The following is a 60,982-nucleotide window of genomic DNA, read 5'->3' on the forward strand; positions in this document are numbered from 1 at the left end:
GATAGCCAATGATGAAACTTCTCAAACTCCTCGAGAGAGGATTTTTTCTTTGTTTCTTTTTTTTTTGGAGGTCGGTGATGCACATTTTGGGGCTCTCTATTTTGGTTCTCTCGGTCGCGAATCTTGTGACTCCGGTGACCCCGGTGATGGAAAGCAAGCAACGTGGGTGCTGATGTGAAATCTCAGATGAAGGGGCCAGCCCAGTTGGCGGTGAAGTTGTTGGGGTCGGAGATGATGGCCTGCTTCAGAGCTTGGAGGGCGACGTAGGCATCGCGGAGGGGGTTCTTGAAGGAGATGGAGGGGTCGACGGTGATGCGGTCGCCGAACTCGTCGAAAAAGTGGCAGAGTTGGCAGCGCCGGACGTGGTGGGTGTAGGCTCCACGGGCGGCAATGGAGAGGATGGTGAAGGAGGAGAAGACGATGTAAAAGGAATTTCGCAGGAGCGGTGTCGTTTTACACAATTATCTGTCCACGTGTACTGATTTTTAAAAAAATAAGATTACCACATTAAATAGAATTTTTATAATTTCTCTTACCGAAATTTCTCGTCAAAGGCATTGAAGTGATTTTTTTTCCCCGATTTGATATTTAAGTGAGTCGATGAAAACTTTTTGATATTAAAGTGATCACTTTACATAACTTTTGATATTTCTGATGTTATTTTTCCCTATGTCTAGCTAAGCTCTTCTTTTGCTTTGCTTAATTCTTGCTTCTGCCTTGGGTCAAACAATATTAGTTTATCCAAAAGGTTACTAAGGCGGTGTCAGCCTTGATTCACAAACAGTCAACATCGATCATTACACATTTTAAATTTACCTCCTCACTTCAGCTCTTTTACTGATTTTACCCCTTCATCACACTTCACCTACGGTGGCCGGAACTCTCTGCTCTCCTTTCATTGAAATCATTTCGCTTTCACCTTTTCCTCTATGAAGTCTCTAGTAAATGGATGCATCTCTTAAGCAAGGGCTTGGCTTGTTCATTCTTTTCCACCTCATGCAGATGAACCAGCCGATCCTTCAAACCTGCATCTGTCCAGAACGTTGGAGGAAGCTCCCTAAAGAGGGTGATCATCTCCAAAAGGCACTCCGAAGCACTGATATGAACCTAAATTCGAAAAAGTATCATATAGATTATTGGTCCGCAGTGCAAGATGAACATCTAAAATGCGTTTGCAGGAATGACATAATCTAAGACGATCTAGAACTCTTAAGTGTTCCACTTACCATGTCAACTAATCCATGCCAAATATTAACTCACTCTTGCTCGCACACACAAGAATTGGCCATGTTTTTTTTTTTTGGTCGAAAAAAATGGCTATGTTGACTAATATATAAAAATCCCTGGGATGCTATCGACTGATCTCTCTGATTTGGCTGATCTACTTAATAAGGAATCATCATAAAAAATGTAAACTAAGTAAAAGGCAATTGCCTCTAGTGCCTCGAGTCAGAATTGAATTGAATCCAAGAAAAACATCAGCTGAACGCAGTAGTCTGATTTATGCAGAGCCCTCACCAGAAGAACCATCGAAACTTGAAAGATTATAGAAAAAGAAAAATTCTGCTTCTTCACATTGCAAAGGCTATGTATGCTATCTAAACTCCAGAACTCTTAACGGATAACTTAATGAAACTCTTATTTACTGGAGTAATGTCACCTATATATGCATGAGACTAAATAATGCGACAATCCTACATCTAGGTGAAAGCCACACAAGATCAGATCGTTTCGAAGAAAATGAAGGCGAAGGTGATTTCCACCACAAAGGGGAAAGTGAAGACATACCTGCTCTATCTTAACTGTGGCTATGCAGTCCACCACTTTGGGTGACACCGAACAAAACAGCTTAAAATTGCAAAGGAAAAACGGATCATCAGAATCCAGATAAGCAATTTGGGAGAACAGAACGACAACTAATTCTAAAGCCAGCAAGTGCAACATGTCTGTCCGTCATAATAAAGGAAAGCTATTGTCCTTAGCCAGAGTTACGAGATATCATCCCTTGGACTCCCTGTTTCTCAGCAATATTATGAGAAAGTGGATACTAATTACCTCATGAAACAAAGATGCTGTACTTGCATGTCGAGAAGCTAGCTGAGAATCTAGCAAAGTGTCATGAATCCTTGAGCAGAGTTCCTTAATTGATAGAAAAGCCGATATTTTGACTGCATGATGAAACAGTTAATAGAAACACTTTTCATGCAGCAATCACCTAAGAAAAATTTGGTTATGAAGATACCAGTCCATGACAACTCAGGTGAGAGGGAGACAATCCAGAGGTGCTTCAAGTTATTTTTCTTTTCAAGAATATCATCAATATATGCCACATGGATACATGATGTGACACAGTCCAGTACTTTTTCTGGTGGAACAGAAGAATCTTCTTTTCCATCATAGTCTGCACATATCAACCATGCCGTGTAAAATGCACAGTTTAACAACGAGAGAAAGTTGTGATATAAAATTCAAAGGTTGCAATGCAGGACAACTGAAAATCCTGAAAGCTGGACAGTTACGAGCTAGAAATATGTATGAACCTGATTTAGCAGAATCATTTGCTGAATGTGCTTGTCCAGACTTAGCAGAAGTGGCTGAACTGCACATGTCAAGCAATTTTGGAAAAACCATGTTGAAGAATTCATGATTGCCAAATGCTTTTATAACCTGAAAAACCATGAAAAGTTCAAGATCTTCATTAGAGAGGAAGGGGGATGATCGGGGGCAGATTCTAGTTGGGAATTAAGAAAATGAAATCAACCTGAAACTGCACTTTCCATATAATGTACTGCTGGAAAGTTTCTTGATGTGAGAGCTCGTAAAAGCCCTCCATTTTTCTAAATGAAGAAAATTGCATTCGGGAATACACAATAATCTGGAATTACCTGATCAAGGCTTATAAGTGCTGCTTCCCGGTATTTCTTGACCTTTTTTGTGCTTGCAGAGGATAGCAAATCCAGAATAGCACCAGCAGCGTTGGGATCTTCCTTGGAGATGGCTTGATGGCAAGACTTTGAAAGAGCACCCAAGGCATACAAAAGAGCCTCCTTCCCCTACAATATGTAGGAAGAAATTGACGCATTAACATCTGAGAAGGCAAGGAAGTTTAACTGGTATAGTATGTGATACAATTCAGCCTCTATTCCTGCTATTCTTATATCATGCCTTTGCGTTAGTACTTTAGAAGACAAACCACACATCATCTCTCCTTTAACAAAGTCCATGACATTTCCTACCTCCCATAATTGACCTGGAAGTTCTTCCATAAGAGATATGCGCAAAACTTGATGACAAGGAGACAGGGATTCACCCAATACTTCACCAAGCTTGCAGATTGCCTGGGCAGCCTGCAAATTCATTCACAAAAACAATCGGGCATTTGGATTTCATATAAATAAGAGATGATCAACTTATGATCTTTAAGACAGACATATCTCCAAAGTATGATATTTTCGGTACTAAAGAGAGCGTCTGTAAAGATCAATATGCAATACACACATTACGAACTTGCTTGTTTTCAGTGTAAGCTTTTGGACAAAAATGGCTCATTTTTTCTATCCTGCTACCTCTGTTTAAATGCCTTGGTTCCTGCCTCCAGTTGACGTTTAGATTATGTGCTTCATTTGTAAGGATCGGCTTGCATGTGAAGCATTGTGGAATCTTTTTCTCATGGATTTTGTTGAAGAGTGCTCCAGGGCACTTGTTAAGTAACTCAATAATAAAAAAATTGCAATTTTCCCATCCTTTGTTTTTCTTATTTTATGTGTAATCAATACTTTGGAAATGAAAAATTTCCTCCTTAAGAGTGCTTAACAATGCCCCAAGACATTCATTAACAAGAGCCTTCCCTCTTTTTTTTTTTTGGGTAAAAACAAGAACTTTCCCTTATAACTTACGGTTTCGGGTAAAACACTAATTTCAAAATATAGAAAACCAAAAGCAAAAGCCTACCTTTTTCTTACTTCCCCATGATGAAGATGAAATGTTGTCACGAATAAGAGAAACTATTTCTTCCATGTACAACCGAAGGGTAATTTGTTCACCGCTTGTATTTTCTTCCCATAGTTCCTCAAATATGCCAGAAAGATTCTTGTCATCCTCAAATCTGCAGAATGATGAACATGTTCTCAAACTCTAAAAGTTGGTTGGAGGAATGGCTCATCACACGTTCACTATTGAAAGTTCTCGTTCTCTTCCAAACAAAACACAATCTTAGAACCACTAAATTCAAGGAGTTAATTGGTGTCTACTTCACAGTTTCTGCAAAATGTGCGTTTTCTCCTTTTCCTTTGTCTTTACTACAATTCATCATGCAGCTGCACTAGATGCCGGCATGTAACTTATGAGTTAATTGATGCCAGCATCTTCTAATGGTGGGTCCACATTTTCCATGGAAATTAGAAATGATATCGTATCAATAAACCAGAGAGAAGGAAAAAAACCCCAAAAACCATTTGTAATTCCGGAGAATTTGTACTCCACTTTTCTTGTAAGCAATATCTTTGTAAATTGACAGTACTTAAACTTTGGAATAAGTTCACTCGAAGTCTTAAAATTTATCACGAAAATGCAGTCCTAAAATTTTCAAAAAGTGCAACCAAATTCTAAAACTTATTACGAAAGTGCAATCGAGTCCTAAAACTTTCAAAAAGTGCTATCAATGGAAGGACTTGATTACACTTTTTGAAAGTTTTAAGACTCGATTGCACTTTTATAATAACTTTTAGGACTTCATTGCACTTTTTGAAAGTTTTAGAACTAAATTGCAATTTGTTGACAAGTTTTTAGGACTTCTAATACACTTATCTCATACTTTTTTATCTATCTCTATGTGAAATATGTCTTGAATTTTATGTATTCGGTTTGGTTCATGACCTGATTCGACATATTTTTTGTGCGACTCAAAAGTGGAGAAAAATTGAGATTTGGTTTGCTTGCTTAGGGTTGGGTCCGCCCGAGCTGGAGCAAGCGAACTAATGTGTCAGGGGGTTCGGGGGCATAGCCCCCGAGGAAATTTTTTGGAAGCACTATTTATACTGCGGCTAGGTTTTCTCATTGATGCAGAGAGAATTTTGTTTTCAGAGAGTTTTGTGAGCCGTGAGGTTTTGTCGTTGTTTCGACTTCTGAATACTGTACTCTCTTTGATTATAGTGGAATCTTGTCTTGCCTCGCCCGTGGACGTAGATCGCCCGTGGACGTAGATCACCTTGTAATCAAACCATGTAAATCCTTATATTCTGTATTTGTTTTTCCCCATCTATTTCCAGCACTCTAAATGTCAGAGATTTTCTCATCCTCAAGGGAATCTTCCAGATCTTTTAGGCCTCTAAGATACCTCGAAGATGCATGACACTTACATATCAAATAACATATCAACAATTATACATACTCATAAAAGATGAAGAGTAAAAGAACAAGAGCAAAGTACCTTGAAATAAAGATTGCAGGTAGAATTACTTTATAATATCCACTAACCACATCTGGGGCTACGGATAGAAAGCTTTTCAGCAAAATCGCACAAGAGGTTTGTGAAATTTTGTCACCGGCATGCAAAGCTGTGGAGTCTTCTATTAACTTCTGTGCCTGAGAGGCACTTGCATGCTTTAGTACTAAGGCACAGGCACCTGAAAAGGCACGTTTTACTGCAGAACGTTCCTCCATCTTCACGGCTCTAAACAGCAACTTCAATAGTGTGTTTGTAAATGGTTTAATATCTATGCCATCTTTTTGAACTAACAAGCCAATAAAGCTGGCAACACCAACCCTGCGAGTTAATCGAGAAGTCTATTCAGTACAGAAAATAGTATAGGTATGCTTGATCATTTAATATAGCAACATTCCAGCCTTCTAAAGCTGATTAAATAAATTAGAGAAAGAATAAATTTCATTCTTCAATTTTTTGAGTAAAAAATAGGCATTTTCCTGTGTGCATTTGGTGGCGCAAAAGCATAGCTTAGATTTTCAGGCCCTAAAACGTTTCTCATTACTTGAACTGCAATCTTTGTAATTTTTCCTCTCTTCCTTAATGGTTTGGTGACCATTAGATACATCATTTTTCACCCCAGTAAGTAGACAACATTTGGCTAGACTATTTAAAGGAGATATAAAGATCGTTGGTGAATTCAGAGCATGAAGGTAGAAACCAAGCTCCTGATTGCTAAGTCTCCATCGGAGCTAGACTACGAGAGAGATGAGAGCTTCACGAAGACAATAGCCAACTTCTTTTAAAGGAAAGTACGACTTGAAAAGGAAGATAGCTGTCCAACCACAGAGAAATTATACTTCATTGATCTAACCAAAAAATTTACCCACAGCGAATGAAGTATTGGAGGTGTAACAAATTAGCTAGCTGGCTTTTTTGTCCTGAGTGAATCAGAGAAAACAGAGACTTAAGAGGAACGCGTAATATCGCCAAGTATTGAATCAGAGACATCAGGGACTAGAATACAGAGATATTATATGAAAACGGATATGTTTGAGAATGTCACAGTCCATCTTGCAGCATCTGCTCACTAAGAAAAGTGCATAAGAGATCGTGCCAACAGACCTTGTGTTTAAGCCGACACTAGCTTGTACCATTTGGGCAAGCCGGGGAACCAAGCTTTCCAAGGAGACGGTATCCACGACATTTACGCACTGGTCCAGAGTTTCCCACGTAGGAGAACTTTTGGCAATTGAAATCCGTGAGTTCTCAAGTTTCTCTGTGTTCAATCCAATGCTTGTTGCATGCAACTACAAGATAAAGCATGCGAAGAGAAAAAAACTGAAGTGACGGACAAGCAAGATTCCAAATTGCTAGAGTGGCTAGCGAAATTCTTTTATACCTCGAAATAATTGAATACTTGGTCCTCAAGGCTTGACAAACTTTCAAGCATGCAGGGGACTAAGTCTGCCAAATGTGGACGAAGCGCGACCCCTGCACCCTGTGAATAAGTAAATACTTAGAGGTGATGCCTCTGATTCAAAAACTAGCCCTTTTCAAACAAAGAAGTACCTCGTTATTCTGGACACAGAAATATTTACAAAACTAGCTCCTTCTAGAAAATCCAACTACTGATACAAATCTCAAAGATATAAAAGAAATGGATCAATCATATAGCACATTATTTTCAACAAAACCACAAAAGTATGCAAAGCCAAATCTTAGTCTTTCAGCATTTCATTCACACAAATTAATACACTTGACCACCTTACTAAACCGAGTGGTTTCCGTTTGGTTTTTGGTTTATATACAATCATTAGGCAGTAAATAGATAGCCAGGCGGGCAACTCCATTTTCAAAACTATAGCTCTGCTCAACTTTTCGAATTCTTAAAAAAAAATACATTAATATTTTCGTTAATTAACTTTCTAGGAAAACTTTCTGAACATGTAAAACAGCAAGATAGAGAGTCCTCCATATAGGCCTTTCTTTTCTCAAGAAGATGACCAATATGCGATGGTAAAGGGAGGCCAAATATTCTTCTTAAGGACTAAACTTTTGTAACTAAAGTTCTCAAAAGAAGATATGCCGAACCTTCGCGAGCTTCATTACAAAGTCAATTGATGCTTTACGAATAGTATCATCCCTACTTCGAATGCCTTCTTTAAGTAGATACGGTAAAACAACATCCATAGCTTGGCGTGAATTTGATGCTTCGGTGAGGTTGACATCACAGAGGCGTTTTGTCAGTGAAGTCACTGAGCGGTATAATTTGTCACCAGAGTTCCGGACAGTATTATTAATATCACCCATGGACTCAAATGCAGCAATCCATACTTCTTTCAAATGCTTGCCAACCTACTCAACCAAACTGTAATTAGTATATTGGGAAAAATATATATTGGCATTGAGAACAATATAAACCAAACTTCTCTGGCTTTTCATTGCAAAAGTTCACTAACCAAACTCACTCTTTTTTCTTGAGTAAATTTCATTATAAGGTCACCAAAGACAGACAAATATGTTGTTGTCGATTTAAGCATGCCATTTCGGAAACTGAGAAAATGTATTGTAGTAACCAATTGTTCTTTAAGTGTTCATCTTCAATTGCTTTCAACCAATAGTTCTTAAGTGTTCGTCTTCAATTGCTCTTAACTTGGTTTCAACATAAAGGTTTTCTTCCCCATATAAGACCAATTTGCCACTACAAGAAGCTAGAAGATCTTCCAAAACTACTCCGCTCGTTAAAAGTGCAGCTCTACAAGTCCGTACAAAAAGTGATATGGCACATGCTTTAAAAGCAAAATAAAAATAAAAAATAGCAGATGAAATCTCTCTATTTTGCAATGGGAAACATGCTAAGATAATTCGGCGGTTGTCTCTTTGTCCAGTGTCCATATCCATTTGAAAGGTGCTACAGAAAATATTACTATCTTCTTAAGGGTAAATCAAACTGATCAAATTTAACAAACCAAACAAAAAGGAGCTGTAAGTACACAAAAGCAGTGGTGATCCTGTTGGATATCACCTCTGTTCTGCCATCCGTCGGTCATTTCCAGCAATACAGAGTGACTTTTCCAACTTCAATCAACCGCTCTGTAGCGTCCTACTTCCAAAAAGTTCTCTTGACATCATGACAGTGATGAAGCTTCTGGCCCAGGCTTGCCAGATGGCTAGTCCGACGGTTTAGAAGTTTACGTCCCCAATACCATGGTAGTCCAATGTCCTTTTTAAAATTTGTATTCCTTCTCTTTGCTTTCTCTTGATTTTTTATGTTCTTTCCTTTCTATCTTATACATACTTCTTTCCCTCCCCTTTGATTTTTATTTTTTATTATATATAGTTTCAGATTGTTTGGCATGCATATTTGTACCACTTCTTTGTTTGGCTAACCCACCCTAGAATGAATTGCAACCAATGAATTGTTTATTAATAGATGGTCGGAAATTCCTTTTAAGAAACATATTTTCGAGTCTACGCAGTTGAAAGAAACATACTCATGAAGAAACAGATCCACCGAGCAACTTCAGAGACAAGTCATGATAACTTGCATGATATTGAACGGGAAATAAATTAAATCATGAGATATTGACATTAATTCAAATATAAACACAACACAATTAATTCACGTCTTTCAATTTACATGATGATTTAACATATAAAAAAAAAGTACGCGTGAATGCTTGACAGACAGAAAAATGATGTCTCAACAAATTATAATTTCCACGGAAAAAAAAGAAATTAAATTGCTTGGCATGAAACCAAACAATATTTTTAGCAGTTGGTAATTCGAAAGAATAAACAAAAAGCAGGTTAGAAAAGTTATACATTTTTCCAAATATAAGCACAAAAATCACTTGAATTCTAATCACTTTTAATTTCCACGAAGCTTTAATTCTAAATTCTAATTTAAGTTTCTTGGAGGAGATTGAAAGAAACTAGGAAGTCTAAATATACAATCAATTTATCAGTCTGTTTTGCAGAAATATGATGAGCAGACACCAGTAAAATGTGAAAAGAATGGCTCAACCGCCCACTCTTCTTCTCTCTCTTTCCCTTTCCCCCATCGACTGAATCTTTTGGGGGGACACAGATTGACTCCACCTAAGTTTACTCACTTCGAGAACCAGCACTAGCACATAGTAATCTAAATTTCCACCTAAAGTAATAGTAATAGCTCGATTCTAAAGAGACAGCAATGGTGCTTTGCATACTTAGCGTCAACTATTACATATACATGCTCTTCAGTTAAGGCATAAGATCAAGGAAAGGAGAACCTAGATGAACTTCATCTTTTAGAAACGTGGACAACATAAGATTATCAATGGTTGATGTTATTACTCGGGGATTATGTGATAAATCTTAGAGACTCAAATATGCTGCATTTCCCACCCACATCCGTTACCTGATTAAATTTTCGCCCTTGGACAATATCAGCAAGAGCAAGACAGGAAGCCTCCCGTGTAGGCATGAGTGGAGAACCACATTGTGTTAACAAATCATCCATGATTAGGTCAAAATGTTCATCAATAGTTCTCTCTGGGTCCTTTACCAGGGCCAGCCAGATTTGTGCCATTGTATCCTGTATCACATTCCAAGAAGAGCATCAAGGAAAGTGGAAGAAATACCAAATGGAAAACCCATCGGGAAAAAAAAAAGAAAAAGTGGGGATCTCGTCAAGGTATGACTAGGCAATGAAGAATAAAATTGGCTTTACGGGCAAGAATTCATCAAAAAGATGTCATTTGAACAGATCTACTAAAACACAGGAATTCAGGGTCTCCACCTGAACATTTTTGTCTGGATCATGCATATATCGCACAAGTCTTGGTATTAACGCTCTTAGATGTGGCTGAAGAGCATCCTCAGCTTGCTTGGCTAATTTAGTGAAGCCAAAAGCAGCACGCCTTTTTGAATTTAGAGAAGCATGATGATTTGCAAGATCCGCAAACTTGTATATCAGACCTCGTTGTCTAATACCTTTCGCCATATTGCACAGTATTTTGTAAGTGCGAAGTTTTCCACCACTAAGACTTTTCCCAATAGCCCCCTCTTGGAAAACTTCAGAATCTTCGACAAGCTGTCCAACAAAATTTCATCCTCACATTTGTCACCAAAGGAAGGCACAGATACTTAAATAGTCAAGTCAATATTTTCAAATATTAAATGCTCCTCCATCCACCAGTTCCTCATTATTTGTATTCTGGAGTCTAGACATAATTTAGACCTTTCTGGGTTCTTAGTAGAGTCTTCCATCAAATTTCTGACTAAGATAACTCGAACTACAATACAACAAACCTTGGTGGCTGTCTTTCTCCTCCTAGATCCAGTTAGAGTTTTGACAAGTGCTTTCTCCAATTTTTTCTTCATAGATGCATGTCCAAGCTCATATACAATGCTTATGCCTTGGGAAGCAAGCTCCTGAGTAAGTTCATTTTGTTCGCAAAGTAGGTGTAAGAATGCTTCCTGCATTACAAAAAAATAAAAAAAACACTGAATTATAGCAACAAAGTAGAATGATATTCTTCTGAGCAGATAAACTGTCTCATTTCCTTTTCCAATACACCAACGTTCTTCATCTCTTTTCTCAGCTGTTTGTTGAGTCTTAATTGACCGTAAATGATTGCATAGATTCTTCTTGACATGAAAACAGTCCAGAGTCTTTTCTTCAATGAGAAAAGATCTTATCTCAGCTCATTTGCACAACTAAATAGACCTGTATCTTCTGACTACAATTAATGCAATATACAAGTAACCTGTAAATACAGCAATGTGCACCTCTTCATGTTTTTGGAAGTGAACACGATATCCTTTTCAAGAATTCTGTAGTACAAGAAAAACTCAGTGCATCTATTTGTCTAGAAAAAAGTTGGACATTCCAACTTCCCTCATAATTTAGCATGCCGATGCAATTTAACTTTAACTCAGCAAGTATGATGAGCCAGGAGCTCAAGGCCCTTGATAAGTATAAAAAACATCTGTTGTAACACCAACCACAAAGTCCATTCATCCTCTTCATATGTTAGTATATTGAATTTATTGTTGTCTGTTTAATTTTTACTTATAAACGCAAATCCTCTGCCAAAAACCAGCATCTTTCCAACACAATGATTGCAAGAGTAGAAATAAGCTAGAGTCAAAAGGGCTTAGTGCCACATGGAAAGAGTTCTTGCAGAGCCTATAAAGCTCATTGTCAACAAGCTCATAAGATAATTGGCCAATAATAATAGTAATAATAACAAGCTCAGAAGTACAAAAATTGGACTTATCGATTGACAATAAACCTGAATCTCCGGCAGCATTTGTTGGATATGTGCATGATGGCCACAATAGATGGTCAATGACAACAGCCAGATAGTTCCAGCGCAGCGTTCTTCCTTTCTATGACTGCATAAAAGATCATCAAAGAGCTTTCTAGTAATTGCATCTCTAGCACTAGCACGAGAACCTTCAGTGTCTTCAATCATTCCATTAGAGTTATATCCAGTCAAAGATGTGCTCATGTTTTCCATAAGGTAGTTTGAAGACATAGAGAGTGAAGTATAATTAAGCTCGAGAATTGTGTCGGCAGTCACAGGGACGGTTCCCCACAAGAGGGACAAAGCCTCCCCAGCAGCAAAAAGGACATCCTCAACCTGTACAGCTCAAGGATTCAGAGATAAGAAAACTTTCAGGTGCTATGCAATAATAAGACCAAACGGGCATCATATACTAAGACAACCACAAGTAGAAAGAGCAATGAGAATCAGTATGCCCACCTTCGAACGGCAAAGGCTGAAAATCAATTCAATCGCGATGTTGAGACGTGAAGATGATGTTTCTTTCATACAGACATGTCCAAGTGATACAGCAATTTTCTGAATTGCTTTAGTATCATCACCAGAAAGTAGCTTCCTTAGTTTTTCTTGTAGAACCATGAATATGCCGGCTGCAACTTGAACGGAGACTAACATGACTAATAATCTATGTAACTGATTCCAACATTTTCAGGAAGAAAAAAGTTACCTGAGGTGGAGTCATCAGCAATTGAAGGTAACGGGACACGCAGCCCAATAGGACCTAATGCTTGCATAGCAATAGATGCCAATGTTGCATTCTCAGAGTTCACAACATCAACCAGGCATTTGAGTACACTCTGGAGCAGTACTTCTGACATCTAAAAGGTGAATGCCAATTACAACACGATTTATGTGAATGCAAAAAATTTCAGCTCAACTTAACAATATCCACCACAATTATTCAGATTTAGAAAAAGGCAAACTTATACATTTATGTCATTATGTTGCAACTTGTGTCGACCTTAACAAACTTAAATGGACTTCCTACTCCTAACAAAGATATCAGAGTCCAATATTCATCAGTAATAAGAAAAAGAGCTTGCGAGCAAAGGAAGGTAGTCGTGCGTATTTTCCTCAAGCATCTTTCTTTGAAAAAATTATAAATTTATTAATCATGGATTAAAATGGAAGTTAGAATAAATAGCTCAGGATAGGAGTGATAGCTCATCTCAAATGTAGCAAAAAGGAAAAGACATAAAGACAGAGTAATCTCAATGAAGATCACATCGAAAGTATAAAGCCTGGGTAAATGACTGTGATTATGGAAGTAAAATTCTTTTTTCCCAGAGATCATGAAAGTAAGTTGAATGGATCATATAACACTTTGTATTAAATGAAGATATTTTTCAATCAGCGAACAGATCGAAAAAGCATGAAAATTCTCTTGGTTTCATCTGCTAAAGTTATCTTTTGTCACTGAGAAAAGTAATGCATAAAATCACTCACTTTTTGGTTTTATTATAATTCATTTAAGCCACGGCCAAAGAAAAGGAGGAGAAGTCATTTACCAAATCCATAATCAATTAAATTCAACCATTCAATAAATTGCTCATTATTATTGTTGACGGTTCAACATGGAATTTTCCTCTTTGGATCATAACCAACATAAGAGATTACCAACCTAGCGCCTAGGACAACTGTTACCTAGAGAGTAAAAACCATCAGAATGTTGCCACTTAGTCTGAAGTATAATGACCAGAACAAATGAGGCATGGAGCAAACGTAAAACAGAAGTTAGTCCATAAATGTATCAACACCATGCCACAGTGGAATCAGAAGGAAGCTACTGATAAGATAATTGACCATACAATATCACCAATATATTCCCGTCAAGAATCACATGCATTTATGCTTTATTTTGGAAGGAGGGGAGGGGAAGAAAAATGAGGGATGGATGTCGAAGATGGGGTAACAGTTAAAATTTTTGTGAGGAGAAAAGGAGGGGGCAAATTTTCTCCCTTTTTCCCCCCTCCATGTTCCCAAACAATGTCGCCACAGGACAACAAGAGAGAAAACAAATAGAAGTAGGGGAAAGAAAAAACTCTCTTATGAGTTGCCTGAGAAAAACACAAGAAGCTGTGACTTACAGGAGGTGTCCTACAAATACAATCTGCCGTGACATATCCTATAGCACATACCGCTCCGTAATGATGATTGAACCTGAAGAACACATTGAAATCCCCAAATCAGGAGAACTCTTGACTTTAGAGTAAAAAAACGAAGGGTCAATCTTCCAGAAAATTTGCCAAACCTTATTGTGAGTGAATCACTAATTGAAGAAACTAGCTCGCTTATCAAAGCTGAAGCAGCCGTGGTCGGAAGACCAGAGGAAGCCATTCCAAGTAAGCGCGCTGCAGTTTCACGAGTATCAATGTCCCAGTGACTCAGTAATTGCTTTAGCCATGATAGTTTGTTAGCATAATGAGGAACAATCACCTGTAAAGATCAACATTTAGTAGAAAAAGTTAATGCTAGTCCCACGGGGAAAATGAAAAAAAGAAGCAGCAAGTCCTGTGGCTTCTTTTGTCATACTTGTGGAGTATGCAATCCAATTGCCACCAGCGCCCTGGAGGCACAAGCATGCAACTCAACCGAGCCTTCAAATACCATAGTATGATCTAGCAGTAAACACATAGTTTTCACTGAAGATGGAAATTCAGAAGGTCCTCCATCAGTTTCAGAAAGCAGCTTTTCTGACTCAAAACACTTCAATAGAAACTTGATCATTGCAGCGTAAGTTTCCAAAGGAAAAAGGAGCTGTTGTTCCCCTGTTTCAATTGATTCTAACAATTCTGGTCGCTGCTTGAGGATGTAAGTTAACATGTCTCCAAGTTTTGGGTACTTCAGACTGGTATCATGATGGGTAGGTTGCCCATTATCGTTACCAGGGAACAGGCCTACCAGTGCCATTTCTCTTCAAAGAAATTTTAAAAGAAAAAAGAACAAACGATAACTTTGCATTAGTAATAGAGACAACTACCACTGTATGCATACATAATGAGGGCAAAGACCAATATACAAAGCTAGCCAGAGAGAGTCTTATCTGTCGGAAGAACTTTAGTGACATTACGAAACATATGAAGAAAACAAGCAACCAATATCATGCAGCACTGAAAGAGCATAAGCATGAAGAAACTTAAAACGTCAACACTAGATCATCAACATCCACGAATTACACTCATAATCTGACAAAGAAGTAACATGACCTACTGGCGCCTATAAAATGCATGTACTCGTTTGTAAAAACTTGCAACAAATAGAGAAATGTCTATCACTCTACAATAAGCCATAACTCCTCCCTGTTACATATGCAAATACTACCCAAGAATGCCCAGCTAATTGACTGAAAAGCATTTTAGAATCTTTTGTCATATATACACTTTTAAGAGAATATGTCATCTACCTTAACTTAGGATCTGCTGCCCCAAGCATACATAGATATCGACTCGGGCAGTGTTGCAAATCAAACAATGTAGTCGCCCAACTCACAGCACAGTGACGTACTTCACTTTGTTCCTGATTAAAAGAAGGTACTCAATTTCCATAAAAATTGTATACTCCTGCTATACATATGTACTAAACCGAACAGTACAAAACCTGATTCAAATTTTCCAACAGTAGTGTCTCCAAATCCTTTAGCACAGTAATGGATGCATCCTGACGAAAGGAGGAAAAACAGTATCAGTAATCTCTCATAAAGGGAGATGCATCAAAAGAAATGAAAGGAAATAAGGCTGTCTATTAGGACAAAAAGTTATCACAACGAGAAAGGAGGAATCTCTTCCTTCAAACACACATCTTCGAGTTCTTTTCTTTTAGAATCTGAATACCCAAGAGCACATGACAACATATTGATCCATGCCCTTAGAATCTGAATACCCAAGAGAATATGTCAACTACCACTACTATCAACAGACATTATAAGCAATTCCTCCATCGCCACCACCATTTCGGCTACTGCATTATAAGCCTTATTCCAATAAGTGGCTCGGCAGTATAAATTGTTTCATGCCACTGTTTTCAATTCTGTATCATCAGATGTAAGCTCCAAAGTGCTATATATCTCTCTTTTTCACCTCCTTCAATATTTTATTTCGCGTCACGTAAATAGACCTAAAAAAGTTGCTTCTAAAATCACAGTGAGTCTAGACTCCAGCATAAGATCTAAAGCCAGTAATTTTTATTGGGTTGCACTAAATGCCCTTTTTTTTTTTTATCATAGCACTAAATGCCCTATTGAAGAGCATAAAAGTAACACAATCTGGAGACAAGTCGATGGTCATCCCAATTTATTTTATAATACCCGCCAATTGACTTTTTAAATTTGTAACACCATGGAAACCAGGCTCTTCCCGAGGTTTGAGGTAATGATATCAGTCTTCTCATCATACATAACAAAAGCCAAACGTGAAAAGTGTCAAAATCTGTCTTCATATTCAAATAACCTTGATTATAAGTGCTTTAGCATAGGCCTATAGGTAATGAGATGTAGGACCAGCTATAATCGTTTGAGAAAATTCAATCTTGAAGCACTACCAGAAAATGATTTTATAGTTGGCGAAGAAATTTAAACTATTTGCACCTAAAGCGGACCAAATGGAGCTCACCAGTCGCCAAAATGGCTGGTTAGAACAAGCATTTGTCATGTGCTACCACAAAGGGGTCTTCATCAATTATTATTTCATGCAACAGATCGAGAATCAATATTCATATTGTCACCCATATGGAGAGAGTATAGCTACCTTGTATGCAGCAGCAAGGGAAACAGTTGCTTCTTGAATCGTAGAACGGAGAGATGGTGCTTCCAACTTCAATGCATCAAAAAGCCGAGCAGCCATATCAACTTTATCCCTAAGAGCAGGCCAAATAGGGGATAATCCAACGCACAAAAAGCCGCAAGTTCTTTTTTTTTGGAGGAGAGTGGGAGTTGGAGAGAGGTAGGGAGGGAGAATCTCGTCCGGTACCTGAAAAGCTGAGGCGTTTGCTTTGCCAGCAACCCAATAGCTTGAAATGCAAATGTTTTTGTGTCCTTGACATTAGTATCTACAAAACAAATAGGTATTCATTGACTAAATACTTGCTGGATCTTAATCTCAAAAGATGACTGAAAGAACTACAATCAAAGGACCTCTGTTGCATGCTAAACTCACCTGATTCAGAACTTGAATAACCATCAAGTGTCTTCAGAATTCTACTAAACATAAGACGGCTCATCAGATTCAACTGATCAATCTTTGCCTGAGAAAGATATAATTTAATCGGCAAAAGTCATCAGTCCACTAATAGCAAATTTTTCCAACAGTAGAATGACAAGATAAACTGGTAATATCATAGTGAAAGTTGCTAATCATTTTATTTTCAAGTTTAATTATATAATGTATTAAGTTAGTGTCTTAGACCAAAAAGAGAGTTGTCGATAGTCCAATACTCCTCAAGCAAATAATCAGCACTGAGAAAAATGGCTAAAGTGACATCACTGCATATGCCTTCAAATAATTTCATAATGAAAGGAATAGACTCTATTGACATATGCATTCAGATATTTCAGATACAATTCACAAAAAACAAGAAGGGCCCTGTAAACACATTACTGTACTTATTTGGGTTTCCACACTAAAAAGCCGGAGCAGTTAGTCTCTCCGTTAGATCGATGAATGGTGAGCAAGCACTTAAAAGATTGGAATAGAGAAATGCATGTTAAATGCACCTATAATGGTGTTCAATTATCAGAAAATGAATTTCCAAAAAATTTTGCTAGATACTTAATACCTGGATATTTAATCTTGCATTGTACCGAAGATGTCGATTCTAGAAGCTTAAACTTTTTTAACATTTCATTTGGTAGCACTATTTCCCCTTTTCTCTTTTCTTAGAGCCTTTGAGGGCGTGTTAAGTTTGGAAGAGGCCATCTTTACTCGAGGCGGAAGACCAGTTTAACTCTATAGCAGTTAAATAGAATGGTTTAGCAACCTGCAATCTACGTACTAAGTGGAGTTTACCTGAGATGTTGAGCATAACATAGGAACTATGGTGAATGGCATCACAATTAGTCAATTTTACAACGACGACCTGATATTTCTTTCGTACTTCAAAATAGGGTTAACTATAAATTGAAACCAATGTATAGCCCTTACTAGCTTGAATACCCAAACAGCGAACTCCATTCCCAACTGCTTCAATCTTGTGGTGGTACCCTCTCCTACAAAATCATGATTTCAGATGTAACAGCACGAAAAAGAAATATTACTTATACAGATAATATTATCATGAAAAAGGAAGGGCTAAATGGTACATGTACACCATATAATATAATTCTAAACATGAGCATCCATATCTATCTATGCCAAAGATCACAAATTGTTAAACAGGAAGAAAAAAAAGGTAGAATCACTCAAGAACAAGACACGGTGCATATAATGCATAGAAGAGGACAGCCTAAATCTACAGCTGTCAGGAGACTATGGTTTTACCTTAGCTACTAATTATTTTGCTGTAGGACCTGTGAAATACCGGATACAGACTTTATTCACATGAAACATCTTTTTACAGAACAAGTTGTGCTTATCAGTTAAATCACACAAAGCCACGCAGATAACTATAACCTCAGGGTATAACGGGACAGATACTTCACACCTATAACGAGGTGGCAAACTTCAACGTATAAATTCACGAATCTACAACAGCTTGTGGCTTTGAACATGGTCATGCATCAGTCAAGGCACAGAATATTCAATGAGGGCACTACCCCAGAAAACTGGCCACATGCCAACTTAGGACACACATTTTGGCACAACAGGAGACTAAAAAGAGTTTCTAAATGGACAGCCAAGACATCCCCCAACTGCATCCCACCGAAGTATTCTCATCAAACATGCATTCATTTTATGCATGTGTTGGTACTTGATCACGATGCATATCACCCCATAGACCATCATCAGCCTTATTTCTTGCCCGTATGCTGAAATGACATTTCCCAATAACACAAATGCTAGCGCACTTCTTTCCATCTTGCTCTTACATTGTGGGTAACATTTTCACACATCCTTCTGTTACATTATAAAATAGACCCAGATATACGATAAGATCAATACCAGGCACTTTCCCCTCTCCCTTCTCACCACAACCACATGTAAATCTCACTACAACTTGCACTTCATAGACACTCTCTTCTATTGCTTCAACTTACTTTTCTACTTCTCAGACAAGTAGTTAGTCTCATGAGTCTCTCCAAATATGGCTTAATCGCTATATTATCATATAGGAAAATTCTAGTCCATTTTGTAAGATAAACTGAAGGAGGAGGGTTTTGAAAAAGCCCCTGAGTACCGTATATGCACCCAAATATGCACTGCAAAGTTGATGGAAAACTGTTTGCTGCAGTAGTTGAACGACAAAAGACAGACATCAATCTTGCTTTTAAGGTTGAATTGGCAGGAGCGATTTTTGAATCTGGCGCATCACTATCAGCTCCAGTAGAACCTGCGCAACATGCGACCAATACAACATTAAGGCGATATGAGGCATAATGGAAAAACGAAAATGACTGATGTGTGCTTCTCAATAGCACCATTAAAGTTGACCCGATCTCCTTTACGAGTGTTGTAGAAATAGTGAGACCACCTCATCCTTATCTAACATTTAAATGTTCTAGAACTCCCTCTCACACGTAAATTGGGATTAGATTTGAAGGCCATAGTGCAGAGATTGATCAAGAACTCAAATGTAAATAAGGGGCCACAGAGAATTAACAGAGGACTTCTCACTCTCGTTTCTTTTAGGCATTGGGAGTATACTGCCAACTTATAAAAAACTTAAGCAATTGGATGAAAGTGCAATCGTGGTATATAAATGCTATTACAAGTGTAAATTAGGGTTAACGATTAGTGCGGATTTCTAAGAAGAAAAATGGTTTCTTCTTGTTTCTTATTTTTTAATATATTACTTAAAGAGAACATTACATATAAATAGGTCCTTGGACAGCTAGAAGAAAGCAAGAAAATAGGAGCGGAAATAGGAACAAATTTCCTACTTCCTAATTCTAGCGATCTACTTCCTAATTATGAGGATTTAGAAATGAAAGGAAATAAAATACATGAAAACAAAATAATTCCTTATGCTCTAGATTTTCTCCTAATTCTTGGACAGTTTGGGTTACCGTTCTCATAAACTTTTCTGATTATTCTTTAACAAAAGAGTGATGATAAGGGCCATGCGAATCTCTATTGAATAATGAATTGCTTACAAAATGGTTCTTGAGATCGGAATTTCAAAATACTAGCATCATTTTATCTTTAATGACTGCACAAATTCATTGGCCGCAAAAGTTTCATACCTTCCTCATGAACTTTTATAATTTTTCTTTAGAAAGAAAAAGTGCCAAAAAATAAGGATAATGTCCATTTCCCTTGAATAATAAAGTGCTCCGAAAATACTAGCATCATTTTATCTTTACCAGCATCATTTAAAGTCCATAACAGCACGATCTGATTGGCCGCATAAGTTTTATGGACTGTCTCAAATGGGTGCTTCAAATGAAAATCTTATTTTTTTTTTCCTGGTTATAGTTTCAGAAAAGTTCATATTTCTCACATAGTGTTGCTGTTACAACAGCACCATCTAAATGAATTTTTTTTCCAGAATGACAGTCTTAATTCCAGCCACATTCCAGAAAAAGAAAAGTCTCCAGAAGTTGCTGAAAGAACTATTTAGCATAATAAAAGGCTCATGTTAGTAAACTGAAGCTGATCCTCCCACTAAGAGCATGAAAACGAAAATTTGGCATGTAATACCTACTGCTTTGAAATATTAGCCACCTCTGTATAACTTTCTTTGAAGTGGCAGGCATTACATTCAGTAACTATATGATCTGGATCCTTCATAGATTGGCAAGCTTGAAAAAGAGGAATCTATCAACAACTTTGTGAGGGAAAAAGAAGAAGTATAGCCCCATGAACCTCAAAATGCTACAAGAAAAATAACTCAAATCTGGAGAAACTTTTTCCTTCAAAGAAACGATGAGGCAATCTCACTCATTGATGGAGAAACTGACTTTATAATGGAATTTTATAGACTGTTGGCCTAGCAGATATAATCTTCAATGAAAGATGGCACATACAATCGTCATTTTATTTTGCCGACATCATATCACATGCTCTATAGATGAGATGCAGCACAGAAATAAGGTAAAGCCAGCAATATCCATGAAGCCAACAAGAGATCATTATTTAGAGCGATTATTCATCCATGCAAAGCAAAAAACCTACAGGATTAATTTTCAGTAAAAGACTCATTTCCATGGCCCATACCATTGAATAGTAGAAATAGTCTCTTTATAAGCGATGGATCTTCAAAATTTGCATCAGAAGCCTTCTTCCGTAAAAGCGCATCCCCTCTCACTGCAACAGCCTCTTGACTGGTACAAATTTAACATCAAGAAGCAATGAGATTCTATACGTGCGCATCCATCTATAGGACAGGCAAGAGAGCAAATATCATACTACAATGCCAAGATACCTGTCAGCAGAAGCAGCGAGATAGAGGGGATAAACAACTTCAGGGGTGAGCTCCATAGCTTCAACTACATTCAAAATGCCCAACTGCTTCAAAAAAAAGAAGAAGATTAATATCACAAAAAATTCCAAAATAATACATCTGTGACAAATTTACCATAAACTAATTTTTTGACAACAAAAAACCCCAAAATAATTTTTTGACCATCAAAAACCCCAAACTGGTATATTTGTGACAAATTTATCCTCTGTTAGTTTTCGTTAAATTGGATTAATACCATAAAAAACCACAAACTGGTACATTTGTGACAAATGGAAGGTAAAACCCCAAATTGGTACATCCAAATTTAACGGAGGGTAAATTTATCACAGATGCACCAGTTTGGAGTTTTTTGTGCTCAAAACATTAGTTCAAAGTAAATTTGTCATAGGTGTACTAGTTTGAGGTTTTTCATGATGTTAACCCAAAAAAAAAAATGACACAGTTAGAAATGATTGAGAAATCTTAGATTTTTTTTTTGGGGTCAAAAGAAACCTTAGATATTGGAAGAATAATATTGTAGTTGGTGGTGGCATAGGCAATGTTGAAAATCCACCACACACAGATTTGCTTTATTGCTAAGATAACGTAAAAAGATTTTCAAATCGTAATGACTCCACCTTTCTCATCAAAAGTGTATCATTCGTCAATTGCTGTTCCCCAGTAATACGCTTAGCTTGAGCAATTGAAAGCCCAGGGGAGCTTCCTCCACTGTAAAGAAAAAATAACTGCTTGATAAAAAATCTGGAATAGCATCTCATACACGGTAATGTAATGCTCGGTGAGGTGATATACAAACCCTTGAGATGATGGTTGATACAAGATATTATGAAGGCAGAATTCAATGAAACCTTCCTTATCCTGAGAATTATTTACAGCTCTATACAATGCAACAACTTCTGCATTGACTCTAGTTGAGTGGCATTCACCGATCACCTGAAAGCATTCAACCATGTAGAAGTACACAATAAAAAAACTTCACTTTGACATTAAGCAGTACATTGAACGCATTATGCTGAACATAAGGAAAACAACGAAAGAAAGAGAGGATGAAAATACATCACTAGGATCAGGAAGACAGCAGGTCAGATTGAACCTAGGATTGGTTTTGAACAACCATTCACAAGGACTCTAAAAGACCCAGCCTTAAAGCTTGGAGGTAATTGCCAAACATGGAGTTGGTCCTCCCCAAATTATCATCACACGAAGTAAAAGATTTTCAATCAACGTGATATAGTACAAACACGTTATTATCATTTATATCTTTCATCCAAGAAAGTAAACAATGCATCTGGTGGTAAAGATGTCATACTATGGTTCATTCACAAAGATGTTTTCAACACGTGCTTCTCGCCAATAGACATCAAGACATAGAATGTGAAAGAAACAATAACATTAATCGATGTAAGAACACTCAAAACTAGAAGTAGCATCAAGTAATGTGCTTGAATAGTCTATAGAACTTTGCATGCTAGGGGGAATAAAGAATCTTCAAACAAACCTTTGCAGCAATTCTTAGAACCCTCTCTTGATGCTGATCAGGAAGCTTTGAAACATTGGCTGCAAGTATAGGTGCCATAATTTCTTTCTCCTGAAAAAAAAAACACTGGTATCAGGATTGACATAAAAGATTTTCTAGACAGGCAAGTTCGAGATAACAGCTTTTCGCTTCCCAAGGAGACTTCAGATACCATAGAACAATGACAAACCTTCACATCAGTGCGTTCAAAAGCCATCTCAATATACACAATGCAGAAGTTTTTGACAATTGACACAGCATTAGCTTCTGTGTATATTCTCCATAAATCTGACAAAGGCAGACCAATTCCAGGTTGATGTTTCACTCTTTTATTAACATGGCTCAGGATCTCAAGAACCTGTACCAAAAGATGAATCAATCTGGTCATCTCAAATGAAATGATTTAACAAGGACAACACTGCATAGGTATGAAGTAACGAATAACACATTCAGTTCAGCATGTGAACACTTGTGTAAATCAGAAACAGTTAAAAGACACAAGAAGAGACATGACAAATGAGGAATGAGGCCAACATGGATCCATAAGGTGACAGGAGTATCTTTCCATCAATACAATGTCGCATTTCGACAAGTAAATTTGATAAAGTACCTACCGTTCATATTGTTGGGAATTCTTCAATATGTGAACTCTAAAAAGGACCAAGAGAATAACCACCACTGTAACAGAAATCAAAGAAGGTGGTAAAAGGAAGAAAAACAAAAATTCTACAACATTATCTTTCATTGAACCTTGTACTCTATACCATGAGGAGTCTCTGAAACAGGAGGATTATAAGTCTTTCAGTCAAAGTCTGATATCACTTCAGAGTAGCATAATGTACAAGTCAATCCGGTTGCAGAAACAGAGAACTACTCAAGTCCCTAATTTCATGAATTCAGACTTGTCCTACACGGTTTCGGCAAAACACAGGTGGCAACCATTTACGAGGGATTAAGTCTAACTAGCATTGAACCCAGCAGAATTGACTTAGTAGTTTGAGTAATGAACACATTTGTGGTTTAGGTGCATGCATTCGATTCCTGACACCAATTTGCAACTAACCTCATTTATCAGCATCACCCTGGCTGCTGCTAGCGTCATATATGGTTCAGGAGGTCCGTGGAGTATTTCAGAGTACAATCACTTATCTAAGATAGATTTAATAGTATATTCATACTAAACGGTTGCTTAGCCTAAGAGAGTGACTCAAGACGAACAACATTCACAATTAAAACCCCCTCTTTCTATTCATTTATTCTTTCTTCTTGATTAGTTGGATAGGTTCTTATACATGAAGGTAACTAAAAATCTTACCACACGAAGTAGTTACAAACAGCAGAGATGCTCAGAAGATTTAAATCTATAGAACTTAATGACAGAAAAGATACCAGACAAAGCATTACACAAGAGCAACTACAGCCCACCCCTCCCACTTGAAAAGAAGAAGAAAAACACCCATATTGGTAAATTAATCCCAATGAAAGCATGGGAAGAATTGCAATGTCCACCACAATACTTTTCATATGCAATAAGCACCCCTGGCCCCCAAAAAAGGGGAAAACAAAAGCATGGTGATACTAGCAATGTCACCCATGAAGTGTCAAAATTTCACACTACCAAATTGAGATCCTTCCGGTCAACATAACTATCCAAAAAGATATATTTTCCTGTCTCCGTCAATCCTTCCTACCAGCCATATATGCAAAAGGCCTGGCGATATTGATTAGAGGAATTCTTCGCGATAACAATGGCAACAAAAAGCTAATGCGAGTACATGCACATCAACAAAGACAGTTTACGCCAAGAGTAGCCTGCTGTAGGATCCTCCAAGGTTCAAGAAATTCAGAAGTAATAATTCACAAGTAGAAACCAACATACAGGAGCCCCTTGAAAAGCTTCTGCAACACTATAACTGGCGTAGGATCAAGTTCACTAAGTTCCAAAGAAAATTGTTCATGAACAGAAAACGAGAATGGGTAACATAAAAAAAGAAATATGATGCATCAAAAAATCTAAAAGCTATTTCAACATTCTCTGTGTAGTTGGATCACAATAAAGTCGAAAGCAAAAGCTGCACTTAGAGCACTATGATGAAATCACCAAAGTTGACGAGTATTCGGAGAGTATACGGCACATTTAAGTGGGACTGCTAGTAGTCAAGTGTAAAGGTGATCAATGGGCAGGGTCAGGCTAGCCCCTTATGTCGAGCCTAATTCATTTTCGAGGCTCGGCAAAAAAAAAAATTAGTGCATAAAATTCGCACCACTCGTTCATGTGCCCAACAAGGCAGAAACGGGCTTTGTAACTGAACAGCCTTACCCACACTTGTCCAAAAATGGCCTTCAGGCCCATGTGGCCCAGGCACGGCTCATGGGCCGCCAAGCCCATGATGAGATCTAGTCAAGTGGGACGTAGAAATGGTTGAGAAGCGCATAACAGGGACTATGGAGGTGGTCGCAATGGCTTTTATGGGGGCAATGGTGGTGATGGCGGTTCAAGGGCTGTCGTGTAACAATGAAGCGACTTCAAAGAAATACTGATGATGCTAGTGGTAGTATTGGATCTGAAGCGAGAGGTCGAGGTGGCAAAATCATAAGTGCTCTAGCAGCTGGTCACGTTGGAGTTTGTGATGGGCAGGTTGCAATGGGATTGCAGCGGTGGTCAATTTGAAGTGGTCATGTTGAATTTTTAGGCCGTGGCAGCGACGAGAGGAATGGACAAACATAGGGATATAAAGACCAATTCACGAAAATGAAATATAAAATAATATGTCAAACTATAAGACGGTATTTGCACAAGTGAATTATATTCAAGCACACAAGAGAAGTCTGCCACATCACTTTTTATGACTTAATAATTTTGTAAATCGGTCTTTCTTTATTCGGAATTGTTCCTTTTAGAGTTATGTGTTAATAATAGCTACGGGATCATTCAACTAAATTTATTGCTTAAATTTGAAATCGCTATTCACATATTTCCACTATCAATCATCCCTAATCATTTTTTCTTCATATATAATAAAAAAATTTATGAAAGAGAAACGATCTACCACATCAGGTATAATATAGGATCAGATAGAACAAAAAAAACTAGGAATAAATGTATTGACAATCCTAAAGCTTTCAAAAAGTGCAATCAAGTCCTAATACTTATCACGAAAGTACAGTTGAATCCTAAAACTTTCAAAAAGTACAATCAAGTCATAAAACTTGTCAAATTGGTTAAATCAAGACGAAAATTAAGTCTTAAAACTTGTCAAATTGGTCCAATCAAGTTATTCCGTTGATTACACTCTATGAAAGTTTTATGACTCGATTGCACTTTCGTAATAAATTTTAAAACTTCCAGTGCACTTATCCCAAAAAACTACGAGGAACCTAATCCGAAGAAAGAGTAGAGCAAGAACTCCATAAGTGCTCTAACAGAGCAAATTACAGACGGAACTTGCGACTCTCCGATCCATCGAAGACCCTTTTTATTGCGAAGCGCACCACATGAGGCAAATGAGAGAAGCCTTCATCTATACGTTCAACTCTTAAATGTTTTCGGTGCTAAATCTTCCGGGCTTTCAAGCGGTGCTCCAGCCAACTGACCAAACCTAAAAGCCATAGAGCTCTTCGCAGTTGCACTACCCCATACGCACGCACGCACGCACGCACGGAGAAATTTGCAAGAACCGCGAATTGGGAATTACAGAATTCCCAGGCATCTAAGTGGAGCTAACATCAGTCAGACCGACCAAATGAAGTCCGAACGAGCGTGAAATCACGGTCGCATTGGGAATGCGTACCTTGCCTCGGACGGCGGAGGAAGGGGATGAGAGAGAGGGGATGGCGAGAGGGAGGAGGTTGGAGAGCAGGGCCTGGAGGTTGGAGTCACCGCAGAGCGCCAAGCGAGTCAGCATTCGGTCCAGCATCTCCTCCAACTCTGCATCCGACATCGCCGGTGCCGATGACGGCGATGATTCCACCATTTGCAAATTGATCGCGGCTTGTGTACGCAAAGGTGAGCTAAGGAAGGTCGAGCAGTCGGTGTGTGAGGCAGTACTTGTGAGGATAGAAAATGATCGACGTGATTCTGGTTTTGGAGACTGGCTTCAGCTTCAGCTTGGCGTGCATTTATGTAGTCCATTAGACTAACGTGGCGTGCTTTTTATTTTTGGTTTGTCGTATTCTAACTTTCAGACTTTTATCATGTATTTTTACATAGCGTGAGAATCGAACCCCACATCTGAAACTAAATATTTCCACCCCAACCCTTGAGAAGGTGGAGAATCGAATACCCCACCACTTCCCCTTCTCGTGTAGGAAGGGTGGCCGTGGTTGGACGCGAAGCGTACGCAACAAAACTTTTTTAATTAAATAAAAACCTGCACATAGCTTTTTAGGGAAAAATTCAAAAGCCTGCCAAGGAGTCTCGCTTTCCAACCGACCTTTCAGCTTTTTGATCCAAAGAAAATCCATCCTTTGCTTTCGGTTCACAAGCTTTCCTTCCATTTTCGCTCAGAAACCTCACTATCCAAAGGTGCTCCGAGAGTTTGCGTTTTTATTTGTTCAAAGGAAGCAGAGGAGGGTTGGGCGTTTTTGGTATTTTTGTTTTAAATTGTCTTCGTAAAATTGACCATTTTACTCTTCATAATAATTTCTCCTAATTTAATTTCCGCTTTTTTGTTTTGTGTACAAATATAAATTCATGAGAGCCACCAAACATGGGGCCTACCATGCATTGGAGTTCCTATTTTAGCGAGCTAAATCCAAAATAAAATAAAATAGAAATTTCACACTTTTTGTGTTCTTAAAAACGCATTGTGACTTTTATTGTCTAAGATCACAAACTCTCTTTACTTCGCATTAGCTGATGAAAAAGCCCAATGACTTGCGCTCGAAGTTTATGGACCTTTTCTTGTATTCCGTACTCTTTTACACGCATATTCAATGCTGATGATGGTATTGCTCACATATTTAATCAGAGAAATTATTGGAAGACAATGATGGAGCTGTGAATTGTGACAGATGAAAGTATTATTAAAACAGAGAGGCTTTTTAATGCTAATGGTATATATGTAACTTTAATGTTAAATCTGATATTGGTAGTGAAAAGATTATCTCGTGCGACACTGTGTTATGCAACATAATTATTCGGGGAGCATGCAAGAGTCGATACGTAATAGCAAGTCGCCTTCTTGAACTCTCTCTCAACTCAAGAGAAGTGGGTCTCATAATTCATAGTTAAGCGTAACTCGTCAGTTATTCAAGTTCAGTTATATTCTTTCAAGTTTGAATAACTTAAGTTATTAAATCAATTTGAATTTGAAATCGAAAATAATTGACTCAAAAAGCTTGCAACCATAGTGAAGTGATTGCATTTTTATATACCTAAAAAATATAAATAAATAGATATATTATGGAACAACACCAAAAGATGCACAAATCAAGGCACAAATAAGAAGGATGAAAGCAAAATCAAAACCACACAAGACATAAGATATACGTGAAAACCCAAGACGGGAAAACATGGGGAGAGAGAGAGAGGAGTTTCACTATATTCAACAATAAGTACAAGAGTACAATCCAAAATGTCAAAGATAAGAATAACAAAGAAGGGAGAGAACGTGGAGGCTAGGATTAGATGTGTCATGCAACACATCCCTTTTATAGTCCCTCTTCCGTTTTAAAATAAATACGCATGGTCCGAAAAACCGTTGTCGCCAATTTGAAAGTCAAAACTCAACAAATCTCTACCTTCATATCTTTAGAAGAGTGTTATGCCAAACGCTACAAAACCTCTTGCCCTCACCACCAAGAGTGACCAAATAAGCCCACCGCCCAAATTTCGACCAAAAAATAAAAATAAAAAATGGTGGAACCAATGACGAACACTCCTAAATTTATGTGAGCGTACTCGGTGTAGGAAATAAGGGATGAAGCACCACCAACTCCGCCTAAGCAACTCAAATGGTGATAACGCTAATCAATGCTCGGACTTGGCCAAAGGAACTAGTTTGAGCAACATATCCGTTGGATTATCCGCCATAAGTACTTTCTCCATCGTAACCATACCCTTAACAACCTTATCACGCACACCGGATGTCGATATGTTTCGTTTCCTCGTGATATATCGCATTCTTGGTCAACTAGATTGCACTTTGGTTACCGCAAGAGGCTACCTACTCCGGATTTTGCTAGCAATTAAAATAAAAAAGTGCCATGGAGTGAAGTCTGTTGTACGAAACATTGAAAACATGTTATTTTATAATTTTTCGTTGAAAATCCACTCGAAAATGTTGACATTGCGGTCCGAATCATTTATCAAATGGTGATGGCTAAAAAATAATATTATCAAATGCTGCCCAGAAGAAACATAAAAAGCTAAGTGATGATGGAAAGAAATAAAGCATTACAAGCAAAGAAAAATCTACATATTGCTAGCAATTCTAATTGAAATGACATCTGTTATGTAAAACGGTGAACGCATGTTATTTTACAAATTCTCATGGTAATTGACTTGGTGGGGGCCTCAACCAGTCATTCACGGCGAAACTGGCCGCGAGGATCCAAGGAAAATCTTGTAAAAAAGGCAAAGTGATAATGAAAAGATATAAAGCAATACAAGCAAAGAAAGAGAAGGTGGGTCATCCTGATGTGGAAAAGAAGACCCCGCCAATGCTTAAGCATGAGCCCTTGGTAGTCCAAGTCTTCGTAGAATTTGACTAAGGTCAATTATTGGTGGGATTCCTTCTTGAGCAAGCTGGCTCATCATGGACTGTTGGTAGTCCAAGGCTTCCTAGACTTTGACTTGGGTCAATCAATGTTTTCAGTCTTCTTGCACCACGTTAAGACGTGGCACGGGGAGCTTAGGTTTTAGATTGCTGGCGTTCCTATCAAGATCACATCGACCAATCTCGTGCAATTCTTAATCCAGTGATTATATTTCAATGCAACGCAAGACTATATGTATGTGGCACAATTCATTTCCATTTAATTAAATTAGATGGTATCGACTTTTTTTATTGATTGACGACACGATTGGGTAGACTATTTAAGAAAAAAAAATTTCCCGAACAAATGGTGTTTGTTTGCAAGTATTTTTCTATTTCTAAATCAATTTCACTGTAACTAAAGGCGTGAATGATAACCATTTTGGTTAGAAATTGATTTCTGGAATAGAAAGAGATTTTTCTATTTCTATTCCTAGATGAGTTTCTGAGCAAAAATACGCGTTTAATAACGACATAGAATTTCTCCCTGTCGGGCGGCGGCGGGCGACAAACGGCGGTAGGCGGTCGGCGATCGGCAATGGCGGACAGCGAGGCCGGCGGCGGCGGTGGCCGGCGGGTGGGTGGCTGACTAGTAGCGAGGACGAATGATGAGAAGAGTTTTTATTTCTCATTTGTGTTCTAGAAATAGTGAAGTAGAAATTTTTTTTTCTCATTTATGTTCCAAATCTATTTCTGGACTAAAATTTTGCTCTAGAAATAAAAAAAATGAAATTGTTTCACCGAACGGACTTCTATTCCAGAAACAAGTATGAAACAGAAAAATAGTTTTGGAATAGAAATAAAATGGTTATCATGCGCGCATTAAACATTCCATGTTTCACGATAGAAAACAAAAAATCTCACTAGATCCGGAGGTGTAAAAATGTTCCATTTCGGAATTCATAAGTTTTTAAGTTTTTTAAGGCATAAATCCAAGTGTGACAAAAAAAAAATTTAAGATTGAAGTTATTAAATCACAATGACTTGATGAGTTAAAAAAAAAAGACTCTAAGGAAGTATCAAATTCTTTGAATTGAGACGGATGGAAGATCGGATTTGTTAACCGATAGCTTCACCCTTGATTATACTCCACTAAACTTTTGTTTTAGTAAACGAAACTCCAAAAGTCTCGTTGTACATTTTTTTTAAAATCAGACTCCTTTCGTTCAAATCGAAATTGAGCTTCCTCCTTTAGCTCAAAAGCTCAAGGAAGAAGAGAATACAGGTGCAACCGGCCACAAGCGAGATGGAGCCTCGGTGGACCGGCAAGGTTGGGCCTTGCCGGCCTATGACGAGGTCGAGCTCGCCAGGCATGGCTCGAGCCTCTTCGGCGACCTCGAGTGAGGCTCGAGCCCTATGTAGTTCACCGGATCTAGCGAGGCTGTCAAGCGAGCTCAAGCCTCGCTAGATTCGGCTAGCTAGGCCAGGCTCGAGCCATGCCCAACCTAGCTCGCCGCTCTGGCAAGGCCCGAGCTCGCCCGATGACCTTGAGCGGTGAGCTTGGGCAAGGCGAGGCGGAGCCTCGCCAGCCTATGGCAAGGCTCGAGGTCGCTTATGGCTAGTCGCCGAATGGCCACGACAGACCGAAGAAGGAAAAAAAGATGAAAGAAAAGAAAACAATGAAAATTAAAAATTAAAAATAATTAAAAATTCGATTTTTTTTTAAAATAAAAATAAAAGGAAAAAGTGTTCGGTGAAAAAAGCGCCCGGTTGAGAAGTAAAAGAAAGAGAGGTCCAAAAGAGAAGTAAAAGAAAGAGCATGGAAAAGGTGTTTCTTGAGCAAGCTGTTCCATCATGGACTGTTCGTAGCCCGAGCGTTCGTAGACCTTGACTTGGGTCAATCATTGGTTTCGGTCTCCTCGCACCGCCCACACGCTTATTTTTTTTCTCTCTTTCCGAGAGTTGTAATACCGCGTTAAGACGAGACACGGGGAGCTTAGGTTTTAGATTGTTGGCGTCCTTATCAAAATCATATCAACCAATCTCATGCAATTCTTAATTTAGTGATTGTATTTCGATACATCGCAAAATTATATGTATGCGGCACATTCCATTTCTATTTAAGTAAATTAGATGGCATTAACTTTTTTATTGATTGATGACACAATTGATAAATTATTAAAAAAAAGTTTTTTCTTAACAAATGGTGTTTACTTGCAAGTATTTTTCTATTTTATAAATCAATTTCGTGGTAACTAAACATTCCATGTATCATGAAAGAAAATAAAATCTCGCTAGATCCGAAAGTATAAATATGTTCTATTATGCAATTCATAAGTTCCAAAGTCTTTTTAGGCATAAATCCGAGTGTGACCAAAACAAAAAAATTTAAGATTGAAGTTATTAAATCAAGATGATTTGATGAGTCAAAGAAGACTCTTGAGAAGTATCAAATTTCTTGAATTAAGATCGATGGAAGATCGAATTTGTTCTCCGATAGCTTCACCTTTGATTACACTCCACTAAACTTTCGTTTTTTAGTAAACGGAAGTCTAAAAGTAGCGTTGTGGATTTCTTTTAAAATTGGACTCCTTCCATTCGAATCGAAATTGAGCTTCCTCCGCTAGCTCGAAAGCTCGGGGAATAGGAGAAAATAGGTGGGATCCCACTGCCTAAACTCCTCTTTTCAAAGGAAAAGATAAACTTTTCGTACAGATGCGGACCTTAACTATCAACACCTTTGTTCCTTTTACCACAGAATATGCACAGAGAGTCGTGGGCCAGTTTTGCTGCAAAATCGATCGGTAAGGATGCTTCCTCGAAGCATGACTCCAGCCCGTCCAAGTTGACAATTATGTACGTTTCTTAATGCGGCAAATCACTGGACTTTGTGGTGCAGAAATTTCGGGGATGAGAATCAACTTTTGCCCCCAAATAAAGGGGCGGATTCATTCGAAGTCAAGTCAACGAAAAAAGCAAACATCGAACTTCCAAACAAGTTCGTTTCCCCAGTCTTAATTAAGGTGAACTCCGGTCGGTCCAGTTTAATGGGCTGGTCGGGCCAAGGCCCGAACTAACTCCGAAACATAAAGGCCGGTGGAATTGTGAGAAACTTGCCATGTAGATGTGGAATTGTCACTTTGAAGAAGTTGGAAAGAGTTCTCCATGCAAAAGTTAATGGTAAGTTGAAATAAGTCGAAATTTTCTTTGACTTTGTATATTCAATTTCAAAGAAAGTAAATAAGATATGACAAGACATCATGAATCATGCAGGAATGAGCCTGCGCCTTTTCTAGAAGAAGCTATAGAAGTCCTAGAGAACATGTCCTTGATAACGATTCTTGAGGATAACTAGATATGGATGCATGATCAGCTAACAGGCCCAGGAAGAGAAATCACTTGTCAAAATGGTGGTATGGAAATAAAGAAGCAGAGTAGACCGTGGAATCACGAAGAAGCATTAGATTTGCTGATGAGAAGCAAGGTTGCTATGATCTATTTCCAAGTTCAACAACACAAGTAATATGCCCCTTTAATTCACTTCGGGTACTCCAATTTCTTTAGCACTGTACTCATCTACCGCACTAATATTTAACGTCCTGTAAAGTTATGGGAGGATTTTACTCGACCCTTGAAAAAAAAATGAACTGGAAGTGATGTGTTTTCCTTTTGGCAGGAGAAAGACAAAGTCGAAGCTCTCCGTCTCAAGTTTGATCATCGATGACAATACTGCCAGGACTTTTGGAGACTTTTCAACCTGAGATTCTCTCAAGTTGATAGTGTAAACTTGCAGTTTGAACTTATGGAAGACCGTCGTGCACAAACCAGGCTTTTTTGGCACAACATACCATCGAATGTCCTTCCAAAATGCGTTTCCAAAAGAAGTCACTTTTCCTTCCTGAATTGCGATGGCGGGTATGACACTCCTCTCATATTCAAAATAACCAATTTTTCTGTTACGAATAATTGAATATAATCTTTCATCTGTCACCGAGAAAGTTACAGAGAAATGGAATGGTGGGAGCCACACATTAAGGTATAAGATAAATGCTGTGGAACATCTTATTATACATTGCATTGTATCTCATTATATCCAAAACTTATCTTAGCAAGCTCTTTCTGCTGCAGATGGCAAAGAAACCATGGATCTAATGGGATGCAAATCACCTTTATAAAACTCCAGACTTTTCTCTGCATGTTAATTTAGAACGATTGACGTACTACAGGAAACTTCGCAACCTTGGTCAATTGATGATCAAGTGCTAGGTCCAAATTGATGATCCATTGGTCAATTGAATCACTAAGCTTCCTTTAATGTGAAGCACTACAGGAAACTTCGCAACCTACGGGATGAACTTAGGAAAACTGGAATCTTTAAAAGCAACTCCTGATTGATTGGACATCGATACGGAAATCCCTGAATATCAAGCATTGAAGGATCTCAAAATTCTTCACGTTGTTCATATTGAAGATGATTAACTACACAACTTTCAATCACCTGGAGCTCTTACAAGCCTTGAATACACAAACTGATGCTAGTATTATTACGTTCAAGTGCACTAATTTTGTTAATTTACATGTTGGTCATTTATGTGAGATCCTTGGAATTTGCCCGTTTGTACTTTAAATTTGAAGCCGATACCCGCGCCTTATCAAAATTAACTATGTTACAGCTAAAACAATGAAGGTTATAATCAAATGCATAGGTTTAAGCAGTGACAAAGGCTCTTTCATTCACCTTTTGATTATCCTAAAGGAGCTTTAGATTTCAACACTGACAAGGAGATCGTTGCCCGACAAAAGTCCTGTATGATAGCTTGAGCTTTTTCTCTTGGTAATAAGTGACGGAATCTTTTATGCAAGCAAACCATGGCTAACTCAATTAATGCGTATAATTGACAACCAGCTAACCAAGTAAAGGAAAATATGAGTAAGACGACGTAACAGTATTTCTTTCCAAATGTTTTGGTGTTGTACTCTAGCTTTTACTATGATGTACAAACTCTAGCTAATCATACAGGGTCAAGGACTTATATGTGCTTTGAATGGTCATAATTGGTTTTCAGGTTTCCACTAATATTAATTCCTTCAAATCAGAAAAAGAAGGTAAAAGCTTACAACTCTCGTTCCAAAGGCTAATATGATCATCCTTACGTATTAAAGCCAAGATGATATAAATTGTTTACCTCCTAAAAGTTAAACTTTGGCGGAGGTTGCCAGTGGATATGATGCAAGAAAAGGTCAACATCTGTTTCCAAGATGACTTGATTTAACAGTTCATCTGCATAATTCCCTGCGAGGAAATAGTTGAAGTACTTAATTCTGCCAAGAAGTCTTACGTGATGTAAGGACCCGGGGTCTATCACTGTGCAATATTGTCCGCTTTGGGCCTCGGCCCTCACGGCTTTAAAACGCGTTACACATAATAGAGAACCCAAGCCTTATAAACTAGCCCAGGACTCCCCCTAGGCGATGTGGGACAAGAGACATGCCCCATTGCCATCCTAAAAGCCTGCCAGAAGCCGCTCCTTGCTCAGACCAGAATCCATCGGCCCCGGCGACCACTCCTCGCCCTCGTCGGACCGAGTCGTTACATTCTCCCTCCCTTCGGGCACAGTGTCCCCACTGTGGTCCCACACGCGGTCGGGAGTCGGCCCTGATACCATTTGTAAGGACCCGAGGTCTATCACTGTGTAATATTGTCTGCTTTGGACCTCGGCCTTCACGGCTTTAAAACGCGTTACACAGAGTAGAGAACCCAAGCCTTATAAACTAGCCCAGGACTCCCTCCTAGGCGATGTGGGACAAGAGACATGCCCCCTTGCCATCCTAAAAGCTTGTCAGAAGCCGCTCCTTGCTTAGGCCAGAATCCACCGGCCCTAGCAACCACTCCCCGCCCTCGTTGGACCGGGTCGTTACATGTGCCAATGCGCCTGTAGGAGAAGGTAAGGTCATAGATTGAGAAGTGGTTTGCCAAGGCAATCTTTGTTTCACTTTTTTAAAAACCAGTTAATTGCCTAACCATGCAAGTCTCACAGTTGCAAAATTCACACATCTACCAATTTTGTGAAGTTCAACATGAGTTCAACCCCCAAAAAAGGAAAAAGAAAAAAAGAAGGAAAATAGCTGCGTGATTCAACTATGAATAGCTTAGCTCAGCATCCACACATCAAGTTTGGCAAACAAAGCCCCAGGCCCAAAATTAGATCAACAGGCAAACTTGCGAAAACATTCATTCAATTGAAACCATGGAGTTGTACTTACAAGGATGATACATTCAACTTTGTGCTATTTACATTCAGAGTAAATTTGAGTGGAGCTTCTATGCACCTTGTGATGGATATGGACAATAGATCGATGGAATGCATTTCATGACCAAACTTCATCACAAAGGTTCCTGATGATCTTTGAGAACTAACCCAGGAGCATTTCAACTGAAGTTGCTCTTAGCGTCAGAGTCTGAGCGCGGCCTCAATGCAGAAGCAAAAGGATTCCTGGAAAGCATAAGATTTCCTTTGACATCTTCGCCTCCACATTCCGTCAATAGTGCGTCCGTGGCGATTTTGCATGATCCCCATGTCTCAGCCATTAATTCCACACTATAGAAAGACTAAATGGTCTACAATGCTGTTATCAGTTACCAATATGCAGGAAAATACCCTCATCAGTTGTCCACAAATATTCTTGGTAATAAAGGACGGACATTCTCTAGAACAAGCTGGTCTATAACATGACTAATTGCATCTAGCATGATAAATCCACAAAATAATTGCTTGAACAAGTAGCTTCGACTGAAACTAGCTCATTACTTGCTGCATGATGCATCTTGTCCCGAGGTATCACAAACTTTCTCAGTCTGATAAACTAGTCTACCAAATCCTATGTTATACAGCCATACCTACAACAAAGGGAAGATTCCAATTACACGTGAAAACTGTTACGAGCATGATTAGTTATTAGAGAAGCAGGTGGAATCAAATCATTTTCTCATTATCTCACATCAATATGTTTATCCGTGGCTGTCTTTGAGCTAGTCACCAATAATTATATGCATTAGTAGACATATAGACATACATAATTTAAGAGAGAGAGAGAAGAGAGAGAGAGTATAGTAAACAGTATTACTTGTTTAAACTTTGGAATCGGTATGAAAAACTCATGATGGCTTTTGCAGGAGTGAGAATTACTCAAATATTTTTAAAGGTAATGAGTCCTACAAACTACCCTGCTTTGTTAAGAAGAAAAACAAACAAGACAGTCATAATTTATACGCTGAAAAAAGAGAGAGTACATACAATATCGGAATATATGATACTTCACTTGTTAGATAGGTTGAAAGAAATGCGAAGCAAACCTCAAATTCAGCATCGACAATGCACCATAATTTATTTGATATTCTGTCACGATCAACGCCATACCTCTCTAAGGAATTGATGGTATGTATGTCTTCTGTGTGAGCCGAAAATAGTACGGAGGCAAATGAGGCAAAACATCATGTCCAGTAGTAATACGCAATGTTTTTGGTACGCGGTCACTGTAGTAAGACGCAAACACTGCATTGTCAATATAAGGTTGTCCAAATGTTAAAACCCGAATATTTCGTGCTACATGATTAACCAGGAAATAAAGTGTTTCAGTTGTATAAGCAAATCAGGTGAATGCTGGTGTGGAAAAGACAGCTTCAGCACACATAATTAGACAGCCAAATAACTTGAATGTTAATACATCAATAGCCCTTTCAAGATGGGAAAAAAACACTATGCATCAATAACCATATATTGCATCTCACCTACAAAGGTGAACAATAGAACAACCCTTTGTCTCCATAAGGGTTGAAGGTATAGCGTTAACTCTGTCAAGATCCCATCCATAAGTTTCCCAACACCAAACCCCACACACAACAAAACCAAACCCACCCTCAGCACCACAAAAGGGTATTAATAATATGGAATAGTGGGATTGGGCATGAATTTACAACAGAAGCGCATTTAATTGCTTCCACAAGAAGCACTTGGATGTTGGTGGGGGGAGTCGCATCCTGCTAATAACATAAAGAAAAATTCCTGGTTCATGGTGAAAATGCCCCTTGAACTACAAAACTTACTGCCACAAGTAGCGGATGAGAAACTCAATCTTAAAAAGGACTGCGACACATGGGCATGATGTCGCAATTGGCTCGACAAAATTTTCAGCGAGAAACCAGAAAACAAAAATAACATTTTAAATCATTTAAAAGTGTTAGGACAAGATGTTATACTTGCTACTAATACTTTGAGAAAGGGTATAGTCTAAAGTTCATGCAACCTATGATCCTATCATAGGCCACACAAACATTTGTGTAATCAGACTTCAAGATAAAGTTTAACTCTAAAAAATCACCACTTGTCATGGAGAAGAGAATCAATGGGACATGAATTTGGCTTGGGCACCATTTCTGGTACCAGTTGTGCAACAAGTGCCTACAAAAGTACACTGGAACTCTCTGTCCAATAAAGCTGAGAGAAAAGGCATAATTTAGACATCTTAGCATTGGCTCGAGCCTACAACATATCTGGCCCTATAGTCCTACTGAAGAGGAGCTACTTCTTTTGATTAGAGAGAGACTTAGACAGAAACAATACACAAAACACAAATTTAGGATTGATATATAATATATCTTAAAATGCTTTAGCACTTCAAGATTACATGACATAAAACTTGAGCTTCAAGTGCTTTAAAAAGTTATATGTCCAGACCATAAACAAATCAACAATTCCATAAATTTTCCAGCAAGTAAACTTTGTAATGATTATTTGGAGGTGACCTTATCCACTATATTTAGGTATTCAACCAACTTGAAGCTCCATAGCTTAACAGGTAAGACTCAATTCACACTGCTAGATACTTCAACAATTGGAGGTTAGCATAAATGGCTGTTTGCACCCCCCACTCTGCTTGTGTTTTGTCTATGGTTTGACCAACCAAAACCGAAAGAAAACAAGATGCTGTCTATGATGAATTGTGAGTATAAATATGAGAGCAATAGAAAGTTCAAGATCCACATAAAGAGCCTAGACTCTTCAACACAGATTTGGCAGAGAATTCCAGATGACTCTTAACAGATTATAATCTGAATAGATGGAAGAACGCAATAGAAAAAAAACCAATAAAATTCACAATTCCAGATGACTCTTAACAGTTTTTAATTATCTTACCATAAGATCAAGTCCACAAAAGGATGCCATGGCCCCTCCCATAGAATGCTCTGTCACCATGACATTGATGTCTCCATATAAATCCTTGGTTCTTATAACAGCATCCAAAATACCAGGTTGAATTTTCATATTGTGATAAGTTTAGTAAAATCCATGATGAACCTAAGCAACAATCAATAGAGTAAGACTGTAACTCAATCCAAACAAAAAGAATCCATAGCTTGCAAGAGGCATATCATCTCTAGAACTATCCAAGGCACCATGCAAGCCAGGGTAGTATGTCAAGCTATTTCCACTATCCAGTAGAGATCTTCAACCCAATTCTGTATGCTGTAGACATAAATAGAAGTAATCACTAACTAAAAAGCTCAAATGACAAAGAGAGGTGACAGAATTTTTCACAGAACAAAATTAGTGAAGTATGTGATCTTCTCATGAACCAATCTAAAATTACAAGAAGGTAACTTTCGCATCATGGTGGAAATGATTCACCTTTTCCCTTTTTATGGACAGCCGACCCATGGGCCTTGTGTACGCATTCACAGGAGGCTGCTTTTCTTAACTTAAATTTTCATCGAATACTTTGCATGTCATTCGTAAGGGGAAGAGTTGCTAAAGTTAACATGCATACCTATGTTCTTGTGTACCTCTAAAAGCTATAACCACAGCATTTAGGTCCTTGGCCACCCCAACGTATGCCTACAGGTAATATATTCGTACATTTAGAAATAGATATAAACAATTAGATGCAATTCAAACATAGAGGCATCGTAAGCATTGCAGATTGGTAGGCCACTGCGACCAAATAATACTTGTGTAAGCAGTGCTGAATGTCCACCATCAGTTCAATGACTCCGAACATCAGTTTTCAGATCAAAAGGCATTAATAACCAGTTCAGGAGCTACTAAAAGGAAGCAGCATATATGCCCACAGAATCTCATCTCAAGAATTGGCCATTTAGTACTGAGGATCTATTCTTCACAGAACATTAGGAACAATGTCAAGTTAGAATTTATTAAAACATATTAAATTACCTTGGTCTTTCCATCACAACTAGGACATGTCCAACTAAAAAGTTCTGTAAAATCTGACATGTAAACCTGCAAAATAAAAAGCTTTGCATCTAGTTACAGTGTTATTGTATAGAAATGGTGAAACCTGAAGGGTAATAACAAGAAGCTCTAGGTAAATGGGATAATCTTTATAAAGAACACTTACAACAGATGCATACTCCACCGCCATCATCAAAAGAGTGTGATTGTAAACAGCTTTGTGAGCCTTGGACCTCACTTAAAGTTCTACATTTACCAATTGATAAAATTTCAGATTGAAAATACGGTCACAAGATCATTCAATTACAAGCAACAAAGCAAGTTTCTTATGTCTCTAGCAAGCTATTTCGACAATCAAGTGAGAGGAACACTTCAAGGAAACATCAACTCAAATCAATATTTTAGCATAGTTCTACCGTCCTACTTTGTGAACTAAAAGAGCTATATATTCAATGCAATGTGATGAAAGGGGAATAAGTAAACAACATAAGGCTCCTCTTTCCCATAAAAAGCTACTCCACTGAAACCTACAGGCTACAGTCCATCACTTGACTGAAGAAAAGCCGAATAGCCGATAGTTAATCGCTGTGAGACACTCAACAAATTTATCCCCAAAGTAGAAACAACAGGATGAAATTAGTATGGAACAAATTTAAGGAAATTCGATCAATCTGACCATATTCCAGTTGTGGCATCGATCCAAACTCGGTAATCCAAGAGCTTAACAAAACCAACCAAATACAACACAACACCGTCAGTCATATGCTTTGAAAACATCGAAATCTACACCTGAGGGATCATTCAGCTATAGTTTTGCCTTCCATTCAATCAGGCACTCCAGCTCCACCACACAGTCAACGATTTCCCCCAACCCTGAAATACCTAAAGCCGCCAAATTCACAATACGAATCTCACTGTCCAAGCTCAAAACCGTCCTACTCAATCCTAGCGCCTCGTCTATTCGCACCTTATCACAGTCAAAACTCCCAATCCGAATTGAGCCAGAGGATCAGAGCAGTAATTGATACATGAACACGAGTTGCAATTACCTCTCGCCCCTACTTGCGGCAATGAAGCATTGTCAAAACAACCATCACCCTCAACCACGACCTGTTCTGCTCCACATTATTCTGCAAGAGGAACGGATCGAACAGCGTCATCGAGGAAAAGAAAAAAAACGACATCGCGCAGCAAAAGAAATTCCAATCTCTGTTACCTTTCCAAATACGCAAAACAATCACACTCAATCAAAATGGCGCGACCGCCCGGTGAGATGGAGAGATCGATTGCGGTCTCGGTAGAGATTTTCGCGACGGATGGCGATCGCAAGCTCCGGCGACTTTGTGGGGGCGGAAACGGAAGGGAAGGAGGGGACGATGAATTTGCTAATTTTCCTGATTTGCCTTCGGGCGCCTGCTCAATCGCACATTTTTTTTAAGTTTTAAAACTTAATTGCACACAAATTTTAAGACTTTTAATGTATTTATCCTCTTTTTTTTGGTCAAAATAGTCTGTTAAATCTCAAAGATGTAAAATTTTGATCTTTTTTGACACCGAAGCATAAAACATATGCTCGAAATAATTGAAGACATGGAATAAACAATAATAAAAAGTTGAGAATGATTTTTGTTACTTTTCATGCCTCATTAAAAATGTAGTTGAGTCACATAAGAAGTATGAATACATGATTAACGAGAAAATTGTCCAATCAATCCTAAATATATTGTCCAGATGTCAGTTTAATCCTAAATTTTTTAAATTGCTAATTCAGTTCTTCTAACTATATTAGCAATTTCCAACGAAAATTGGCCAGAATGACTCAAAATTTCAAGCAAAAGTTGAGGACGAAATTAACAAAATTGAAAAGTTTTGGACTGAATTAGCATCCGTACAATCAGTTTAGGACTAGGTGGTAATTATTTTCAAGGATTGACCATACCATTATTTTGCTTCTCTTATAGTTCTTTTAAATAAGAGAATAAACAATATATAAAAAAACATATATATAAATTAAAAGAAGTGTATATATATATATATATATCTTACGAAAAAGAGATATGCGATATCTTTTGCCTAAATGATTTTTCTTGGCAAAAGTACAGCGCAAATACCAAAACTTGGTACGGGGGACACTTAAGTGCCAAAAGTTACAAAAGGTATACTTAAGTGCCACTTTTTTTTGAAAACTGGGACATTTAAGTGCCCAGTCCAGCGAAGAGCGCTGGAGATTTGACATGGCTTATTTTAATAATATAACTCGCCTACGTGACTAACGGAAAAGCTGAATCAGCAAAGACTCAGCCAAAATGACATCGTTTTGATACTGACGTGGCTTTTAATATAAATATTAATTAAATTATATAAAAAACTTAAAAAAAGGGGAGGGTTCAGTGAGGGCTATTCAATCCTCGCTGCCACTGCCCCACCATCACTGGAAAGGCCCGACGATGGTGGAGCGAGGGTCGGGCTAGGTCGCTGGGCCTTAGCTAGTGGCCGGCAACCCTAGTTGACCACCGATAAGGGCTTGCGGGCCCTCGCCCAATGGGGCGAGCTCGCCCTAGCCAACGGCCGGTAGCCCTTGGCCTCTCTAGGCGAGGGCCAGCGACCCTCGTCGGATCTGGGGGAGGGCCCGCAGGCCCTCGCCAATGGTCATCCAAAGTTGCTGGGCACTGGCCAAGGCCTGACGACCCCAGCCAACCATTGCCTCACCATCGCTGGCCCTTCCCGGCGATGGTGGGGCGGCGGCGACGAGGACTGCATAGCCCTCGCCGAACCCTCTCCCCTTCCCTTTTTTTTTTTAAATTATTACATTTTTAATTGATTTTTGTGGTTTTTTTGCTAATGTGGTGATTTTTTAATAAAAAAGGCCATGTGGTCAATTTTTTTAAAATTGCCACATGGATAATTTTTTTTAAAGAATTGCCACGTGAGCAAAAAAAAAAAAGTCACTGGAAAATGCCACCTAGGCAATTTGGTCAGAATTTCTCACCATTGACACTTAATTAATCCATTTTTCTTCGACTTTGGCACTTAAGTGTTCCTTTTGAAACTTTTGGCACTTAAGTATCCCCGTGCCAAATTTTGGCACTTGGGATGTTCAGCACTAGTTTTTCTTTATGTTAGTAGCTTGAAATTTGCCGATGTTGATCATCACGTTTGTCCACCAAAAGTCATAAAGGCAACTTTCACGTTTGCCCCACTAATTTAGTATTTAGGTTTATCTTGAAGTTTTATTCTCCTGAAAACGGTGCTTAATCATAATGTTCTGTTCGAGTCCAACCATGCCTTCAATTATTGCTTTGCCTAAACTTGGTATTATTGACATAATCAGACCAATGATTGTGCCCTCCACGTAGTAAAATAACGTCAATATACGTAAGATATAATCCATCTCTTAGGCATCGAGAGAAATGTTTCATAGCAATGTCAAAGTTTAGACGACAAATGCCAAAAACTTCCCACTTTTCTTTTGCAAGTTATCATCTTGATATGGAATAACGCTACCGGAAGCCCCAAAATTTTATCGGTTTGTGAAATGTCGGCTTTGAATGTTTTTGTCTTTTTGAGCAATCAAATTCTTGAACTATGATTCATTCATTCACATTGGACCTTCCATTAAAAGACAAAAGAAATGCTTATGTGACCGTTCAATGCCAAGTTGAGTCAATGTGGCTCCTACGTCCTTATTAGAAAGATTAAAGAAATAACAAAACTAAATTTTCTTCATCGAGGAAAATTTGGAACGCCAACGCCATCGAGAGCCCACAGGCAATTTGTCGATAGTGTTCGAGTTTGATCAGTGGAGGAGGACAAAGGTCGGAACACTTTTCAATAGAAGCCCACTCAGGCTGAGGTGGTGATGGCTCAGAATTGGGAGGCTCCCTTCAGCTGCCCGTGGCTTTCTCAACGGTGTTGCGTTGATTTCCAACAGTGTTGTGAAGATCGGAAATGATTAGAAATTCTTCGCGTCTTTTTCTCTCTTTTTTTCAAGTCACTCATATTTCGGGCCTTACCCAGCCCAAAGTTAAATTAATGGTAATCCAAGAGCACTTGTTTAGGCCTAAACCTTTAAATCGGGCCTGAAGTTGATCGGGTTGGGCATATTTTTCAATAAAAAAGCCACCCATTTGCAACTCTACTTCCAATTACTAGACCCCAAATAACTCGCGAACTCACATCATAATATGCCTTTTGCTACACCATTCTTTATCTGCAGTAGACAAACGAGCATTGCTATTCTATAACATAGAAATGGCAAAGATATATTGTTTATCCCCGTTCAAGATCGATATTTTCCCCAAAAATCAACCAACTAATATGAAATTAACCCCAATTTAACCCCAATAGCAACTAGTCACGATATTCCAGCAATATTTACCCTAGAGCTGTCACGCCCTGAGCTCCCCGAGCCGTGGGTATACGACAACCGTCGAGGGTTATTTCACGACAATCAACATCCCCAATTGCAATCAACAAACAGACAACGGAAAACACGCATAAGCAAACCACACTTATATATACATATTGCATCATTAACCTAGAAACATAAAATTACACGCCCTGCATTACTCAGGCCTTTCCGATTAGTGTCAAAAGAGGTCGGGGTTGAAGGTAGTCCTAGCTTCTCTATCTACAAGGGCAGATATACAAAAAAGGTGGTATCCCCATAGGTGATCGGTCCCTCTACGACTCCTCCTTAGGATCATAATCGAGGTCGCCCACGGTGCCATTTGGTGGGCTTTCCACCGCCAAATTCGGTGGGTCTTCGCCATCTCCACCGGACGGTCCATCGAAACCCTGAAGTGGTCCGGTGAGGTCCCCGTCAAACCACACGTACCACGCTATGAAACGGTAGGGAACCAACTGATTCAATCCCTCATCGACCCAAAGCGTGATCGTATACTTTTGATAGGTCAAATCAGTGGTTAGGTCCACAACCTCTATCACGTCCATTCCAATGTCACTGGCATCCCGAAGCGGACGATATGCACATTCATGACTACAGGCATGAAAAGTGGTACACAACAACTAATGAGTATTAACTCAATAAGTGTAATGCCTAATCCTCGTGTAGGAGGATGCCTAGCATCGGAAATGCGTAATCTCGATGCTTAACATGTCGATGGCAAATCAATAGCAAAGCTTATGCTTTGCCTTGCTTACTTACATAGGTGGCCTCTCCACGCACCTAAATTATTCACACGTGACAATTCAAGGCAAATATGCGTAATCATATATATGCCACAATTCAAGCATATTACAACCATCACAAGCACACGGCTTCTAATTATTACGACCTCAATGGCCAACCAAAATTCATTGGTTTCTCAGGAACTAGCTGCGCATCGTCCCGCCCCGTCGAACCCGGCAACGTCTCAACCTCCCTTGACGATGACATCCGATCATGTCGGGCTTCGTTCCAAAATCCACCTGTGAAAGGCATCCAAAATCCATCGGGCATCGCTCCAAAATCCATCAGTGACGACTTCCCTCGTGTGACCACACGTGCAAACAAGCACCCTATCGCTTGTTATCTTCGCATTTAAGCCAATGCAATAAGGGCTCAACCACATGCAACAAAGTGTGTGTTGTGACTTACTCGGAACTGAGTCGATGGGATATGCCGAGCTCGAAACAAGACTCGTGGAATTTCCGAGACGTTTTAGCATCGACCTAGGCCTAACTTGATTCGAAAACGATACGCCTCAATACCACCGAGCCAACGAGAGACTCGGCTTGATGTGCATCCACGTTCTTTTAACAACCATCGCAATCTTCCTCCGACAACTCGGGTCGTGCATAAAACACATGCAAAAATCAACGAAAACTCATTAGAACAATCATCAATCAAATAGCGACTCATCTTAGAACTACCTATCGGAATCAAGTCATGAGCAAACTATACAAAATTGGCACATGATGCTCCTCTCCTCAAGACCAACAAGATAACTCATAGAATCACGGGATCGCAACCGAAACTACGTCCAACATACGTACCGCACCACCTAGCCAAAGATTAGGGGTTCCACTTACTAAACTGGGATAGGCTATTTGACGAAGGTTGGATGATGGACGAACGACGATGGAGGCTCGCGTGGTTGGCAGTGGGGGATGACGACGGCAACGACAACGGCGGCCAAGGGCGACGACGGCGACGGCTACGGCAAAGGATGGCAGTGACAGTGGAGGCGATGGCCGGAGAGAGAGAGAGAGAGAGAGAGAGAGAGAGAGAGAGAGAGAGAGAGAGAGAGAGAGAGAGAGAGAGGATGGCAAGAAGGCTTCTTGCATTTATCACTCCTCTTGCCATCATTCAACTAGCCTATAGCCATGCTATTCTAAGATGTGAAGGGGTGATCTTGCAAGATCACCAAGGACAACAATCTTCACCCTTTCTCCCCAAGTTGTCCTAAAGTCTCTTCATGCTTAGCTTTTAGGAGAGATGGCCAATGTTGAAAGCTAACTAGAAGACCTCTCCTCTTTCCACCTCCTGTGCAATAGGTGCCCACTCCTCTTGGAAGACAAGAACTTGGTCTTCATCCAACTAGCGTCCAAAGAACTCATCATTGAAGCATTAAAAGAAGGTATCAAGAGCAATCTTATAAGAATCAAGCATTAATGAAGAAATCCTAATGTGATTAGTGTTAAATATTGCCATAATGTGCAAACTTCCAAATGCATTTAATGCCTTGAAATGGGCTTGGGTTTGGGCTTGGCAACTTTGGGCCTAGGCTTGACTCACCCAATCGGGGCTTCCAATAGGCGTGTGTCCATTGGGCCTACTCCTTGGGTGTGAAGCCCATGGGTCCAATAGGTGGCCCACTTTTCCAAGACCAAAGATGCGGAGGCCTAAAACCATTCACGAGGAACTATCTTAACTAAACTGGAAAGGAAAGTTGTCGAACTATCCTTAATCGAAAACCCGTAATCGGACCAAGGCTCGTGGTTAAATTTCAATGAGAAGCGCTCCCAATACAACCTATTCGAGTTAGGCGGCCTCTTGGGGTGTCACTTGTGTGACTCATGGTTGATTCGGAAATCAATCCTTATTTGAGTCTTGTCGACTCATGGAATATTCTCGGTTGTTATGTAATTGGGCGGAATTAAATTATTTATCTGAGGTATGTGGTCTTGTGAAATTGGCTTAGGGTCATTCGAGATTACTATAATAACTATGCGGAATCACCCGCAATCCGACTATATATACTCTTGCCTAATCTATCCATAACTTTTCACTAATTGACTGGTGACGGCGTAAGGTCGTCCCGCATCGATCCTTATAGTTGAGCTATTTTTTTCCCATGGTCGAGTACTCTAGTTGAGCGCATTTCCCGACCCTCCATTGCCCTTCCTAATTGAATAGTTGACTCTTGCACGATCTTTGAATCGACTCATGGTCTAGTCCTACTATTAGTGCATTGATAATTTATGTCACATCCCCCATCTCGGGGATCGAGCTACTGGTTATTTTGCAACATCCTATGCTTGTCGCCGTCCCGATTCATTTTATCTTGTTTATATGCCCATGCGGAAGCGTAAACACATAAACCCCGACAAAATCATCTGGAAGATCATGGGATTGCATACATACAAAGCATACAACTGCATTACATCGATAGTTTTGTATATACATTAATTTCCTGATTTAGCCTACTTTACATGATAACAAAGGCCAGGGTATCCCTATCTCCGCTACAACTGCGGCTTCCAAAATTGGGAACCCTTCTTGTTACTGGCTGGCATTAAGGACTTTAGTCTGACCCGTCAGACGTTGTCCTGTCACTTGGGTTCATCGGTTCCTTATACCCTCAAAGGGGGCAGATAAAGCCCTCGTCGGACTAGACGTACCAAGCCACGTAACGGTGAGGGAACAACTCAATCTATCCCTCGTTAACTCAAACGGTAATAGTAGACTTCCGATAAGTTATATCTGCTTTGACATGTATTACATCTACGGTCGACCCTTTCATTTTTATAGGGAGACCAAAACGTACAGGAGGCGGGTTAGCCATACCTACAAACCTGTAAGGTAAAGAGTGAGTTTTAGGAACTCAGTAAGCAAAACTCCTAACTCTCGGCTAGCAAAGCAACACATCATCAAGGACTAGCCAGAGCCACTCACGCAAACAGTGTCGATGGCAGATCAATAGCAATTCTAACGTTATGTCTTGACTATATGCAATATCCTTAGCCGCCCGACTTTCAACTAATGTAAGAACACTCATAGACATTACTCAAGCATAAATCAGAATTCTAGCATTTCTTTTAACATCATCTTGGCTCGATTAGGCCCTCTCGGCTCAACCGAGAATTCTAGCTTCATATTGGGCATCTTGGCTCAACCAGGGCATCCCGTTGGCGCAGGAGCATCTCGAGGGCTAGCTTCCCCGAGGCATCCGGGCTCAAACCCAGGCATCCCATTGGTGTGGGGGCATCGTCACCACTTGAGGTGGTGAAGGTTCTTACTTTTCTTTAAGTGATCATGCATAGAACATCACACAAGCCAGTTCTTATCTTCTTTCTTTAGCCAACTCATACATAGCCTGAAGGCACACCCATGCTCATGCATCACTTAACACTATAATATGCCATGGATGAACCTCGGGTTCTCGACTTAAGTCGGTCGTCCAACATCATTCCCGCACCTATTCAAGACATGAGCTTGGCACGCCTCAATACCTGTCAACGCCTTGACGGCTTGGGCGACCACATTCGACACCGAACTTGAGTCGAGCAACCCTCGGTTTCATCCTGGGTGTGTAAGACTAAAATAATAACCACGATGCCATGAATGATCCTAAGTTCGAGGCTCGGCTCAATCGCCAAGTATCAACGTCCCCGCACCAATCTAAGACATGAAATCGGCACGACTCAATACCGACTCACGCCTTATGGCTATGGGCGGCTTTGCCTTGCGTTGAACTCAAGGAGACGAACCTCGGTATTATTCTGATCATGCAATAACTCAAGCACATGATCGGAATCACAACTTTCACAATTCATACACAAAGCTGTCCATCTACCTACAGCTTACAAGTGAGCACCGCCTAACCTCAATAACGAAAATTACAATACTAGGAGAAGGAAGTTCTACTTACTTTGATGAACCTCGGGAATTATCGGAACTTGATGGTCGCACGCCTAAGGAGGTGAGACGGCAAAGGTGAGAGAAAGAAAAGGGAGAAGGAGGAGAGTGGCACCTAAGGTGGAGGAAATGGGAGGGGGCTTTGCTATTTATAGGCTCAAGTGTCATGATGGCAAGTTTTCATGGGCCAATCATTAATTCCCATGTGGTATGCCGAGTTGGCCACCTAAGCGTCGAGTTGGCGCGCCTAAGTTTGTAAGGTCATCGATTGCGGCCCACTTGTTTGCATCTTATTGGGACACTTCAATGGCCTTGTGTTAAGGCCATTTAATGAACCAAGAAGAGGTGGCGCCTATTTTCCTAGGTTCGTGATGGCGTCGGGTTTAGCCCGTTTTGATTGGTCCAAATAGATGCCGAATCATCAATCTAGGGTATAGGCCTAATCTTTAGGGCAATCATGACCATATCTTAGCTTGGACAACTAAGCATTGCACATTAAATGTGCAATTCTAGAATATTCCAATATTTGTCCATTTCTAAGTTAAGCCGCCCATGGGAAACCAACCATTCGGATCAATTCGAGGGCCGAACGAGGGATCATGAGGTACACCCAACTAAACCATTCCGACCATGTCGAGGTTTGTTGGTAACCTTCCCCCATTGTGCTTCGGTTAGGGGTAGATCTGCCCAGTCCGACCATAAGTCAGTGCCCGGGTGCTCGGCCCTGTGGCCGGCATCGTGACCGGGGCAGCCGTCGGTCATCAGGCCTTTGCCCGGGGTCGTGTCCGGTACCCTACCGGGCACTCGGCCTAGCGTAAAGCCTGATACATGGCTTGGTCCTTAGCCTGGTCCGGCCTGGTCCGACGGTCTCAAACTTGGTCCAAGAGCCTGTCCTTGGCCCTACACAAGACATGGCACATGGATTGGCCTATGGCCTAAGAATAGGGGTCACCGAATTGCCCCATTCGCGATTGGTCTGGGGCCTTGTTACAAGGGCCCGTGACCGGTCCATGACTAGTCCATGGTCTGTCAATCGTCCAATGATCGGTTGAGGGTCGTCCTTGTCCCAGCACATAGCCTAGGGTATGTTAGGACTTATGACCATCGATCGGATCATTGAATCAATTCCCGAACCCATTCCGATCGGGTCCCCGATCCATACCAAGGATCCCTGGCCGATACATGGCCGATGCATGATCGATCCATGATCGGACTCACTCGAATCATGATTCGCTATCGGTCACTGAGAACCAAATAGGGAATAACGCATTTTCGATCGGGAGACAACCACGTTTGGCCAATTTGGATTGTCCATGTATCGAGGCATGGCCGGGCAGAATCTCCCGCGACCTGGTCATGACCAGGCAGAACGATTTGTGATCCTTCACTGATCCGTGACGATCCCTTAGTCAATTCTCGTGACCAAGTAGCCATTTCATGACCAAATGATCTAGTTTCTCCTTTGTTCGATCGGTGGACTGATTTACAACCGATCCGTCAGTCGTTCTATGGCCGATCCATCGACCGAGCCATGACCGTTCCCTAATCACTAGTCAGTCGGGCCGATCACGTAACATCCTGAATTTCGACTTATTTTCGGGATCAATAATATTGATATTATTCCTCATTTAATTTTAGTAAGTCTCGCCCGAAATTGAGTTCTCTCGGGATACTAACCGGAAGGGAATGGCTAATTAGAAAACGGTACGTGGACCAGGGACCCGATCGCGATTCGGGCACCGATTCCGAGAAATGACGACGAAATATTTTGGGCCAATGTGGGCCGATTCTAGGAGGGTGACAGATTTAGTTTGGCCGATGACGTACGATCGGATCGCGGGTGATTCCGCACGACCGAGAGTACGCGTGGCGAACAAATCTCGAACTTAAACCGAACGATCGCGACCTCCGAAAATAGTGATAATTCCTCACGTTCTCCCGGTCATCGAGGCCGTCACGACTCGAGTAACCCTAAGTCGATACGCGTAACCCCTAAACAGCCGCCCGTTAGTGAGAGACCCTAAAATCTTAAATTGAGCAATTTTGATCACGGAATTGGATCCGGACTTGGACGTCCGATTTCTGGGTCGTGAGCGACTATTTTTCGAGGACGATGTCATTTTAGTGTGGCCACACGTATTTGGGGTTAGTACGGTCGAAAAATGGAATTTCTGCTCGAAATCGGAAAATGACCATTTTACCCCTAGACTAATTTTTGGGCATTCCGAATTTTGATGATTTTTGCGGATTAAATTAAGGTTATATCAGCCCAATAATGCAGCAAAGTGAATGACCAAAGTGCCCCTCCATTATTGGATAGGGATTAATGAGGGCCAAGTATTAAGGGGCAATCTTGGAATTTTGAAAAATTGGTCAAAGTTATTTATTGCCCTTGTCTCTCTCTTGATCATTTCCTCCCCCACAAGCCAAGTCTCTTTCTCTCTGCCTCTCTGCCTCTCTGCCTCTCCACCGCCGGATCGTCGGAGCACGTGCCGCCGTACGCCGTCCGGTTTCGCCGTCTCACCACCACCGTCCCACTCCCTCTCTTGTCCCTCTCTCTCTCGTTCGGTGAGGACCGCCGACCAGCCCTGTTGCAGCCCCGAATCGCCGTAGTCGCCGCCCTCCGGTCAAGGGCCGCCGCGGAAGCACCGGGAAGCCGCCGCTGATTTCGCCGCTCGCCGGCAATCGGCCGCTCGTTCCCCGTCGATTAGCTGAACTTGGAGCTTAGGTTTTAGGGTGAGTATTACCTCTAAACTTTAATTAGGACTACTTGTGTACTTCTAGATAGGATTAGGTAGTTTTAGGAGTTATTAGTGACTGAATTATGGTGGCTGTTTTGTGGTGAGTTTAGTGGATTAATAGTCAGATTTAGAAGTGGAATTAATGGCCTAGGTTGGCCGGTTTGATGGCTGTCCATGGGGAGATTAATCGGACTAGGTTTGATCAAATTTGGGATTAAACGGTGAAATTTCCGAGTGTGCCTTATTTGAGTGATTTAATGGTTGGATTTGTGCCCAAATGTGTGATGCCATGTGAGCGTGTCCTAATGGCCGAGAATGACTTGATAATGGCGGGCCTTGAGTACGTGAAAATCTTATTGCACTAAGTGCGTGAATTAGGTGCCATGTCAAAATGTGCTTCATTGGAAATCGGTTATGCTAACAAAATGTTGATTGGCCATATTGTGGCACAAATAGAGTAGGTGGTGACCTATTTGATTTATATACCTGTGATTGAAATTGAGTGCCCATTATGCATAGTGTTGCATATCGCATATTGAATTTGGGCTTGAATCATGAGTTTTGAGAATGCACGTGCCTGATATGAACATTTGATCGCCTAATGGCCCTGATGCGTTTTATGCGGGGTTCAGATAAAATTGGTTGTGTGCACGTGTGATCATAATGAGTCCTGATGCGTGTTACGCGGGACGGTACCCGGTTCTACCGGAAGACGGCCAGCCTGATGCGTTTTACGCGGGTTTTGGTCCGTAAGGAGATCGATGTTGCGCTTGATGCGTTTTGATGCGGGCTAGAGACACTGGGCCTGATGTGTTTTACGCGGGCCATGGAGTATTGGTTATTGAGAAAGAGACCTGAAGCGTTTTACGCGGGTCGAGCTCTAAAAGATAAAATGAGTTGTGTGCCAGTGTGCATTATTTGAGGCTGCTCATGAGCATGGAAAATGTGTGCCAGAGTGTATGGCTAATGTGCGTGCCGGTGATTCATGTGTAAGACAGGCACTATTGAGCATGAGCATGCGTGTGGCATACGTATGACCAGCGTATCGCATATGTGCCGTGAATATTATTATAAAATGCCTAACCTGCAGGGTTAATTGTATGCTCGATCTGGGCTCGAGGGCCTAGGTCAACTGGTTGACAAATATTGTTGTTGTGTGTTTGGTTGCCTGTCATGAGGTGCATGTTAGCCTAATTTAGATTTAGGGGTTTTTACTCGCTGAGATTCGTCTTATTTTTGTATAAACCCAAACTTTTCAGACCCCTGGATCTGAGGATGCCGGATGCTCCAGTGCATTTTGGGATTCTGCGCCAGCTAGGGCGGGCATCGACCCAGTACCCCTTATGGAATGGGGATGTGTATATTAGGTATCGTTCTGTATTATTGATTGATGTGGGAGAAGGGTACCCCCAGAACCACAAATATGTAGCCTGGTGTTTCAGGGACCAATTCGGGGAGCACGGACCCCTTCATACTTTTGATGTCCCGGTTAACGGGCAATGTGAGGTAGATCCACAGTGTCCCGATGGAGACTTAGTTAGCCCTGAAGCCTCATCTGATGGGAGTTCGAGTGTTGGAGCCGAACCTGTAGTCTGGGAGGTAGATGATCTGGAGCCGATGGAAGCAGAGGAAGAACCAGAACCCATGGAGCAGGATATGGAGCTGGAGGACGTAGTAGCGCCAATGGACGCGGATGAGGAGGCCGTGGAGGCTGAGTCCGAGTTGGACTCATTAGATTCCGAGGAGGAGCTGCCTGATAGCTCTTCATCCTCTGAGTCTTCTGGTTCTGACCCGGACTGGGTCCCCTAGGTCAGTCCCAACTTTAGATAGATCGGGCTGTACCTTTTTTATTAGAGCCCTATCTCAGCCATAGTTAGTCGTCTAACCCCGGGCTACTGTTCCTTTTTTATTATAGTGGCCGTTGACTTGTTTTTGATTTCTTGTTTGTATTCCCTGTAAATGAATATTGTATATATTTTATGGTAACGCAAAAGTATGTTTTTAATCTTGTTGGTTCTCGCTGTTGTGCTATCCATGGTTGTCTTGTCTATTGTTCGGGTGTATATATCTATTTATATACATCGCTTCCGCTTGTGAACTGATTTCCTGAGTGCTTGGGGGTTGGGTCGGCGTTGCGTCCTGGGACGTCGCAACAAATTCGACCTTTGGGTGGGATGCTCGCGCTTCGTGGGGTTCGGGGCGTGACATCCCCGTTCGATTTTGTATCAGAGCAAGGTCAGCTTGGTCTAATCAGATCGAAGTCTGGAGTGATAAGGAACGATGACCTTGGGTAGCCAATAGGGTCACCTCGTGTGCTAAGTGTACCTCCTGACTGTCTGTGTCTTGGTTGATTGATTGAGTAAATTGACCCGCGAAGTGCAAGTGCGGCAGGACCTGAGGTGAGTATGTGTACTTCCTTGTTTGAGGTCCTGTGTTGTTTGTGCTTAGCCGCATGCTGGGTGACTGATTGTTGATGTGCTAGCTACCTGCCTAGGACCTTAGACCGGTTTAGTTGGTTTAGGTCTCTAATTCCTGGTGGAATTATAGCAGGTAGGCGGGTAGTGAGATCAGTACCATGAGGCATCGAGGAAAGGAGCCCCAGGGGCAATCGAGTGCAGGAGGCCAAGAGGCCCGAGACCCTAGAATGGAGGATGTCATTCAAACCCTGCATGAGATAGGAAATATTATGGGTAGGCAGGCTCAGGAAAGGGCTGCCACCATTGCCCAGGCTGCTGAGGCTGTAGCAGCTGCTGCCGTGAATGGGAATCAAGCCAATATTGGGCAGGCTCAGGCAGCCGGGAATAGGCAAATGCATCAGCTGGTAGAATAGTTTTTAAAGCTAAAACCGCCTAAATTTACTGGAAAAGGTGACCCCGAGGCTACGCCAAGATGGGTAGAGGAACTGGAAAAGGCGTTTGAGGTATTGGGATGCACCGAGCAGGAGAAGGTAACCCTAGCGGTATACCAATTGCAGGAAAATGCGAATGATTGGTGGAAGCCCACCAGGGGTAGAGTATTTCCTGAAGGTGTCGCCCAGACTTGGGCCGCGTTCACAGAGAGTTTCTATGGGAAATACTTCTCGAAAAGTGCTAGGGAAAGGAAGATAGCAGAGTTTATGCGACTCCGCCAAGGTCAGATGACTGTAGATCAGTACAAGGCAGAATTTGCTAGATTGTCCAAGTTTGCACTGAGGATGGTGGAGCATCCCGAGGATAAGGCACGAAGGTTCCGGAAAGGATTGAAACCTGACATTCGTACCCAGTTGATACCGGCGAATTTGAGGACCTATGAGGATATCTATGATAGGGCTCAGGCTCTTGAACAGGACCAGGTAGATAGGGCAGCCGCATCTGGATCGCGGTTTGCCCAGAACAGAGACAACCGCCGTTTGGGAAAGAAATCGATGGCAGGAAATAGGCGTTTCGTCCCGCCAATTAGGAGGAACCTTGGGAAGCCTAACCAGCAATTGAACCGATTTGGGGCTTGCTTTAAGTGCGGGAGTTTAGAGCACCAGATTCGAAATTGTCCCCAGCACCGCCCTTCAGGACCCCCAGGGCAACCGCAGCAACCCTGGATAGGAAACCAGGCCGGGAATCCCCCACCGGCTAACCAAGGCAGACCGCCAGCGCAAGGACGAGTTTATGCTATGGCGCGTAGAGAGGCGGAGGATACACCGGGCGTGGTCATAGGTACGATTTCTCTATGTGATCATGCTGCTTATGCATTGTTTGACCCGGGGGCAACCTATTCATTTATTTCAGAGCAGTTTGTTAGGCTGGTTGGGATTGAACCGGTATTGCTTGAGAATATGCTTTGTGTGACAACCCCATTAAATGATAAAGTGTTAGTGTCGTTGGGGTGTCCTAGTTGTAAAATAGTGATTGGGGGTAGAGAAGAAAGCATCGACTTGGCAGTGTTGGCCATGTTCGATTTCGATGTGATAATTAGTATGGATTGGCTAACTAAGCAGAAGGCCATTGTGGATTGTGGCATTAGGGTGATCCAGTTTAATCCGATTGGACATCCTAGATTTGAATTTCAGGGAAACCGAGGAGGAATCTCGATCCCTTGGATTTCCTCGCTCGAAGTAACTACGTTGCTGGACGAAGGTTGTGAAGGCTATTTGGTAAATGTGGTTGATTCGACTGTGGCAGAACCTAAGTTGGAAGAGATACCCGTAGTGTGCAATTTTCCCGAGGTCTTTCCTCAGGAATTGCCAGGTTTGCCACCAGAGCGAGAAGTGGAATTTGTGATAGAATTAGCACCGGGTATAGAATCGATTTCAAAGGCACCATGTCGGATGTCGTTGTCAGAATTGAAAGAACTGAAAGTCCAGATGCAGGAATTATTGGACAAGGGTTTCATTCGTCCTAGTGTGTCTCCATGGGGAGCACCGGTCCTGTTTGTGAGGAAGAAGAACGGGACATTGAGGTTGTGTATTGATTACCGGCAGTTGAATCAGGTGACGATTAAGAATAAGTATCCACTGCCGAGAATTGATGATCTATTTGACCAGTTGCAAGGAGCGTCCGTGTTTTCTAAGATTGATTTGCGGACCGGATATCATCAGCTGAGAATCCGAAAGGAGGACATACCTAAGACCGCTTTTAGAACGCGGTACGGGCACTATGAGTTTACAGTGATGCCCTTCGGATTGACCAATGCTCCTGCAGCTTTCATGGATCTAATGAATAGGGTGTTCAAGGAATTTTTGGACAGATTCGTCATAGTGTTTATTGACGACATATTGGTGTATTCGAAAAGCCCGAAAGAACATGAGGTACATTTGACTGAGGTTCTACGGACCCTAAGAGAACACGCACTCTTTGCCAAGTTCAGTAAGTGTGAGTTTTGGCTAAGCAGAGTGGCGTTTCTTGGACACATAGTTTCGGGAGATGGAATTTCGGTAGACCCAACGAAGATTGAGGCAATAATGAAGTGGCCAAGACCGACCTCAGTGACAGAAATTCGAAGTTTCTTAGGACTGGCCGGTTATTATCGACGTTTTGTAGAAGGGTTCTCGTCGATAGCTATGCCGTTGACGCGACTGCTTAAGAAAGAATCTAAGTTCGAATGGGATGATAAATGTGAGAAAAGTTTTCAGGAGTTGAAGCATAGGCTTACAACGGCCCCAGTGTTGACTATTCCGTCTGGGCCAGGAGGATTTGAGGTTTATAGTAATGCCTCGTTAAGAGGACTTGGTTGTGTCCTGATGCAGCACAGAAAAGTAGTAGCATATGCGTCGCGCCAGTTGAGGCCACATGAAATGAACTATCCAACGCATGATTTGGAGTTGGCAGCGATTGTTTTTGCCCTTAAGATCTGGAGGCATTATTTATGCGGGGAAAAGTTTCAGATTTATACTGATCATCAAAGCCTCAAGTATCTGTTTTCCCAAAAGGAATTAAATATGAGGCAGCGCCGATGGATGGAACTTCTGAAGGACTACAACTGCGACATCCTGTATCATCCGACGAAGGCGAATAGAGTAGCGGATGCGCTAAGTCGCAAGTCGAGTATGGTGCATATGATGGTCAAGGAGCGGACCTTGCTGGAAAGGCTTAGAGACTCGGAGTTTAAATTTGAAGTGAGTCAGATGTCTAGCCTGATGGCCATATTGAGAATCGAACCAGAGATCCAGACAAGGATTAAGACACTCCAGTCTACAGACCAAGAAATACAAAAGATTATTGGATTGGATGCCGCTGCAAGGAAACCAGAATTCCAAGTGAATGAGGACGGAATTTTGAAGTTCCGAAGACGATTGTGTGTGCCTGACGACTTGGAACTCAAGGAGGAAATTTTAAGTGAGGCACATCGCAGTAATTACAGTATCCACCCTGACAGTACAAAGATGTATCAGAATCTGCGGCAACATTATTAGTGGAATGGACTGAAGAAAGATGTGGCCAAGCATGTGGCCAAGTGCTTGACGTGCCAACAATTGAAGGCACAGCACTGTAAGCCGGGAGGATTGCTGCGACCGTTAGAGATCCCTGAATGGAAATGGGAGCACATCACTATGGATTTTGCCTCAGGACTGCTGAGAAGCCAGAGAGGGCATGATTCCATTTGGGTAATAGTGGATCGATTGACTAAGTCAGCGCACTTCCTGGTAGTACGAAAGGTTTTTGAATTGGAAAGGTACGTGGAGTTGTACGTGGAGTACCAGTATTGATCACGTCGGACCGAGATCCAAGGTTTACGGCCAATTTTTGGAAAAGTTTGCAATCGGCCTTAGGAACAAAGTTGCAGTTCAGTACTGCCTATCATCCACAGACGGATGGCCAGTCTGAGAGGACGATTCAGACTTTGGAAGATATGATGCGTGCCTGTGTTTTGGACTTCCAGGGCAATTGGGAAGAACAACTGCACCTGGTAGAGTTCGCATATAATAATAGCTACCAACAAAGCATTCAAATGGCACCGTTTGAGGCCTTGTATGGCAGGACGTGCAGGATGCCAGTATGCTGGGATGAAGTCGGTAAAAGGAGTATCACCGGGCCAAAATTGGTTTAGCAATCAGTTGAGGCAGTTGAAGTGATTCGGGAAAGGCTGAGAACCGCGCAAAGTCGCCAGAAAAGTTATGCCGATCGGAGACGACGACCCTTGGAGTTCCAAGTGGGAGATTATGTATTTCTCAAGGTGTCGCCTATGAAAGGATTATCCAGATTCGGCAAGAAAGGAAAATTAAGTTCGAGGTTTGTCGGACCGTTTGAAATTCTAGAGAAGATTGGCGATATGGCTTACCGACTTGCTTTGCCGCCCAATTTGTCCCAAGTACACAATGTTTTCCACGTGTCAATGTTGAGAAAGTATGAACCAGATCCGACCCACGTTCTAAGGTACGAGGAGATAGACGTGGACGACATGGTGTCGTACGTGGAGAGGCCAGTCAGGATCGAAGTCAGAAAAGAGCGTGTACTTCGAAATAAGACGATCCCGATGGTCAAGGTTGTATGGGAGCACCACGGAACCGAAGGTGCCACTTGGGAAAGCAAAGAGGCCATGCGACGTTAGCACCCCCATCTATTTGAGTAGATAGGTTTGGATTGTAAATTTTGAGGACGAAATTTTTGTAAGGGGGGAAGAGTTGTAACATCCTGAATTTCGACTCATTTCCGGGATCAATAATATTGATATTATTCCTTATTTAATTTTAGTAAGTCTCGTCCGAAATTGAGCTCTCTCGGGATACTAACTGGAAAGGAATGGCTAATTAGGAAACGGTACGTGGACCAGGGACCCGATCGCGATTCCGGCACCGATTCGGAGAAACGATGAGGAAATATTTTGGGCCAATGTGGGCCGATCCTAGGAGGGTGACGATTTAGTTTGGCCGATGACGTACGATCGGATCGCGGGTGATTCCGCACGACCGAGAGTACGCGTGGCAAACAAATCCCGAACTTAAACCGAACGATTGCAACCTCCGAAACTAGTGATAATTCATCACGTTCTCCCGGTTATCGAGGCCGTCACGACTCGAGTAACCCTAAGTCGATACGCGTAACCCCTAAACAGCCGCCCGTTAGTGAGAGACCCTAAAATCTTAAATTGAGCAATTTTGATCACGGAATTGGATCCGGACTTGGACGTCGGATTTCGGGGTCGTGAGCGACTATTTTGCGAGGACGCCGTCATTTTAGTGTGGCCACATGTATTTGGGGTTAGTACGGTCGAAAAATGAAATTTCGGCCCGAAATCGGAAAATGACCATTTTACCCCTAGACTAATTTTTGGGCATTCCGAATTTTGATGATTTTTGGAGATTAAATTACGATTATATCAGCCCAATAATGCAGCAAAGTGAATGACCAAAGTGCCCCTCCATTATTGGATAGGGATTAATGAGGGCCAAGTATTAAGGGGCAATCTTGGAATTTTGAAAAATTGGTCAAAGTTATTTATTGCCCTTGTCTCTCTCTCTTGATCATTTCCTCCCCCACAAGCCAAGTCCCTTTCTCTCTCCTCTCTCCCTCTCCACCGCCGGCCACCTTTCTCTCTCCCTCTTGCCGTGAGCGCCGATCGGCCTTGGACCGCCGGATCGCCGGAGCACACGCCGCCGCACGCCGTCCGATCTCGCCGTATCACCACCACCGTCCCACTCCCTCTCTCGTCCCTCTCTCTCTCTCTCGTTCGGTGAGGACCGCCGACCAGCCCCGTTGCCGCCCCGAACCGCCGACCAGCCCCGTTGCCGCCCCGAACCGCCGACCAGCCCCGTTGCCGCCCCGAGCCCCGTTGCCGCCCCGAAACGCCGTAGTCGCCGCCCTCCGGTCAAGGGCCGCCGCGGAAGCACCGGGACGCCGCCGCTGATTTCGCCGCTCACCGGCAATCGGCCGCTCGTTCCCTGTCGATTAGCTGAACTTCGAGCTTAGGTTTTAGGGTGAGTATTACCTCTAAACTTTAATTAGGACTACTTGTGCACTTCTAGATAGGATTATGTAGTTTTAGGGGTTATTAGTGACTGAATTATGGTGGTTGTTTTGTGGTGAGTTTAGTGGATTAATAGGCTGATTTAGAAGTGGAATTAATGGCCTAGGTTGGCCGGTTTGATGGCTGTCCATGGGGAGATTAATCGGACTAGGTTTGATCAAATTTGGGATTAAACGATGAAATTTCCGAGTGTGCCTTATTTGAGTGATTTAATGGTTGGATTTGTGCCCAAATGTGTGATGCCATGTGAGTGTATTCTAATGGCCGAGAATGACTTGATAATGGCGGGCCTTGAGTACGTGAAAATCTTATTGCACTAAGTGCGTGAATTAGGTGCCATGTCAAAATGTGCTTCATTGGAAATCGGTTATGCTAACAAAATGTTGATTGGCCATATTGTGGCACAAATAGAGCAGGTGGTGACCTATTTGATTTATATACCCGTGATTGAAATTGAATGCCCATTATGCATAGTGTTGCATATCGCATATTGAATTTGGGCTTGAATCATGAGTTTTGAGAATGCACGTGCCTGATATGAACATTTGATCGCCTAATGGCCCTGATGCGTTTTACGCGGGGTTCAGATAAAATTGGTTGTGTGCACGTATGATCATAATGAGTCCTGATGCGTTTTACGAGGGACGATACCCGGTTCTACCGGAAGACGGCCAGCCTGAAGCGTTTTACGCGGGTTTTGGTTCGTAAGGAGATCGGTGTTGCGCCTGATGCGTTTTGACGCGGGCTAGAGACACTGAGCCTGATGCATTTTATGCGGGCCATGGAGTGTTGGTTATTGAGAAACAGACCTGAAGCGTTTTACGCGGGTCGAGCTTTAAAAGATAAAATGAGCCGTGTGCCAGTGTGCATTATTTGAGGCTGCTCATGAGCATGGCAAATGTGTGCCAGAGTATGTGGCTAATGTGCGTGCCGGTGATTCGTGTGTGAGA

The 60,982-nt window shown here is 40.9% G+C and overlaps 1 protein-coding gene and 1 pseudogene across 1 annotated transcript; both read right to left on the reverse strand.

Moving 5' to 3' along the window:
* Positions 1-699: 699 nt before the first annotated feature.
* On the reverse strand, positions 700-26,966 carry LOC130136561 (uncharacterized). Its single transcript, XM_056306587.1, has 35 exons — positions 26,620-26,966; positions 23,019-23,186; positions 22,811-22,900; positions 22,109-22,245; positions 21,930-22,020; positions 21,274-21,356; positions 21,066-21,172; positions 19,087-19,239; positions 17,895-17,959; positions 16,911-16,998; positions 16,725-16,803; positions 16,503-16,611; positions 15,358-15,417; positions 15,164-15,276; positions 14,293-14,674; positions 14,012-14,196; positions 13,848-13,920; positions 12,428-12,578; positions 12,181-12,350; positions 11,707-12,057; positions 10,721-10,888; positions 10,209-10,502; positions 9,828-10,004; positions 7,517-7,780; positions 6,825-6,923; positions 6,548-6,732; positions 5,429-5,764; positions 3,952-4,105; positions 3,237-3,347; positions 2,886-3,053; positions 2,541-2,667; positions 2,243-2,401; positions 2,056-2,168; positions 1,789-1,848; positions 700-1,107 (listed from the first exon to the last, which is right to left on the reverse strand). The coding sequence occupies exons 1-35, from the start codon at positions 26,800-26,802 to the stop codon at positions 928-930; spliced, it is 5,433 nt and encodes a 1,810-aa protein (XP_056162562.1). The 5' UTR covers positions 26,803-26,966; the 3' UTR covers positions 700-927.
* An 8,990-nt stretch (positions 26,967-35,956) lies between these two features.
* On the reverse strand, positions 35,957-40,933 carry LOC115693954 (lipase-like; annotated as a pseudogene).
* Positions 40,934-60,982: the final 20,049 nt, after the last annotated feature.

Source organism: Syzygium oleosum, unplaced genomic scaffold (genome assembly GCF_021117445.2).
Source record: "Syzygium oleosum isolate NSW1041296 unplaced genomic scaffold, Sole_v2.1 Sole_v2.46, whole genome shotgun sequence".
Classification (NCBI taxonomy): domain Eukaryota; kingdom Viridiplantae; phylum Streptophyta; class Magnoliopsida; order Myrtales; family Myrtaceae; genus Syzygium; species Syzygium oleosum.

What these genes read in the sequence shown, in the direction of transcription:
- LOC130136561 (XM_056306587.1), bottom strand. Translation starts at nt 26,802, where the DNA reads ATGGTGGAATCATCGCCGTCATCGGCACCGGCGATGTCGGATGCAGAG. An exon ending in TATCAACCATCATCTCAAGG is followed by an intron (nt 22,021 to 22,108) that starts GTTTGTATATCA and finishes TTTTCTTTACAG; the next exon opens with TGGAGGAAGCTCCCCTGGGC. An exon ending in AGTGTCGGCTTAAACACAAG is followed by an intron (nt 5,765 to 6,547) that starts GTCTGTTGGCAC and finishes ATTAACTCGCAG; the next exon opens with GGTTGGTGTTGCCAGCTTTA.